The sequence below is a fragment of the Salvelinus sp. IW2-2015 genome, linkage group LG13 (assembly GCF_002910315.2).
Source record: "Salvelinus sp. IW2-2015 linkage group LG13, ASM291031v2, whole genome shotgun sequence".
NCBI lineage: Eukaryota > Metazoa > Chordata > Actinopteri > Salmoniformes > Salmonidae > Salvelinus > Salvelinus sp. IW2-2015.
The window spans coordinates 40,589,944-40,662,032 of record NC_036853.1 but is presented as its reverse complement, the minus strand read 5'-3'; the positions used below and the strand labels follow the sequence as shown (position 1 = coordinate 40,662,032).

Genomic DNA, 72,089 nt, shown 5'->3' with positions numbered 1-72,089 from the left:
CAATAAATCTATTTAATATAGCCTACACCATCACAATAATTCCCATGGCATTATTTTATATGATTTTATACTAAGAACAATACAATTGAACATATTTGAATAAAATATAAAGATTATTTTTACCCAAACGATTTCTGAGGGAGTGCGCAGTATTCTGTGTTGAGTTTTAACAAATTAACAGGTCCTCCTATATGCTTAATTTAGTTATTTATGCAACTTTAGTTGTGATACAAAAAAGTTGCATGAAAGGGAAGCGCTCTGCTCTGTTTCTTGCGCAGGCTGCACACACTGCACACACTTTTATAGACTCCCGAGTGGTGCAGCGGTCTAAGGCACTACATCTCAGTGCAAGAGGCGTCACTATAGTACCCGGTTTGAATCCAGGCTGTATCACATCCGGCCGTGATTGGGAGTTGGCCGTAGTAGGCCGTCATTGTAAATAAGAATTTGTTCTTAACTGACATGCCTAGTTAAATTAAAATATGTATTTTTTAGTCATCTCTCATTCACAATTTGACAAGCACTTGATAATATTCTCAAGCAGTATTCTCAATCTGGTCTTTACATACAGTATAGCCTACTAATATATATGTGTGGAATTATTTTTGATTTAGAATGGCACACAGAATAATGGCATTCATAGCCTGCACTCGAATAGCGAATGGAGGTTACGTGCAGTTACTTTTGTGCTTAATTTTATATGATTTAAAAAAATATTTTATCAATAAATATAGCAGCACAAGAAAGGTAGGATCCGCTCTTAAACAGTGGCCATTCAAAACTCTGTTTTCACACACGATTGCGAAATGACAGGGCTTACAGTATAATAACACGTTTCACTAGGCTCTGTAAGCTTGTCTTAACATATACTAAATAATATGTGTGAAATTAGTTTTGATTTAGAATTATGATGCACCTGTTGGAACAGGAGCAGGGTAAAACAAATACATCATCCATATGCACTTGAATAGCAAATGGAGGATGCTTTTCCCGCAGATGATTTTAATGCCAGCCAGGTAGGCTACTCCAGTTGTAAAGTGAAGCAATGTGCTTATTAATATATGGAAAGTTGAGAAATAAATATAGTAGGCCTAGCCTATAGAAAGCTGATGGGATCCTCTTTTTAATAGAGGCCATCAAAACGGTTCTCTCACACATTTGCATAACATAGCCTATAGAAATGTTCGGGCAACAAGAACACATTTTTCATTCCATGCATCAACCAGCTATGAGGAGCTCATGCTCGCTGCGCAACAGGTGATCCTATTCCACTCAAACTCTGAATGTCAGGGCTCTCGTTTGATTTGATTTTCGATTGCATTTGCATTGATGTCAGAGTGATTAGAAGGACAATAGTGCACTGAGTACTGGCCATTAGCAAGTTTGGTAGGCTACTAATGACCATCAGAGCACAGTTTTGGAGAAGCCTAGTTACCGTGACTCAAAGGTCACATGGAATTTGAGCGCGGTCATGGTACCAGCCCTATTCACAGCTCTTGACTTTTTCAAAATGTTATTGTGTTACAGTTTGAATTTAAAAGAGATTCATTTAAGAGTTTTTGTCACTGGCCTACACCCAATACGCCATAACGTCAAAGTGAAAATATGTTTTAACCAGCAGAAATACCTTGAGTATTCAACCCCTTTGTTATGGCAAGCCTAAATAAGTACAGGAGAAAAGATGTGCTTAGCAAGTCACATAATAAGTTGCATGGACTTATGTGTGCAATAATAGTGTTTAACATAATTTTAAAATGTTTACCTCATTTCTGTACCCCACACATACAGTTATCTGTAAGGTCCCTCAGTGAATTTCAAACAGATTCAACCACAAAGACCTGGGAGGTTTTTTACACGAGTCGTTCCTAACTCAGTTGTCGTAGAGGAAGGAAACCGCTCAGGGATTTCATCATTGGGCCAATGGTGACTTTAAAACAGTTAAAAAGTTTAATGGCTGTGATAGGAGAAAAGTGAGGATGGAACAACAACATTGTAGTTACTCCACAATACTATCCTAATTGACAGAGTGAAAAGAAGGAAGCCTGTACAGAAGAAAAATATTACAGAACATGCATCCTGTTTGCAATAAGCACTAAATACTGCAAAAAAATTGGCAATGCAAAGAACTTTTTGTCCTGAATATAAAGTGTTATGGGCAAATGGGAAAATTCAATACAACACATTACTAAGTACCACTCTCCATATTTTCATGCATAGTGGTGACTGCATTATGTTATGGGTATGCTTGTAATCGTTAAAATTGGGGAGTTTTTCCGGATGAAAAAGAACTGGAATGGAGCTAGGGATGGTTCGAATGGGAACCTGGAGGAAAATTGTTCAATTTCAGTTAGGGGCAGGGTTGAGTATTTTTTTTAAATCTAGTCCAGGGGAGGGTCATGTCATTTGTAATTGATTAAATTCCAATATTTCTCAGTGTTTTAGAATTATTAGGCTATTATTAGTCTTATTAGGCTATATATCGATGTGTGCATGATGCTGCCCCTCATCTCTGATTCCCAGCTGAGTCTGCAACATCAAGTGTGCCTATAGGCTATTTAGAGTGGTCTCAACCAAATTATCCATAGCCTATAGGCTAAATGCTAGGCTATACGAAGTGTATGCTCAAAGAAGCACAAAGCAAAGTTATATTTCTAAGAAAATGTACTTCCTTCCTGAGTTTTTTGCACTGCTGGGATTGTGTAAATAAAACTATGCTGCATTACACTCTTCTCATGCTGATCAAATCCTTTTTTTTGTGCTGCCTAACCAAGGCAGTGCTGTGTAGGCCCACGGGGACAATTCAGGAGGAGAGTCAAAGGCTTCTTCCGAAAATACTTTTTTATTAGTCCAAAATTCAATATTGTGCATGCGGACTAGCCTATGTTCTGTTCAATTTGAGAGGGAGAGCGCGAATATGAGAAGGAGGACCGGGGAGATCAACTTTGATACTGTAGCTTGCTACTACTGTAATTGATTTGAATAAATAAAACAATATGTTTCTTTCCCATGATGAAGCTACTTATCAGAGTTATTGACCTCTCAATAAACCAGATTAGAGCAATTTACATTGTGGTGCTGGAACTTGAAGCGTCAGCTACGGCACAATAAATCAGAAATGGACATCTCATGTTGCTGAAATAAGGTAATTTGAGTAAGCAGAATTCATTTCAACTGTCTTCCTTTGAATTTGACTTTACTAAAAACAAGAGGGCTTTTGCATTGGAGACTATTTCTTCCTATTTAAGAAATAAGAGGTAAGTTTACCTGTTTGATGGACGAAATTAGGCTAGGCTGCTATCTATAGATTTGTCAGCCAATTCCTCCACCCACCATGCACTCTTTAAATAGCCTACCTCAATGTCAGTGAAGTTAAAACCAGGACTCGAATTGAGGGGGTATGAGAGGGTATGCATATGCCACAGGCCTACCTTTTGTTAAAGAAAATGGCAAAAAGCATAGAACAACCCCTTGTTAGCTTAAGATTTTGAAGAAATTTAAATGGATCCAATTATATAAAGTGATCTGTAACAGCACTTTCGTCCAAAATGGTTTATGCTAGAAACAAGCTGTAAAATATCCGGGAAAGACTCCGAATGTATATTTCATTTCTATGATATTCATTGGCTGAGCTACAATCTTGACTGTGCTTGGAAAGTAATCTAATTCTGTCACTGTCAATTGATTGAGCTATTCACTTTCTGTAAAATAGAAGATGTTCAGACCCAGACAGCTTTCAGGGAAAACTTGTGATCTTTTGTCATTGGGTTAAGCTACGGAACAAGAGTAGCCAGCAGTTAAAGCTTACATTTTTCTGCATTGGTAGGCCTACCCTGTCTATGGTAGAAAGGTACTTTTGAAAGTACCATCCTTAGATTAATAATGATGTCTCAGGTTAAATTATTTGTAAACAGGGACAGTTTCGTTGCAAACAAGACATACTGATTTGGCATTGGAGATATATGATCACATTTATGCATAGGCCTATCTCTGTTCATTCTTAGCCTGTAATTTCTGCTAAGGTCTCCAGTCACGTAAAATTATGGAGAATTGCATGAAATGTTTATAAAAGGCAACTTTTCCTCAGACCCGCTAATGCAATGATAGATTCGTGCAATGATTTTATTATAAAGAACATCTTTCCACTTCTATGTTGGTCTGCTAACCCACAACTTTCTGGCCCGCAGCCCTGTGCACTATCAAAATTCCTGCATTGCAATGTAATGCTTACAGGATGAAGAACAGATTCTAAAACTGCATATGTCTCTGGTCTGTCCTAGAAGTTAGGGTAAACTAAGGCATGTTCTCCGCTATCCACTTTACAGTACATTCAGAAAGTATTCAGACCCCTTCACTTTTTCCACATCTTGTTTGGATACAGCCTTATTCTAAAATGGATTCAATCTTTCTTTCCCCCTCATCAAGCTACACACAATACCCCATAATGACAAAGCAAACACAGGTTTTAGAATTATTTGGGCTGTACCAAAAGGCAAAAGGCCTCCTGCGGGGATGGGGGGATTAAAAAAAATAAAAAGATAAATATAGGACAAAACACTCATCACAACAAGAGAGACACCACAACACTATATAAAGAGAGACCTAAGACAACAACATAGCATGGCAGCAACACATGACAACACAGCATGGTAGCAAAACAACATGACAACAACATGGTAGCAACACAACATGGCAGCAGCACCACATGGTACCACACAATTTGCTTACCGCCCAAACAGATCCACAGATATTGCACTCCACACTGCCCTTTCCCACTTGGACAAATGGAACACCTACTGGAGAATGCTATTCATTGACTACAGCTCAGCGTTCAACACCATAGTGCCCTCAAAGCTAAGCTAAGGACCCTGGGACTAAACACCTCCCTCTGCAACTGGATGCTGGACTTCCTGACGGACCGCCCCCCAGGTGGTAAGGGTATGTAACAACACATCTGCAACGCTGATCTTCAACACAGGGGCCCCTCAGGGGTGCGTGCTCAGTCCCCTCCTGTACTCCCTGTTCACCCATGACTGCATGGCCAGGCACGACTTCAACACCATCATTAAGTTTCCCGACAACACAACAGTAGACCTGATCACCGATAACGATGAGACAGAAAAGGTGGTCAGAAAACTGACCCTGTGGTGCCAGGATAACAACCTCTCCCTCAATGTGATCAAGACAAAGGAGATGATTGTGGACTACAGGAAAAGGAGGACCGAGCACTCATCGACAGGGCTGTAGTGGAGCAGGTTGAGAGCTGCGTGCTTTGAACGGTGAGTTTTATCGTCATTTTGAGGATGTCAAAGTGTTGGAAAATGACATGCTGTTGGTTTCCTCTCCTTTCACCTTCAATGTGGATAACACTCCCACAGACCTGCAACTTGAGCTTATCGGTCTTCAGTCTGATGCAGTGATTGGAAAACAATGTCATTGACGAGGTTCTATGCAACTCCCCATGAACAAAACTTTCCAAAGATTAGGAGTCATGCTCAGAAGATGTTTGTACTGTTTGGGTCAGCCTATGCATGTGAACAGACATTTTCAGTGATGAAATATAACAAATCAAGGCACTGGTCATCTCTTACTGACTCTCACCTCTCAGCAATCCTGCGCATAGCGACGTCAGAAACTATACCTGACTTCACTGCTCTAGTCAATGCCCATTATAGATTTCACTCCTCACACTGATTGAGTAGTTTACATGTAATGTTGAGCTCTCTCTCTTTCTTGTGTTTTTGTGCATACCCATTAACAAGAGTTCTGTCCGTGGTACTGAATGAAAAGTGTACTTTTTTTCCCCTCCTTGTAGTTCCTGGCATGTTGAATAATGAAAATACCTATCAAAAGAAGAACATGGAAGTGGTTCATTTCTGTGCATGTTAAAAAAGTAAAATGGACGTGGTTTACAGTAGATACAGTAGTGGCAAGAAAAAGTATGTGAAACCTTTAGAACTATCTGGATTTCTGTATAAATCTGTTGTTGTGACTTAGATGAAGATCAGATAACATTTTACGACCAATTTATGCAGAAGTCCAGGTAATTCCAAAGAGTTCACATACTTTTTCTTGCCACTTTTTCTTGCCACTGTATATCTGTCAACACAGTCATACACATGATGTATAATCCTGTAATATGATTCTGGCCCGCGATGGCAAAAAATATATTCTAATGTGGCCCTCCATGGAAAATAATTGCCCAGGCCTGCTCTAAACCAGATGTTTTTTTGGGGTTAAGTTTCAGGAGCTCCTTTAGCATAGCACCTCGGACTCAGTGACCGCCTGCAGGGAGAAACTTTGTAGTGGGGCAGGGGAAAAAGAGGGATGAATATCGGGGCTAGTCACATTAGAAGGGGTGGGAGATGTGGAAATGTTGGACGGGCAAGGAGGCATGGCTGAGTCAAACAGGAATCTTGACTTAAAGAAATGGTGATTAAAGAGTTCAGCCAAGTGCTCCTTGTCAGTAACAACCACATCATCAACATTAAGGGACATGGGCAGCAGTGAGAAGGGGGGTTTATTCTCCAGGTATTTAACTGTTTTCCAGAACTTCTTGGGGTTAGACACACAGAGAGAGAACTGCTCCTTAAAGTAACTAACTTTGGCCTTCTGGATAGCCTGAGTGTACTTATTTCTCATTTGCCTGAACGGGAGATAGTCAGTCTGAGTACACGTGTGCCAAGCCTTTCGTCAAATGGAATTCTTAAGGTGGAGTAACTCTGTCAGATCACGGTCGAACCAGGGGCTGAACCTGTTTTTCATTTTCATTTTCTTGTTTCAAATCAAATTGTATTTGTCACATTCGCCAAATACAACAGGTGTAAACCTTACAGTGAAATGCTTACTTACAAGCCCTTAACCAACAATGCAGTTAAGAAAAATAGGTGTTAAGAAAGTATTTAATCAAATAAACTGAAGTAAAAATAGAAAAATAACAAATAATTAAGGAGCAACAATAAAATAACAGTAGCGAGGCTACAGTTGAAGTCAGAAGTTTACATACACTTAGGTTGGAACCATTACAACTCGTTTTTTCAACCACTCCACAAATTTCTTGTTAACAAACTATAGTTTTGGCAAGTCGGTTAGGACATCTACTTCGTGCATGACACAAGTCATTTCTACAACAATTGTTTACAGATTATTTCACTTACAATTCACTGTATCACAATTCCAGTGGGTCAGAAGTTTACATACACTAAGTTGACTTGTGCCTTTAAAGAGCTTGGAAAATTCCAGAAAATTATGTCATGGCTTTAGAAGCTTCTGATAGGCCTAATTGACATCATTTGAGTCAATTGGAGGTTTACCTGTGGATGTTTTTCAAGGCCTACCTTCAAACTCAGTGTATCTTTGCTTGACATCATGGGAAAATCAAAAGAAGTCAGCCAAGACTTCAGAAAAAAAAATTGTAGACCTCCACAGGCCTGGTTCATTCTTGGAGCAATTTCCAAATGCCTGAAGGTACCACATTCATCTGTACAAATAATCGTACGCAAGTATAAACACCATGGGACCACACAGCCGTCATACCGCTCAGGAAAGAGACGCGTTCTGTCTCCTAGAGATGAACGTAATTTGGTGCGAAAAGTTCAAATCAATCCCAGAACAACAGCAAAGGGACCTTGTGAAGATGCTGGAGGAAACAGGTACAAAAGTATCTATATCCACAGTAAAACGAGTCCTATATCGACACAACCTGAAAGGCCGCTCAGCAAGGAAGAAGCCGATTAATCGGTATCGGCATTTTTTTGGTCCTCCAATAATCGGTATCGGCGTTGAAAAATCATAATCGGTCGACCTCTAGTTTGGAGTCATATCTTGTGGGATTGGTAATAATCAGAGAAATATTTAGGGAGTCCCATTGCTTTAGGACTTGGTCAGGTGGTTTAAGCATGTCCCAGTTTAGGTCACGTAGCAGGACAAATTCAGACTTAGTGTAAGGGGCCAGGAGAGAGCTTAGGGAATTTAGGGTACAGGCCGGTGCTGATGGTGGACGATAACATCCAGCAACAGTCAACAAAGAGCTATTTGAAAGTTTAATGCTTAAAACCAGGAAATCAAATTGTTTGGGGACAGACTTGGTGGAGACAACCGAGCACTGAAGGTGTTCCTTGGTAAAGATTGTCACTCAACCACCTTTGGAAGATCTGTCTTGCCGAAAAAAACGTTATAACCAGGAAGGTTAACATCAGTGTTCAAAACACTTTCTTAACCACGTCTCAGTAACACATCTGGATTGGAGCTGTGAACCCAAAATTTCAATTGATCAATTTTAGGTAATAAGCTTGTAGTGTTAACATGCAGAAAACCCAGGCTTTTACGAGAGCAGAAATCAGTGAAGCAGATATTGGGGCTAGCAACAGTAGATGGGCCAGGGTGTACATGCACATTTCCAGATATCATCAGCAGTAATACAATCAGGCAAGGCAGAGGACAGGGAGAGCTCTGCAGTGTTGATTTATGACATTTGAATGTGCATTAGATGGCAACAAGATCCTATTGTACAGCAATTTCATCAGGTAACATGAATACAAAGAAAGGCGCGAGGTGGTTAGAATAGGATGAGAGGCCAAGGGTCCGTGTAACCAATAGAGAGTCAGAGTCCCGAGTGTGGGAACAAACATAGTCTGTCCCATGGTTGGGTAATCAAGCAAATCCATAGTCAACAAAGCACACAGGAGTCATGGGGCAAATAGTATAAAGCACAAGAAAAAATATATAACGACTCGGGGCTAGCCAAGAATCACTCTCCGCAACAGTGCGTGTACTGGAGGCGAGCGAAAGCTCGGGAGAGAGGGGGGAGTATGGCGGGGGTACCTGTACCAGACAGGGGGAGACAGGCCAGGGCACTGTGAACAGATCACCAGGTGGAATCCGAGCAGCAGTGCAGCATGCAACGGGAGTAGATGTCACACCCACTTGGGAGAAGCTTTTTTCGGGAGGCAGATTCCTTGTAGAAAATCCCAGCTAGCTAGCTAACGTAGCTAGCAAGTCTTTCTCCACAGTTTTTTTTCCACGTGGAGAAGGTCGTTAGCTAGCTATAACTTTTTAGTTTTGGCGAATGGTCCTTTACGACGTCCAAACAAAGTTGTCCTGCGGCCGTTGTATTTTGGATTGCAGGGAGGATATTTTCTGATGTGATCAAAGCAACAATATTGTTTCTTATTGAGGCAATTGACAATCGAAGTGTCCTGGCAGCATATCAGTTCAAAATAGATGAATCAAGGGGGTACTGTATAGTAATGACCTCTGCACAGATGGAGAGGGCTTCAAAGGCCTCTGCATTTGGGTGGGGGAGGCTGTGAAACTCTCCCGCCATTGTTGGGCTCAAGGGCTTTGACACCTCACACTTCACACCTGTGCTAATTGATCTGATCTGTCCTAGCAAGCTTGGTAACCTTAACTTAGCATTCAGTCCTTATGAAGTGAAATATATAATTGTAATTTATTTTTCTTCTTGGCTTTAAAAGTAACTTCAGACTAAACATTACTCACTCAGTTCCAGGTTGGATGGTGTTTTCAGGTTTCTTGTGCTTCATTTGCTGGTCGTTGGTTTGCTAGAGCATTTGCTGTATATACAGTGGGGAGAACAAGTATTTGATCCAGAAAATCAGAAAATCACATTGTATGATTTTTAAGTAATTAATTTGCATTTTATTGCATGACATAAGTATTTGATCACCTACCAACCAGTAAGATTTCCGGCTCTCACAGACCTGTTAGTTTTTCTTTAAGAAGCCCTCCTGTTCTCCACTCATTACCTGTATTAACTGCACCTGTTTGTACTCGTTATCTGTATAAAAGACACCTGTTCCACACACTCAATCAAACAGACTCCAACCTCTCCACAATGGCCAAGACCAGAGAGCTGTGTAAGGACATCAGAGATAAAATTGTAGACCTGCAAAAGGCTGGGATGGGCTACAGGACAATAGGCAAGCAGCTTGGTGAYAAGGCAACAACTGTTGGCGCAATTATTAGAAAATGGAAGAAGTTCAAGATGACGGTCAATCACCCTCGGTCTGGGGCTCCATGCAAGATCTCACCTCGTGGGGCATCAATGTTCATGAGGAAGGTGAGGGATCAGCCCAGAACTACACGGCAGGACCTGGTCAATGACCTGAAGAGAGCTGGGACCACAGTCTCAAAGAAAACCATTAGTAACACACTACGCCATCATGGATTACAATCCTGCAGCGCACGCAAGGTCCCCCTGCTCAAGCCAGCGCATGTCCAGGCCCGTCTGAAGTTTGCCAATGACCATCTGGATGATCCAGAGGAGGAATGGGAGAAGGTCATGTGGTCTGATGAGACAAAAATAGAGCTTTTTGGTCTAAACTCCACTCGCCGTGTTTGGAGGAAGAAGAAGGATGAGTACAACCCCAAGAACACCATCCCAACCGTGAAGCATGGAGGTGGAAACATCATTCTTTGGGGATGCTTTTCTGCAAAGGGGACAGGATGACTGCACCATATTGAGGGGAGGATGGATGGGGCCATGTATCGCGAGATCTTGGCCAACAACCTCCTTCCCTCAGTAAAAGCATTGAAGATGGGTCGTGGCTGGGTCTTCCAGCATGACAACGACCCGAAACACACAGCCAGGGCAACTAAGGAGTGGCTCCGAAAGAAGCATCTCAAGGTCCTGGAGTGGCCTAGCCAGTCTCCAGACCTGAACCCAATAGAAAATCTTTGGAGGGAGCTGAAAGTCCTTATTGCCCAGCGACAGCCCCGAAACCTGAAGGATCTGGAGAAGGTCTGTATGGAGGAGTGGGCCAAAATCACTGCTGCAGTGTGTGCAAACCTGGTCAAGAACTACAGGAAACGTATGATCTCTGTAATTGCAAACAAAGGTTTCTGTACCAAATATGAAGTTCTGCTTTTCTGATGTATAAAATCCTTATGTCATGCAATAAAATGCAACTTAATTACTTAAAAATCATACAATGTGATTTTTGTTTTAGATTCCGTCTCTCACAGTTGAAGTGTACCTATGATAAAAAATTACAGACCTCTACATGCTTTGTAAGTAGGAAAACCTGCAAAATCTGCAGTGTATCAAATACTTGTTCTCCCCACTGTACCTTGGAAATAAGAATATTTGGTAATAGGAATTCTTCCAGGTAATTTTGTCCAAAATTAGGTTGTAGGTTTGGATTTTTAATTTGGATTGAAGGTTATGTTGTGGAGGGTAGAATCCTGTATTTGTCCTTGCAGAAAAATCTAAGTTTATCCAACTCTTCATCTTTTTTGCAAAAACATGCTGAAAAATGCAGGAGCCCATCTGCTCATGATCTCACTCTCTCTCCAAAATTATAGCTCTGTGAATTTCCACATTATATATTTAAATGTAGAAATATATAAAACAGTCACGCTGGACATGTGTGCCTGCTAAATTACTAAGATGTTATCTAAAATCACCACACTTACTCATTTCATGCCTTTTGTAATATTGCAATTAGGACTTTGGTTGGGAACAACACTCAACAGTATATCATGTCTGGATATATAATTGAAGGTTAGGTCAAAAACGTTTAATTTTTTTCCACTCCATGCATCAACTGGCTAAATAAACAGAACTTGAAACGTCCAAACTATAGCCACTCCAGCAGAAAAGGAGATTTGATACAAAAAGATTTTATTTTCACAATATCAAAAGTCAACAGTGAACCCTACAGAGATTTGTGGATCAATAGGCATCAACAAGGTACAGAAAAAGAAAAAAAAACTTGTGTGTGTAGTGATCCCATTTAACCAGTTACTTTATTTTTGTTTGAGTGTAGGTGCTGTTTAGGATATGCTGAGTAGCATTCAATGTTTTTGAAAACTGAGTTAGAGAAAACACAAGCAAACAGGAAACAGAAATAGCAAACTGAAGAAAAATTATTTTTGCAGTTCATCCTTTACACAACAGTTATACAAAATCTAAGAAAAGAAAAATGTGTAAGAAATTATGCATATGGAAAATTCAACCCAGAAATGGGTTAATTTCCTATATCTGCAGATTAAAATATTCTTTCATCTCCTTTCAAGTATCCCTCCATCTGTAGGACAATGTTCACATTTTCAAATGTAAAAATACTACAAGATCAGAGGGAAGGGCAAATACCAAACAACTCAATGGCGGCGAGAGGGGATAAGAGAAGTTAATAGGAGGGGAGGAAGAAAAGAACGACGTGATGGCCATTGTAAAGAGCTGAAATGGGCACAGATTCATTCGGACCCCCAAAGCAGTCACAACTAGATACTTCATGATCTTCCAACCAAGGCCTGGACAGTATCAGCAGTATGGTAATAGCTCCACCTCATCCTCTGATAGGGTAGGTGGATAGAGGGCTAGGTGGAGTTTCTGCCATATTGCTCACACTGACACAGCTCTTTCATCTCTACAGTGGGGAATCAAGAAGTGTCTAGGGCAGGGTTAGGCAACCCTGGTCCTGGTGTGCGGAAGGCACTTCCTGTTTTTGATTAAACCGACCTGGAAGACCAAATGTGTTGAATTTAGGCAATCACTGAACTGATCAATAAGCTTAGTAGCTCAATGTGGTGCCTTGAGACAATTGTACAGTACCTGCAGCACTCCAGGAACAGGGTTGTCTACCCCTGGTCTAGGGGTCAGTTTGAAACAGAACCAAAAGAGGTTCAAGACACCAGAATCCATCCTAACATAAAGGGCGCGTTCCCCTGCCCAGGCATTGCTGACGCATGCCAGATCTTACAACCCCTGGATAGACATTTTAAGTATCAGCTAACCACATCAAGTTATAGCAATATAGCAGTCGACGACAGTCAATGACGTGGCACGCAACCATTGGTTGATGCATGCAACGTCTGAGCAGGGGAACACGACCAAAGGCTCCATATTCCCTCCAGGGTGAGAGGTCACAGGAAGTAGTCTGCCACTGGCTTTTTGGAGGGAATGCCCCTGGTTTCCTGCGGAGCGGCTTCAAATATGATGAACTCCCTCTGCAGGTGCTCATCCAGCTCCAAGATGGCTGCTACATTACCACATCTGTGTGTTACAGGGGAGGGAGAGAGGGAGCAGAAGAGATAGATGGTTGCTATGGTGACCTAAACATTGCTATAAGCTAACAACATGCATACACAGCAGAGTTTGGCCATAAACTCAGCAGTCCAAATGCAGAATATATAGGACGGGAGAAAAAAACGAAACGACAAGCAAGCAAGAAAAAGATGGACAGGACACAGACCTGTAGCAGTAGTTGGGTGCGGACCACACAGTTAGCACTGTCTCATTGAAGTGCCACTTGTAGCCCTCCATGACCAGCTGGTGGGCCCTGCAGATCATGTGGATGTCATTGGCCGCGTTGAACTGGGCCACCACGTCACTGCCAAACAGGTAGCCCGCCCCCCTCGGGCTCACACCCCACCCTGTGGTGTCTGGGAGAGAGAAACTTGAGTTGCCTCATTCCTTTTCGTTGGTGCATAAATGCTAAAATGTGAGACAGACTTGGTGGAATCTTCACCATCCTGCTTATAGCTACACGTTTTTGGGGTGGAAGGGTTATTTACCAGTATCTTACCTTCTGGGTCAGACCACAGCAGGTCACACATGGGGCCATCGTGAGGCACTTCCTGCTTCCTGTCGATAGTTCTGATCTGGTCCAGAGTTTGAATAGAGGGAGAAAGGCCGCCGTGCACACAGAATATCTACACAATGAGAGAAATAGAGAAAAAATCTACATTGAACAAAAATATAAACACAACATGTTTCATGAGCTGAAATATAAAATCCCTGACATTTTTCATACGCACAAAATGCTTATTTCTCTCAAATGTAGTACACACATTGTTTACATCCCTTTTAGTGAGCATTTCTCGTTTGCCAAGATAATCCATCCACCTGACAGGTGTGGCATATCAAGAAGCCGATTAAACAGCATGACCATTACACAGGTGCACCTTGTGCCGGGGACAATAAAAGGCCACTCTAAAATGTGCAGTTTTGTTACACACCACAATCCCACAGATTAGAGGTTGACCGATTATGATTTTTCAACGCCGATACCGATTATTGGAGGACCAAAAAAAAGCTGATACCGATTAAATCGGCCGATAAAAAAAAAAAAAAAACTTTACATTTGTAATAATGACAATTACAACAATACTGAATGAACACTTATTTTAACCTAATATAATACATCAATAAAATCAATTTAGCCTCAAATAAATAATGAAACATGTTCAATTTGGTTTAAATAATGCAAAAACAAAGTGTTGGAGAAGAAAGTAAAAGTGCAATATGTGCCATGTAGGAACGCTAACGTTTAAGTTCCTTGCTCAGAACATGAGAACATATGAAAGCTGGTGGTTCCTTTTAACATGAGTCTTCAATATTCCCAGGTAAGAAGTTTTAGGTTGTAGTTATTATAGGACTATTTCTCTCTATACCATTTGTATTTCATATACCTTTGAATATTGGATGTTCTTATAGGCACTTTAGTATTGCCAGTGTAACAGTATAGCTTCCGTCCCTCTCCTCGCTCCTACCTGGGCTCGAACGAGGAACACATCGACAACAGCCACCCTCGAAGCAGCGTTACCCATGCAGAGCAAGGGGAACAACTACTCCCAAGTCCCAGAGCGAGTGACGTTTGAAACGCTATTAGCGCACACCCCGCTAACTAGCTAGCCATTTCACATCGGTTACACCAGCCTAATCTCGGGAGTTGATAGGCTTGAAGTCATAAACAGTAGAGCTGCTGGCAAACGCAGTAAAGTGCTGTTTGAATGAATGCTTACGAGCCTGCCTGGTGCCTACCATCGCTCAGTCAGACTGCTCTATCAAATCATAGACTTAATTATAACATAATAACACACAAATACGAGCCGTAGGTCATTAATATGGTCGGATCCGGAAACTATCATCTCAAAAACAAAACATTTATTCTTTCAGTGAAATACGGAACCGTTCCGTATTTTATCTAACGGGTGGCATCCATAAGTCTAAATATTCCTGTTACATTGCATAACCTTCAATGTCATAATTACATAAAATTCTGGCAAATTAGTTCGCAACGAGCCAGGCGGCCCAAACTGTTGCATATACCCTGACTCTGCGTGCAATGAACGCAAGAGAAGTGACACAATTTCACCTGGTTAATATTGCCTGCTAATCTGGATTTCTTTTAGCTAAATATGCAGCTTTAAAAATATATACTTCCGTGTATTGATTTTAAGAAAGGCATTGATGTTTATGGTTAGGTACAGTCGTGCAACGATTGTGCTTTTTTCGCAAATGCGCTTTTGTTAAATCATCCCCCGTTTGGCGAAGTTGGCTGTCTTTGTTAGGAAGAAAGTCTTCACACAGTTCGCAACGAGCCAGGAGGCCCAAACGGCTGCATATACCCTGACTCTGTTGCAAGAGAAGTGACACAAAGAAATTCATGTTATCAGGCAATATTAACTAAATATGCAGGTTTAAAAATATATACTTGTGTATTGATTTTAAGAAAGGCATTGATGTTTATGGTTAGGTACCTTTTTCGCGAATGCGCATCGATTATATGCAACGCAGGACACGCTAGATAAACTAGTAATATCATCAACCATATGTGTAGATTACTGGTGATTATGATTGATTGATTGTTTTTTATAAGATAAGTTTAATGCTAGCTAGCAACTTACCTTGGCTTCTTACTGCATTTGCGTAACAGGCAGGCTCCTCGTGGAGTGCAATGAGAAGCAGGTGGTTAGAGCGTTGGACTAGTTAACCGTAAGGTTGCAAGATTGAATCCTCGAGCTGACAAGATAAAAATCTGTCGTTCTGCCCCTGAACAAGGCAGTTAACCCACCGTTCCTAGGCCGTCATTGAAAATAAGAATGTGTTGTTAACTGACTTGCCTAGTTAAATAAAGGCGTAAAAAAAAAAAAAAAATTAAATACCGATTTCTGATTGTTATGAAAACTTGAAATCGGCCATTCCGATTAATCGGTCGACCTCTACCACAGATGTCTCAAGTTAAGGGAGCGTGCAATTGGCATGCTGACTGCAGGAACATCCACCAGAGCTGTTGCCAGAGAAATGAATGTTCATTTCTCTACCATAAGCCACCTCCAACGTCTAGAGAATTTGGCAGTAGGTCCAACCGGCCTCACAACCGCAGACCATGTGTAAGGCGTTGTGTGGTGCGCAGTTTGCTGATGTCAACGTTTTGAACAGAGTGCCCCATGGTGGCGGTAAGGTTATGGTATGGGCAGGCTTAAGCTATGGATAACAAACACAATAGCATTTTTTATCGATGGCAATTTGAACGCACAGTGACGAGATCCTGAGGCCCAATGTCGTGCCATTCATCCGCAGCCATCACCTCATGTTTCAGCATGATAATCCACAGCCCCATGTAGCAAGGATCTGTACACAATTCCTGGAAGCTGAAAATATCCTAGTTCTTCCATGACCTGCATACAGACATGTTACCCATTAAGCATGTTTGGGATGCTCTGGATCAACGTGTACAACAGCGTGTTCTAGTTCCTGCCAATATCCAGCAACTGCATAGCCATTGAAGAGGAGTGGGACAACATTTCACAGGCCACAATCAACAGCCTGATCAACTCTATGTGAAGGAGATGTTTCGCGCTGAATGAGGCAAATGGCGGTTACAGCAGACACTGACTGGTTCTGATCCACACCCCCAACTTATTTTTTTAAAGGTATCAGTGACCAACAGATGCATATCTGTATTCCCAGTCATGTGAAATCCATAGATTAAGGCCTAATGAATTTATTTCATTTGACTGATTTTCTCATATGAACTGTAACTCTGTAAAACCTTTCAAATCGTTGCATGTTGTGTTTATATTTTTGTTCGGTATAGTTAAGGCCTTATACAATCCAACTCAAGAAACAGGTTTCTTTAAAAACATTCTTCTCAATAAAGCAACAAAACATGTTTGAACCGATGGGTGCAATTGCAATCCAGAGTTACTTGCATTAATTACAGAGGAAAACCTGAGCTAGCAGGAAAGATATAAAGAGGGGAGATTGTCACGAGTCATGCTGTTTTTAGTGAGACTAGCCATCTAGCCTGGTCCCAGATCTATTTGTGCTGTATTATCAACTCCTATGTTCATTGTCACGTCCCTCTTTGGTATGACCATAGGAGTTGGTAAGATGGTACAAATAACAATCAGACAGAAGCAGAGAAATGTGACTGAAGGGGCCGGGGAGCGCACCTTGCCGTCGATGATGGCAGAGAGGGACAGGTAATCAAAGATCTCGGTGCAATATCTCCACACGGTGACCGAGCCGTACTTGCGGAGGCACTCGTCATAGAAGCCGTAGACCTGTGTGATCTGCCGTGACTCGTGGTTCCCTCGGATCAGAGTGATCCTGTCTGGATACCGCACCTGTGGGGGGAGGAAGGGGTAAGTTACTTGTTAGAATGGGTCCTTCAAAGGGACCCTACTGGCCAAAAAGCAAATGAGAGGGGTAGTAGGTCCGACTTTGTCCCATAGAGAGCTCAGGTTAGTAGTGGGGCTAGACACAAAGCGCACACTTCGCACAGTACAATGACAAAGTATAAAAAATGTCCAATTATTGCATTTCCTGAATTTACATAAGTTTAAATTGAACTAACTCCAAACCTGCATAGCATTAGAAACACTACTAGAGGGGGTAAAAGAGGGTCTGAAGAATGAAAACATCTAGCCTCAGAATAATTGAATAGCTCTGATTTGGCTTCTCTCGAGTACCTTGAGTGCTAGGAGCAGCAGGAACGTCTCCACGCTGTAGAAGCCTCGGTCCACAAAGTCACCCATGAAGAGATAGTTTGTCTCCGGAACATCGCCCCCTACCTTGCACACACGCAATCGAAGTGTTAAATAATGACACATCAAAAATGGCACAGCAGAATATGACATGTATGTAAATGACATGGAGTATATGGCATTAAGAAGCAAAATGGTGCATATGTTGAATTTGGAACTGTACAGACACCGCACAAAGAGGCACTGAGAAATCATACAGATGAAATTCAGGAAATACAGACAGAAAGGAGACTGGACTTACTCTAAACAGCTCCTTTAGGTCATAAAACTGTCCATGAATATCCCCACACACCTGTGATAGAAAATAAGAGTTGTAGGGAGTTAAAGGGAAACAATTCAGGAAGTAAAGCTGAGCAAACATGTATTCAATTCACTAATACTAAACATGTGCTTCTAAAATAGAAAAATCTATATTTTTTGTATTTTGATCTTGAACAACGTTTATTAGAGGTATGGGTAGCGGCATCTTGAATTGCCAGTGTAACAACTGACGCCAATGTGTCATTGGTAGGCGTGAGCAAATTGTGAGTTTTGGCGTTGAGACAAAGTGAATGCGGCCACTGGGAGGTGCCGTGCCTCTACTGGACCTGAAAGGTTTCTCAACTTTGACAGCTCTGTCATTGAGATCAGGACAACAATATTAAGGTATGAAACTGTATACAATTCGCCTTAATGTTGGTAATTATATGTACATTTTAGCGTATTTTTTTCCAATTGATGAGTCAGTGAAATTAAATGTTGACAAGCCGAGTAGACAATCAGCCAAAATGAGGCAAAGTATCTAACTAGCCAGTGTACTTGATTTAGCTCGTCTTGTCTTTTTTATGTAAATGGTTTCATTGATAACTACAAACTAAAATACTTCTATTGACAATTTGAAGAGCATTTGTCATTAGGTATGAGCGAGACCTAGCTAACACAAACTGGCAAATGATTAAGTTAGATATGAAGAAGTGTTGCATGGTATACCAGTACCACAGTAATGTCACGGTACCAAAACGTCATGATACCAACATTTTAGAATACCATAGTACCGTTTCATATGATACTATGACATTTTTCAGCCCTACTGATCTAAAGAACCCGCTGGCACCTGTTATAATTTTTTAAAATAAATTCTGTAAAAAAAAAATGTAAGCAACAGCAACAAGTCTCTTGTTAGCACCGGTCCAATAATGTCCCCTTCACTTTCATATGTGGCAGCTGTAATCCGCCAGCCGCATCCCATTCCAGCTATCAATCACCAGCTTCTCTCCATCCGCTCTTCCTGCGCATCTATTCCTCAGTTTTTAAAATATAATCTAGCCGTGATGGCGAGGGGGGATGCAGACACTGATCAGTCTTCTGTTGTTACATTTGTACATTTGATACATTGGAGCAGCATGCAGAGCGAGCAAAATTGATAGGTCTACATTCTATATAATTTCATCCCTGGTATATCCAAGAGCACAGGACAGTCTGATAGGCTTTGCAAAGGGTTAAAAAAATATGACTCACATTACTGGAGCAACCTTTAATTCTTCCTGCGCAATTTCGCACGCATTTGATATAATTTCACAAACCATGTCACTGGCTGGGCTGTTTTAAACTAATCCCGGGCCATTGTTCAGTCAAGTTACCTAGGTAGCTAACAACCTGGTAACTTGACAGTAGGTCTAGGCATATTTGATTTGCACAGGAAGAAAGGAAAAGGGTCTACTACTCATGAGATGTGATTCAAAAGGTAGGATTCATATAGGCCTAATGTAAGATTAAACTAACAAAAATCTCTCTCTTTCTGGTGCTCCTTACATTGTTTGGTGCCTAACGTTTTTAAAGTTGGGAGCAGTGAGTATGTGTTTATGAGGGAGACAGAATGTGTGAGGGAGGGAGAGTATGTGTAAGTCTTAACTGAAGAGTAAAAGTTTAATTAAGTGTTTTCCCCTTACTGCCACAATGACATGCAGATCATTATGCATGTATATTCCGTCATCCCATTCCTCCAGCCAAATCACAGGCAGGCCTTTGCAAATATGAGCAAATTAGTCATTCTATGCAGTATTCTATTATACAGTGAACAGTGTGAAGTTAAATTAAATATGTTGTATTGTGTAGAAGTGTGAATATCAGTGACAGATTTTTTTGTATAGCACATGCGTTTAGAAAACGGGAACAAGTGTGGGAAATGGGGCGAACAGGACACTAAGCCACTATTTCATCAAATTGTGAAAAACTCAACACAGGTTAATGAGAAAGGTGTGCTTGAAAGGATGCACATAACTCTGCAATGTTGGGTTGTATTGGAGAGAGTCTGTCTTAAATCATTTTCAACACAGTCTGTGCCTATATTTAGTTTTCATGCTAGTGAGTGCCGAGAATCCACTCTCACATAGGTACTGGTTGCAAAGGGCATCAGTGTCTTAACAGTATCGATTTGCCAAGGCAGGATACTCTGAGCGCAACCCTATCCAGAAATCTGGCAGTGGCTTCTGCTTAAATTCAATTTTCACAGAACCGACTGTTGCAAAGAGGCTCTCTTGTTCAGATATCGGTAAATGGACTGGAGGCAGGGCATGAAAGGGATAACGAATCCAGTTGTTTGTGTCGTTCGTTTCGGAAAAGTACATGTGTAATTGCGCACCCAGCTCACTGAGGTGCTTCGCTATATCACATTTGACATTGTCCATAAGCTTGAGTTGATTTGCACACAAAAAATCATACAATGATGGAAAGATCTGTGTGTTGTCCTTGTTAATGCAGACAGAAAAGAGCTCCAACTTCTTAATCATAGCCTCAATTTTGTCCCGCACATTAAATATAGTTGCGGAGAGTCCCTGTAATCCTAGTCACATTCAGTGGAAAAAAAACATCACCCAGATAGGCCAGTTGTGAGAGAAACTCATCATCATGCAAGCAGTCAGACAAGTAAAACTTATGGTCAGTAAAGAAAACTTTAAGCTCGTCTCTCAATTTTTTTTAAACGTGTCAATACTTTGCCCCTTGATAACCAGCGCACTTCTGTAGGTTGTAAAAGTGTTACATGGTCGCTGCCCATATCATTGCATAATGCAGAAAATACACGGGAGTTCAGGGGCCTTGCTTTAACAAAGTTAACCATTTTCACTGTAGCGTCCAAAACATCTTTCAAGCTGTCAGGCATTCCCTTGGCAGCAATGTCCTCTCGGTGAATGCTGCAGTGTACCCAAGTGGCATCGGGAGCAACTGCTTGCACGCACGTTACCACTCCACTATGTCTCCCTGTCATGGCTTTTGTGCCATCAATACAGATACCAACGCAGCTTGACCACCAAAGTCCATTTGATGTCACAAAGCTGTCCAGAACATTAAAAATATCCTCTCCTGTTGTCCTGGTTTCCAGTGGTTTGCAGAAGAGGATGTCTTCCTTAATTGACCCCCAATAAACATAACGGACATACAGTTGAAGTTAGAAGTTTACATACACTTAGGTTGGAGTCAACCACTCCACAAATTTCTTGTTAACAAACTATAGTTTTGGGAAGTCGGTCAGGACATCTACTTTGTGCACGACAAGTAATTTATCCAACAATTGTTTACAGACAGATTATTTCATTTATAAATCATTGTATCACAATTCCAGTGGGTCAGAAGTTTACATACACTAAATTGACTGTGCCTTTAAACAGCTTGGAAAATTCTAGAAAATTATGTCATGGCTTTAGAAGCTTCTGATAGGCTAATTGACATAATTTGAGTCAATTGAAGGTGTACCTGTGGATGTATTTCAAGGCCTATCTTCAAACTCAGTGCCTCTTTGCTTGACATCATGGGAAAATCTAAATAAATCAGCCAAGACCACAAATGAAAAATTGTAGACCTCCACAAGTCTGGTTCAAATCCTTGGGAGCAATTTTCAAACGCCTGAAGGTACCACGTTCATCTGTACAAACAATAGTACGCCAGTATAAACACCATGGGACCACGCAGCCGTCATACCGCTCAGGAAGGAGACGCGTTCTGTCTCCTAGAGATGAACATACTTTGGTGCGAAAAGTGCAAATCAATCCCAGAACAACAGCAAAGGATCTTGTGAAGATGCTGGAGGAAAGAAGCACAAATATATCTATATCCACAGTAAAACGAGTTCTATATCGACATAACCTGAAAGGCCGCTCAGCAAGGAAGAAGACACTGCTCCAAAACCGCCATTAAAAAGCCAGACTACGGTTTGCAACTGCACATGGTGACAAAGATGGTACTTTTTGGAGAAATGTCCTCTGGTCTGATGAAACAAAAATAGAACTGTTGGCCATAATGACCATCGTTATGTTTGGAGGAAAAAGGGGGAGGCTTGCAAGCCGAAGAACACCATCCCAACCGTGAAGCACGGGGGTGGCAGCATCATGTTGTGGGGGTGCTTTGCTGCAGGAGGGACTGGTGCACATCACAAAATAGATGGCTTCATGAGGGAGGGAAATGTATGTGGATATATTGAAGCAACATCTCAAGACATCAGTCAGGAAGTTAAAGCTTGGTCACAAATGGGTCTTCCAAATGGACAATGACCCCAAGCATACTTCCAAAGTTGTGGCAAAATGGCTTAAGGACACAAATCAAGGTATTGGAGTGGCCATCACAAAGCCCTGACCTCAATCCTTAAGAACATTTGTGGGCAGAACTGAAAAAGCGTGTGGCGAGCAAGGAGGACTACAAACCTGACTCAGTTACACCAGCTCCGTGAGGAGGAATGGGCCAAAATTCACCAAACTTATTGTGGGAAGCTTGTTGGAAGGCTACCCAAAACATTTGACCTAAGTTAAACTATTTAAAGGCAATGCTACCAAATACTAATTGAGTGTATTTAAACTTCTGACCCACTGGAATGTGATGAAAGAAATAAAAGCTGAAATAAATAATTCTTTCTACTATTATTCTGACATTTCACATTCTTAAAATTAAGTGGTGATCCTAACTGACCTAAACAGGGAATTTTTACGAGGATTAAATGTCAGGAATTGTGAAAAACTGAGTCTAAATGTATTTGGCTAAGGTGTATGTAAACTTCCGACTTCAACTGTATACCAGGAGCTGTAACAGGAGCTGTGCCAGGCCCGCCACGTCTGTTGACTCATCCAGCTGTAACGCAAAGAATTCACTGGCTTGTATCGAAGCAGTACTTGTTTCAAAACATCGTCTGCCATGTCACTGATGCATCATGAAACAGTTGTTTGATGAAGTCTTTGTCTGTACAGTTTTTGGCCTTTCCCCCGCTTTGTCCCAGGTCAAATCCACGGCAGCAGGAAGAATAAAGTCCTCCACAATAGTATGGGGCTTGCCTGTCCTAGCCACTCGGTAGCTCACCATATAAGACGCTTCTAGCCCCGTCTTATTAATGGTATCTGTTGCTTTTATACATGTCTTACTACTCGAAAGTCGTCAATTCTCACTCAAAATTCCTGTGGCTTATTTTTCAAATAGGCATGTTTAGTTTCTAAATGTCTGCACAAGTGTGAAGGTTTCATTGAGTTGTGAGAGTACTTTTGCACATATAACACACTGTGGCTGAGGAAAGGCACTGCTCCCAATATAAGTGTACCCCAAATCTATGTAGTTCTCATCATATTTGCGCCTCTTCGATGGTCCAACATCCCTGTCTGTTGTTCTGTGCTTTCCTGGGTAAGGGGGCAGTAGCTCTTCGGCTGCATCAGATTCACAACTGTCAGTGTCCATGCTAGCTGGGCTAGAAACAAACATAGAATTACTGATGCTAGCATTGGATGTGCTTGTGTAAGCAGAACAACTTGTGTTGTCAACAGGTGCAGGTGTAGTACTGCTGGTAGTAGCAGTACTACCAGTAGAGCTGGTATGTGTATCCATGGACACGGGCCTTACTTTTAACCATTTATTTATTTTAGAGCAAACAGAATGAGCAGCAGCTACATTTGGCTACATACGGACCGTTAGTGAAATTCCCGCGAGACAGTAACAGTTAATGTGATTGGATGTTCATTATTTGACTAGGCTACCTGTATTTGACATTGTGTTGTTATTTCGCTCAACACTAGATGGTATAACTTTATTTTTGGCAGTGAAACAAAGCTACTCAGGCGAGGAAAAAAAACTCACCCAAATGCATAGCCACGTTGGAAAATCTAAATGGGCTGTTTGAAAATGTGAATCACATTTTTATTTGGCGTACCCCCGATGGCATTGCGCGTACCCCGCCTTAGATCATGTATTTTCAGGCTTGCGAAGCAACTGCTTTTTATCCCTCTCAATCCTGTGTTCCCTCCTCTCTGTCTCAGTGTCTTGCTCCGCACAGACCGGACAAGTTTAAGCGGGTGTGCAATGGAGTATGGTCATTGCAGTTAGTTAAGCACAGAAAACGTGGTAATTATGTAGAATATTGGCCTGTTGGAAACTACAACTCCCTACTACATTGCACAGTTCAGGCTTGATCTGATTTCGCTCTACAGAAACTGCACATCGAGCTTACAGAAAAACAAGTCTGCCCTTTCCATAGTGGGGTCATACTAGTTTGTAGCCCAAACAGTTTGGACGCTACAGACAGAATTTGGCATATCGTCGGTACTGACTTCAGACGAGTCCCGTGTGGCTTCTGGGGGTCGTAAGAGCAAAACAGTGAACACCATAGTGCTCCTGAGAGTCTCATCTTTCCGTTGTGGTAATATTACCGTTTGGACGCTATAGAGGTTTTCGTGAAGAGAGCAATTTTCGGGATGTCTCCTGTTCTGACAAACAGCCCTGTAGCTCTGCCACTTTCCACCGCAGATGTGGAAGGCCGATAGGCGGATGTGTTGGAATGAGACGCAGCCCATACAAAAGAAAACTGATATCTCTAGCTTAAACTGAAGGATTTGGATGGGAATTTGTGTATTATGTTAATTTGAATGACTCACTGGTGTGTAAATAGATTTAAGGATTATGGACTATCAAATATTAAATGATGTTACATGTTCTCAAATGTTAAGAGGGAAAACCTTTGGAGAATAAAATGTAACTGTCACCTTGCAAGCCGATTGATAACTTGTACAACTCCCTTCCATTCACGGTTCCATTTTTAATGTGCTGAAGGGTCTTCGCTACTTGGGGAGGACGAGATTGAAATGGACAAGCAGGAGGAAGTTTGAACCACCACGTGATACTGCTGCGTCTACCAAGATTTTTGACTGGAAGGTAACTGTCAATGATTATTGTTGTGTACTATTAGGCCTACAGTGGCTTCGGAATGTATTCAGACCCCTTGAATTTTTCCACTTGTTACATTCCAGCCTTATTCTAAAATGTATAAAAGTTTTTTTCCCTCAAGCTACACACAATACCCCATAATAACAAAGCAAAAACAGGGTTTTAGAAATGTTTGCTAATTTATAAAAAATAAAAAACAGAAATATTACACATACATAAGTATTCAGAGCCTTTACTCAGTACTTTGTTGAAGCACATTTGACAGCGATTACAGCCTCAAGCCTTCTTGGGTATGACGTTACAAGCTTGGCACACCTGTATTTGGGGAGTTTCTCCCATTCTTCTCTGCAGATCCTCTCAAGCTCTGTCAGGTTGGATGGGAGGTGTTGCTGCACAGCTATTTTCAGGTCTCTCCAGAGATGTTCGATCAGGTTTAAGTCTGGGCTCTGGTTGGGACACTCAAGGACATTCAAAGACTTGTCCCGAAGCCAATCCTGCGTTGTCTTGGCTGTGTGCTTAGGGTCATTGTCCTGTTGGAAGGTGAACCTTTGCCCCAGTCTGAGGTCCTGAGAGCTCTGGAGCAGGTTTTCATCAAGGATCTCTCTGTACTTCGCTCTGTTCATCTTTGCCCCGATCCTGACTAGTCTCCCTGCCCCTGAAAAACAACCCCACAGCATGATTCTGCCACCACCATGCTTCACCGTAGGGATGGTGCCAGGTTTCCTCCAGAAGAATCTTGCTTCTCATGGTCTGAGAATCTTTAGGTGCCTTTTGGCAAACTTCAAGCGGGCTGACATGTGCCTTTTACTGAGGAGTGGCTTCCGTCTGGCCACTCTACCATTTAGGCCTGATTGGCGGAGAGCTGCAGAGATGGTTGTGCTTCTGGAAGGTTCTCCCATCTCCACAGAGGAACTCTGGAGCTCTGTCAGAGTGACCATCAGGTTCTTGGTCACCTCCCTGACCAAGGCACTTCTCCCCCGATTGCTCAAATTGGCCAGCTCTAAGAAGAGTCTTGGTGGTTCCAAACTTCTTCCATTTAAGAGAGATGGAGGCCACTATGTCCTTTGGGAACTTCAATGCTGCAGAAATGTTTTGGTACCCTTCCCCATATATGTGCCTCGACACAATCCTGTCTTGACAATTCCTTCGACCTCATGGCTTGGTTTTTGCTCTGACATGCACTGTCAACTGTGGGACCTTACATAGACAGGTGTGTGCCTTTCCAAATCATGTCCAATCAATCGAATTTACCACAGGTGGACTCCAATCAAGTTGTAGAAACACCTCAAGGATGATCAATGGAAACAGGATGCACCTGAGCTCAATTTCAAATCTCATAGCAAAGGGTCTGAATACTTATTAAATAACTAAAAACAAAAATACCTTATTTACATAAATTTGCACACATTTCTGGAAACCTGTTTTTGCTTCGTCATTATGGGGTATTGTGTGTCGATTGCTGAGGATTTTGTATATGTTTTATTCATTTTAGAATAAGGCTGTAACGTAACAAAATGTGGGGAAAGTCAAGGGTCTGAATACTTACCGAAGGCACTGTATATATAAACTAGGTCCAAGGTTATTTTTATACTCACTCACTTGCTCTCTATGACACTGTGGTGCACTGTCAGCTCTCAGACATATCTGAGAAGGAAGACACTATAGACATGTCACCTGTGTACCAGGCAGTCAATAGTTGAACCCACGGTAAAAAGGATAGGCAGGGGCTGGAAAGACTGGACAACATGCTGCTGAGGCTGCAAACAGGGCTGAGGGACAATCACACAGGACTCATACATAGATATACAACACCAGTCAAAAGTTTGGACACATTTGTTAAACAGATCAAAAAAGTGGTTACTTTTGGTTACTACATGATTCCATGTGTTATTTCATCGTTTTGATGTCTTCACTATTATTCTACAATGTAGAAAATAGTAAAAATAAAGGAAAACCCTTGAATGAGTAGATGTTCAAACTTTTGACTGGTACTGTACATACCATACATAGGTAATATTAAAAGGGACTCCTAGTCATCACCCAATAGCTCAGATTGTCACTGGTCATTTCCCCTTTCTTGCATGCTTTTAATTTGTTCCCATTTTGACTCTTCGTGTATTAGGCTATAGGCCTAAGAAGAAATTTAAGTTGTAAAAGCCAATTGTTATTATATGCCTTATTCTTATAATATTTTGTATTCCAGTTAAATTTTGATGATAATATCCCTGAGATTAGTGTTTTATATAATGTTATGGTTATGACAGCATGATATAACTTGCACTTTATTTTCTGGGTGGAATGAGATCATGTATTCCCCTAACCTTATTCTTTCCATAAAGTTATTGTTTTATTTATATTACTTGTGTGTGTCTTTCCTTATCAAATGTAAGACTAAATGCAATTTGTAATATGTTTTGGTGCATATATGTATTTACTATATTATGCAAATAAAGTGTCTGATCACAGAACATTCCATAAAATTCTAGAAAAATACCACCAGTCATTAAAACAGCTGTCACTCATTCACAGTAAATAGTAGTACTATTCTGATTTCAGATTATCAATCCTTACAAAACAAGGAAGACTCACTATACTATTAAGTGTTTATCTTAATTAGGAAGTTGTGTAAATGGCAGTTGTTTGGGAAAAAGGTGTTTAAGATGTATAACACAGGCAATTTTTTGATTGACATATCATTTCAAAGGGCTGTTTCTCAGCTTCCAAAATATGTATCATGTTTTCATAAATGGTTTGACACCAGCAAAGTATGGCTCATTAATATACGCAGGGGTCATGATTAGGACTGTGGCGGTCGCGAAATTTCGTCAGCCGGTGAAATCCATGCAATATAGCCTATACCTTCACAAAATATCCATTATTTATTTTATACAGGTCTAAAGAAGCATGAAATGAAGAAAATTGTCGATTTCAGAAGAAAATAATAGCATATTCTGAGTTGTCCTTATGTTAGGTCCTGATGTGGCTATGTCAAATGGCAGTGGGCTACAATAGTTAATTTGCTTATAATTACGTGGCATTAATTGATATTATTTTATAGTATGAAGAATACAATTGAACAAAGCTGAATAAAATATAAATATTTTCTCCAAACGATTTGAGGGAGTGTGCACATGTGGCTATTCTATGTTGAGCGGCTAACAAAGAAATAGTTACTCCTATATGCTTAATTTAGAGTTATTAATGTAACTTTAGTTGTTCTACAAACGTTGGGCTATATGTTTTGATTTTTAATACATTGTAAGGCTGCATGATGAGACGCTAATGATGATTTGAAAAAAGTTACTTGAAAAGGCATGAGGTCTACTTTGTTTTTTGCGCAGGCTGTACACACTCCAATAGTCTCTCATTCACAATTTGACAAGCACTAGAAAATAAATCAATGCATATTGAAGATATTGGATGAACTGTGCACATTTATTTTTTGAAAGCCAACAAGATGAGCAGGCCTAACAAACAGCAAAAGCACTAGCCTGTCAATCTACTATTCCCCATAGTACAAAAGTCAACCTATTCTATTCTGTGCGAGAAATAAATATTCCACACAGTCTGAGACAGTTGTGGGATGCGATAGATCCCAAATGAATACAACCAACTCATCAAAAAACCTTTTTATGCAATGTGAGGCAACAGATCATAACGTTTAACTTACACTATTTCTTCACATTATAAGCTCAGAAATTAGCACATGGTAGTAGGATATAAGCGCAATTGTTCCATTAGCGGAAAACACCATTATGAAAAGTGACCGCAAATGCAATTATGCATGTAATGGTAAAAATGATTTCCTCCAAACTTAAAACTCACTCGCAGCTTATATATAAGCTATATTTATATATATATATATATATATAGATATAGATATATATGCCAGATAGGCTCTACACCCCTTGTAAAGCAGTTGCAAAAAAAGGCATTGTTTCTTATGCTGGGTATCATTCACAAGTGATGGGCTAATATTGTCACCCATCAAACTATTCTTGATTTAATATTGTCTTTACATATAGTAAATAATATATGTGTGACATTTTCTTTGATTTAGAAAGGTTCATGATAATGGTCCAGTCTCGAAACAGGGGCACTGGGAAAAAATACATGTAATCTATGCACTTAAATACGGAACGTTTTTCCACGTGGTTTATTTCATGCCAGGTAGGCTGTACTCATGTTGTAAATATAAGTAATGTGCTTAACCCTCCTGTTATGTTGCAGGTCAATTTGACCCATTTCCACTTTTGAGTTGTCTAAAATACTAGTTAACCTCCCTTTCTCTCCATGAAATTAAAGGACTTTTCCTCATTTAGGGTCATGAATCTAACTTCAAAATTTGGACACACTAATGTGTTGTGGAATGTCTGTGTAGATTTTGTATACAAACATGACGTTGTGGATCCTTTTGACCCAGAGGCTTTCATGTGTATAGATATTGGCACAGGTCCAAAATAAACAAGTGTCTTTGTATTTTGTTTTCACTGGTTCTGGTTGCACTATTATAACTATGTTTGGGTGAAAAGGAGTTTCGCAAGGTAATCCTTCTCAGTGCGAGAGCAGCAGATCTCTGACACAGACACTCAAAAATTATCGCCAAAAGATTTTCAGTCAATGAAGCCTTATCACAAATGCTGGACTGTGACAGTGAAATAGAATAAGAGGTTTCAAAGACAGAGGATATTTCAGAGATAGAGGACAATGCTGTTGATGACCCAGATTGTGAATTTTTCTTTGGTGAAGAGGAGGAGTCTGCTATACCATCCCCTCCATCAGATGAGAGAGAGAGAGAGCACGCAACAACCATCATCCAGAGAAGAGAGGACATGGAGGTCTAAAATGGTAATATAGAATGGTCACTGTCCCCACAATGAAGTCAAGGTAGGACTGTCAGCTTCCAATGTAATCAAAATTGTTCCAGGGCCCCCCTCACAAAGACAGTAAAACCAGCAGTGTAGAATGCAATAAATACATCTGCAGGAAGTGTTCAACATTTAGGGAGAAAGACTGAAGGGATCATTTTGACCAATAGGGTCAAATCACACCACAATAACACAAATCACAAGTGTTACTGGAAAATACAACAAAAAATGTACACTTGGGGAAACTGAAAATGCTTGCTGTGAGAAAGGAAATATGTCAAACAAATAGTTCTTAAATGTTGAGTTTTAAAAAAATCAAATGTTCTTGTATTTCTTCTTTCTGAAAGGTCTGACAAGACTAAATAAAGTTTTGGCTGTTTTAACTTGATTATTTGACTGTCTTGAGCGTGTTTAAACTGTCCGGGTCAATCTGACCCATACCACAATGAACATAATTTATTTTCAGCAAAGCACAAGGGTTAATATTAGGAAAGTTGAATAATAAATATAGTAGGCCTAGCCTATAGAAAGCTGATGGATCCTCTTTTTATTAGCGGTCATCAACATGTTTTCTCCTGCAATTGCATAACCTATATAAATGTTGCGCAACATGAGCTCATGGGCTCTCATTAAGTGTTAGATTAGATTTTCGAATACATTTGCATTGATGTCAGAGCGATTAGAGGGACAAGAGTGCTGAGTACCAGGCAGTTAGCAAGTTTGGTGGGCTACTAAATGAACAGCAGCATCAGAGCTTGGAAAAGCCTAATTACCGTGACTAAGCGGTCATGTGGAATTTGACTGGCGGTGTGCCGGTAATGCGTTCCCCGCAAAGCCCTAGCCATGATCTCAGTCAATTCTGGAGTTTCAAAACTCTCCTACTGATGATGCAACAATGCCAATATGGCGAATTACAATTAAGGCTGGTTTACAGTCTGTCTATCTACATGTCTGTAGACAATTGTCTTAGGGACATCATGAACATTCTATTGTCATCCGACATCGAACTTTATACTTATGAAAAAGTATTAACACAAAACAGCCTCTGCATGACAACAGCAGCCCGGTGCTCCAAATAGCATACTTTCTCTATTTTAAGACCAATATATCCATCTGTTTAAAAATGAATTCAGTAAATGTCAATCTAGCAAGCCAGGCAACTAAAAGCAATTTTCTAAACAATGTTTTGGTTCGTTGTCTAGCCAGTTCAAATAATGATCAGAGTATAGCTGACAACGTCTAAACTTGAGTTACTTCTTATCATTATTACAGAAAAGTAAACCCACAACAACAATTATTTACAAGGTAATGGCGAGCTTACAGAAAATAGCTTACTGCCACAGTGTGACGAAATAAAAGTAGGTCATTCTCATTCTGAGAATTTTAGAACTGCATCATCTGGTCACAGGAGGATTTGGTCTGGTTGCTGTGACAGTACGGTAACCACGACAACAGACATTGCGACAGTGCTGCACGGCAAGGAAACAGACAGTCGCAGTGACAGACTACAGACATTCCACCAAGTATAAATTAAATGTTTTGACCAGCGACACTTGTTGCATAATTGCCTACAAACATGTTGTTAGACCAAGTATAAACTGGCCTTTACAGTTAGCTGGTGTTCTAAAGCCTAGCGTTTCCATTCCCCTAATGTATTCAGCCATCCAACATTACACATGTAACAAGAGGGATCCGATTGGGAAGTGCAAATAATGGCAGTCTAGGCAGATCTACGAAGTAATCAAGATGTCTTCTATTCTGAAAATACTCACTGTAACTGGAGAGTCCACCCTCTGTACGTTACTCTCCTCTACCAGAATCTCCCTGTAACACAAACACAAGCAGACGACAGGCTTAGTGATTAAGATTTTGGAAGTATCAGGAATGTTAACGTAATATGGCCTGTGTATGTTTAATTACCTGGCCTTGGCGCACAGTGCTTTGACTTCATTTTCCTTGATGAGTTCACAGCGCCTAAGTTGTTCTATCTGTCTGTCCAGATCACTGATGTCCCCCATTGTCACACACATATGGAGCGAGAGGCTCACACACAATCCTCACTCTGGGGTCTGGAGGAGTCTCCTACAGAGCCTCGCAAACACAGGGTGTGTATACTTCACACACAGTCACCCTGGTCCGGGAACACACAAACACACTCTCTAGCTGTTCAGGCCGTTCTAGTCACAAAGAGAGAGCGGCAGATTGGTGCAATAGAGAGGGATCTATGAAAGATATAATATATGACATGTTTTAGAGCATGATTACATTAACACATTGTTATATGTCCGTTCTGTTCAGTCTGAGAGCTTCAAATAGTGGAAATCCCAATAAACTAACTAGCTTATAGCTAGCTAACGTTACTAGCGAAGTTAGTTAGCATGAAGTGAGTTCAACACTAACATAACGTTAGTTAATTGGTAACGTTAACTCAGTCGGCTAGTTGGCTGGTCTTTTCATTAAGGTTGGTATTATGGGTATATTTGTGTTAATATTTAATACCCAGATAGATATCTTCTCTACCACGCACTGCGTTGTTAGCATTAGCTAACTAGTTAGCTAACAATCTCGGCCCGTTCATCAAGTAGTACGAAATGCTAACGTTGCTTAGCTAGCCAATTTAGCTTGCTAGCTAGCTGTTACCAATGTTTTCTAGTCGAAACGGCGTAATCCAAAACTAACATAAATACCTTTGAATATTGTGGAAGAAGAACTCGAGATACATACATATAGCTGTTTTATTCCACGTAAAAGCAATTTTTTTCCGCTCCAAAAGGGTTATTATCTTTTTTCACCGGTTCACCAAACCACAGCCGGACGGGCTCTGTCTGCAACTTCCGCTGTCGGGGACGCGCATTTCGTAGTCATGAAACGGGAGGGGAATTTTCAGTTTTTAAGCAAATATCCTACAGTTTGACATGGCTATTGCTGTCTTCTTATGGTCAAACATTATAACAAAATCAATGGGGGCCTGACTGTCTACATATCTTTTCTACAACAGCGTCATTTCGCAAAATAATATGCTGCATCATCTGGATATGTATGTAACAAAAGTTCAACATTCAACTTCTGCTACCATTTCTGTCATGCTGTCTATGAATACAATTTGACGCATACGTTCGATAAATTCAAGGTATGCACCACACCAAACGCACTGCAAATGCCTCTGCAACGCAATCCTGCAAGGCAAACGCAGTGTTTCGTTGGAAACGTATGTAATTATTGTGTACCAAAATGCAATGATGCTGTCGAAGCGTTTACATTGAAAGCGTTTTTCCAATCCTGAAAATGTCAAATAATAACAATATTAATTGACTATGCACAAACAATTTTATCCCCATTGATGTACACAAACCCTAAATTGCTAATGCTATGTATTGGCCAATGAGAGGCTTTGAATCCATTTGCACTCCCCAGAAGGAGCAGTCCTCTATAAGATGAATGGAATTCTACAGTATTTCAATTTAATGTTTCAAGGACAATATTATATGTATTTAAGTATTTTTTGTTGTTGTAGTGGGGACACTAAAATTAGTACTTTAAAAAAATGTATACTTTAAGGAAAATGTTTTCATAAATTTTTTTCATTTTTATGTTTAGCTCACATAATATACTGAATAAAAATATAAATACATTTAATGGAGTTGTTGCATGTTGCGTTTAAGGAAATCAGTCAATAAATAAATTAGGCCCTAATCTATGGACTTCACGACTGAGAATACAGACAGATATGCATCTGTTGGTCACAGATACAGTTGAAGTTGGAAGTTTACATACACTTAGGTTGGAGTCATTAAAACACGTTTTTCAACCACTCCACAAATTTCTTGTTAACAAACTATAGTTTTGGCAAGTCGGTTAGGACATCTACTTTGTGCATGACACAAGTAATTTTTCAACAATTGTTTACAGACAGATTATTTCACTTATAATTCACTGTATCACAATTCCAGTGGGTCAGAAGTTAACATACACGAAGTTGACTGTGCCTTTAAACAGCATGGAAAAGTCCAGAAAATGATGTCATGGCTTTAGAAGCTTCTGAAAGGCTAATTGACATCATTTGAGTCAATTGGAGGTGTACCTGTGGATGTATTTCAAAGCCTACCTTCAAAGTCAGTGCCTCTTTGCTTGACATCATGGGAAAATCTAAATAAATCAGCCAAGACCACAAATGAAAAATTGTAGACCTCCACAAGTCTGGTTCATCCTTGGGAGCAATTTTCAAACGCCTGAAGGTACCACGTTCATCTGTACAAACAATAGTACGCGTGTATAAACACCATGGTACCACGCAGCCGTCATACCGCTCAGGAAGGAGACGCGTTCTGTCTCCTAGAGATGAACATACTTTGGTGCGAAAAGTGCAAATCAATCGCAGAACAATAGCAAAGGACCTTGAGAAGATGCTGGAGGAAACGGGTACAAAAGTATCTACACTGCTCAAAAAAAAAAGGAACACTAAAATAACACATCCTAGATCTGAATGAATGAAAATATTCTTATTAAATACTTTTTTCTTACATAGTTGAATGTGCTGACAACAAAATCACACAAAATTATCAATGGAAATCAAATTTATCAACCCATGGAGGTCTGGATTTGGAGTCACACTCAAAATTAAAGTGGAAAACCCACACTACAGGCTGACCAACTTCGATGTAATGTCCTATAAACAAGTAAAAATGAGGCTCAGTAGGGTGTGTGGCCTCCACGTGCCTGTATGACCTCCCTACAACGCCTGGCATGCTCCTGATGAGGTGCGGATGTCTCTGAGGATCTCCTCCCAGACCTGGACTAAAGCATCCGCCAACTCCTGACAGTCTGTGGTGCAACGTGGCGTTGGTGGATGGATCGAGACATGTCCCAGATGTGCTCCAATTGGATTCAGGTCTGGGGAACGGGCGGGCCAGTCCATAGCATCAATGCCTTCCTCTGCAGAACTGCGACACACTCCAGCCACCATGAGGTCTAGCATTGTTTTGCATTAGGAGGAACCCCAGGGCCACCGCACCAGCATATGGTCTCACAAGGGTCCTGAGGATCTCATCTCGGTCCTAATGGCAGTCAGGCTACCTCTGGCGAGCACATGGATGGCTGTGCGGCCCCCCAAAGAAATTGGCCACCCCACACCATGACTGACCCACCGCCAAACCGGTCATGCTGGAGGATGTTGCAGGCAGCAGAACGTTCTCCACAGCATCTCCAGACTCTGTCACGTCTGTCACATGTGCTCAGTGTGAACCTGCTTTCATCTGTGAAGAGCACAGGGCGCCAGTGGCGAATTTGCCAATCTTGGTGTTCTCTGGCAAATGCCAAARGTCCTGCACGGTGTTGGGCTGTAAGCACAACCCCCACCTGTGGACGTCGGGCCCTCATACCACCCTTACGTCTGAGCACAGAATGAAGTTCTAACTTGACTACATCTATCCTTTTCTTTTTGTCATCAGCGTAAGAGTTTTGTTGTTCTCGTTCCTGATTAGCCAAATATGTTTCTAGTTTGTTAATTGTTCTCATTCTGGTTTTATTAAGGTGAGATGTAAATGACACTGAGAAGTTCCTAATAAATTCCGTTATAGAGTTCCATTGTCAGGTATGCGTAAATGGTTGTAAGGGAGTCAGGTGCAGGAGAGCAGATATTGGGTTGCCAACGGAGCCTTTTATTTAGGCGAACCAAAAGCACAGGGCAAAGTGAACACGAAATAACAATACGGGTTAACATAACCCAGCGCAACAGACTAACGTGCGCATAACATGAAACAGAATAAACAATACCACACAAAGACATTGGGGAAACAGAGGGTTAAATACACAACACATATTGATGGAAATTAGAACCAGGTGTGTGGGAAAACAAGACAAGACAAATGGAAAATGAAAAATGGATCGGCGATAGCTAGAAGACCAGTGACATCGACCGCCGAGCACCACCCGAACAAAGAGAGGCATCGACTTCGGCAGAAGTCGTGACATCCATAGGATATCTTCAACAGACCAAACATTCTGTGTTAGATAAACATCGAGTTATTTTTCAAATAAAGTACAAAATTGTTTGCTCTTTAATAATATTATATTGAAACTATGATCAGAAATGGACGTGGGCATATTGTTGCATTATGAATATCTGCATATGCAGTGCCGAAAGCTAGAATATAATCTATTCTGGAGTATAATTTATGTCTAGCAGAGTAAAAACTCAATTGTCTAGACGTAGGCTTGACAAATCGGAAGATATCAGTGAGACTAAAATCCTTGACCAGGTTGTTAAATACCACAGGTGTGGGAGCTGTTTGAGATTAGTAGCCAGAGCAGTCCAGAGCTGATAAAACGGCATTCATTTGATCAGAGAAAAATCTGTAATATTTGCCAGCAACTCCATTAGATTCTCATAAAATGTAGGATCATACTAGGTTGGCGCATATACTGATATGAAAGCAATTTTCTTACCTGAGATTACAGTTTTGATATATGATATCCTACCGTCATCACTACCATATTTTTACAGAACAGTCCATGATAAACTATGTCTTCTGACGAGGGAGGCACGAGTTTTGGAATCTACAGAGGATGACGCTGCAACATATTAATGCCTGTTTCCAAATCTTTGGGCATGAGATATAACATCAATGTTATGTCTACAAAAGTAATCTAAGCAAACCACTCGTTTATTTTGGCCATTTATCCCATTAGCATTCCAACTTGTTAGCTGTAGTGTCATCATGTGATATATTCAAAAATAATCTTGTGCATGAAATTGGAGATCAAATCCATCCCTTACTATGGTCGCCAGACCCCCATCCCTGAAGCCCACTCTCATAAGAACCTGAGAGTAGTTAAACGAAACACCTAAACAAACATACAAACAAAACACACACAGCTGCTCTATAATGGCAAACTCTTTTCCTACAAACCTGACACTGGGAAAGCTAGCTGCGCAAAATACCCCCCACCACATCCCCGCTGTATCAAGATTAGGTTATAGAGCACCTTTCTGAGTTAACCTGAACAATATTATAACACGTTAACTTTCAAAAGTTCAATCCTCAGACTCTGTCAACGATTCTAATAGAACATACCGTGTAAGTTGTGGTCACATTTTCTGCGCCACTAGGAAGTTTGAGTGTGGCAGAATACAGCAGAAATGCTTGGAATCTGAGTTTCTCAGTCAAGGCCATTGCCTGTGAAAAGGCCCAACACTTTGCATTGGTGTAGTTGCTGTATTCGGCAGTGATTTGGATCTCCCGCTAGGCCAGAGTGAGTGCATTCTATCTAGCCGCCTTCAGAATGTAGTCTCGGTCAGGGAATAGGAGCGCCTGGAAAATCAAGGTTTGGGATCTGGCTGAATTGCCAATGTGCCGGCCTATGCCTTGATCTCTCATCACTTCGATTTTGGTTCCAGCCAGCTCTGGAAACCACTCTGGAAGTGATCTCTTGATGAACGCTGTGCGTTCTGGCCCTCAGTATTTTTCTACATATTGGCTATTCTCACGCAGTGGCGATTATAGCATGTAAATCTTGGTCGGGAAAACTCAAAAAAAGGTTTTAGATGCATGCCATCAAAGCCACTACACAACACAACACTAAACAATACATGAATTGGACTATAACGGTGACAAATGGTGCCCACAAACTGTTATGGCCTACACATAGCTGTCCCAACAGCAGAGTCCAAACACCTTATCACTGTTACACCTGGCTATCAGCGGACCCTTGTTTGTAAGCAGTTAATTCGTCCTCATCTACTGCATAGCTGATATGGCTGACTTGTTTAAACAAATGTGGTTTCTATTCAGATGTACAAATATGGCATAATAAGAGGCAATGCGTAATTTAAATTAAGTAATTAATGAGCGCGCTAGGACGGATGTAGTCAATATAACTATTTGTTCAGCACTTTTGAAATGTACAGCAACAGAATTCAGAACTTGGGCCTTTCTTACAGTATTCTCCCTGTACACCAAGTCAAAACTGTAGGATAAATAAAGGGAGAATATACAGTGCATCCAGAAAGTATTCCACATTTTGCATCATTATTTTGATTATTATATATCATATCATTATTTTCGCCTCATCAATCTACACACAGTACCCCATAATAACAAAGCAAAAACAGGTTTTTAGATTTGTTTTGCACAAAAACAAAAAAAACAAAATACCTTATTTACATAAACATTCAGACCCTTTGTTTTGAGACTCAAAATTGATCTCAGGTTCATCCTGTTTTCATTGATCATCCTTGAGATGTTTCTACAACTTGATTGGAGTCCACCTGTGGTATATTCATTTGATTGGACATGATTTGGAAGGTTCCACAGTTGACAGTGCATGTCAGTGCAAAAACCAAGCCATGAGGTCGAAGGAATTATCCGTAGAGCTCCGAGATAGGATCGTGTCGAGGCACAGATCTGGGGAAGGGTACCAAAAAATGTCTGCAGCATTGAAGGTCCCCAAGAACACAGTGACCTCCATCATTCTTAAATGGAAGAAGTTTGGAACCACCAAGACTCTTCCTGGAGCTGGCTGTTCGGCCAAACTGAGCAATCGGGGGAGAAGGGCCTGGGTCAGAGAAGTGACCAAGAACCCGATGGTGACTCTGACAGAGCTCAGAGTTCCTCTGTGGAGATGGGAGAACCTTCCAGAAAGACAACCATCTCTGCAGCACTCCACCAATCAGGCCTTTATGGTAGAGTGGCCAGACGGAAGCCACTCCTCAGTAAAAGGCACATGACAGCCCGCTTGGTGTTTGCCAAAAGGCACCTAAAGGACTCTCAGACCATGAGAAACAAGATTCTCTGGTCTGATGAATCCAAGATTGAACTCTTTGGTCTGAATGCCAAGCGTCACGTCTGGAAGAATCCTGGCACGGTGAAGCATTGTGGTGGCAGCATCATGCTATGGGGATGTTTTTCAGCAGCATGGACTGGGAGACTAGTCAGGACAGAGGGAAAGATGAACAGAGCAAAGTACAGAGAGCTCCTTGATGAAAACCTGCTCCAGAGTGCTCATGACCTCAGACGGTGGTGAAGGTTCACCTTCCAACAGACCCTGAGCAAACAGCCAAAACAATGATAGAGTGGCTTCGGGACAAGTCTCTGAATGTCCTTGAGTGGTCCAGCCAGAGTCCGAACTTGAACCCAATCTAATATCTCTGGAGAGACCTGGAAATAGCTGTAGAGTGTCGCTTAAAATCCAACCTGACAGACCTAGAGAGGAGCTGCGGAGAAGTATGGGAGAAATCTACAAATACAGGCGTCCCAAGCATGTAGCGTCATACCGAAGAATACTTTAGGCTGTAATCGCTGCCAAACGTGCTTCAACAAAGTACTAAGTAAAGGGTCTAAATACTTATGTAAATGTGATATTTCAGTCAATTTATTTTTTGCAAAAATTTCTAAAAACCTGCTTTTGCTTTGTCATTATGGGGTATTGTGTATTGATTGGTGAGAAGAAAAAAACTTTTGAATCCATTCTAGAATAAGGCTGTAATGTAACAAAATGTGGAGAAAGTCAAGGGGTCTGAATACTTTCCGAATGCACTGTAAGGAAACAATGAAAGCTCTAACAATATTCGATGATGACATTTCTCTAAAGTAGGCTATAGGCTACATGTTCACCACCAAGTCAGAACTGTAGGCTAAGTGCGTGCTCAGTCCCCTCCTGTTCATCCATGACTGCATGGCTCCAACTCAATCATCAAGTATGCAGGCGATGCAACAGTAGAACAGGCTATATTACCAACAATGATGAGACAGCCTACATGGAGGAGGTGAGGGCCCCGGTGGAGTGGTGCCAGGAAAATAACCTGTCCTTCAACGTCAACAAAACAAAAGGAGCTGATCGTGGACGTCAGGAAACAGCAGAAGGAGCACACCTCTACTCACATCGATGGGACCGCAGTGGAGAAGGTGGAAACCTTCAAGTTCCTCGGCGTACACATCACTGACAATCTGAAATGGTCCACCCACACAGACATTGTGGTGAAGAAGGCGCAACTTCACCTCTTCAACCTCAGGAGGCTGAAGAAATTTGGCTTGTCACCTAAAACCATCACAAACTTTTACAGATGCACAATTGAGAGCATCCTGTCAGGCTGTATCACCACCTGATATAACAATTGCGCCGCCCGCAACTGCAGGGCTATCCAGAGGGTGGTACGGTCTGCCCAACGCATCACGAGGGCACACTGCCTTCCCTCCAGGACACCTACAGCACCCGATGTCACAGGAAGGCCAAAAAGATCATCAAGGTCATCAACCACCCGAGCCACGGCCTGTTCACTTCGCTATCATCCAGAAGGCAAATTTTCCGCTAGATTGTCGACTTGATTCATAATGATGACTGCTAGCATACTAGCTAAGATTTTGAAAGTATGATGTTGACATGATCAGACCAATCAAAGCTACGGTAGATATAACGTGATTTGACATCATTTTATCTGTGGCCAATGACCTTGAGCCTTCTTGGACGGGCACTTCTAATATACATCTATGTCGGCACCCAGGGGGCTTGAATTTTAGATCTCTACCCGTAGATTTTGCGGTGAAGTAGCGTCCCCATGAGTGACAGAACACTGAGCCAATCACAGTGCAACTAGAGAACGTTACCAACCCCTATGCTCTGTATTTTCCGCTGGCTGCCCCACCACCACCACAGAAAGCACTAAGCTAGGCTGAAACACCTGCATTTTGGAACTGCCTTACTCAAGCAAAAAAGAGACCATGTTTGTATGCTGCTTTATTAACTCAATGTTAATAACTGATATGCAAACTGATATGTGACACGTATTAATGGCAAAATAACATGCAAAACAGGCAACAACAACAGCTAAATACAGTTAAAGTCGGAAGTTTACATACATCTTAGCCAAATATATTTAAACTCAGTTTTTCGTAATTCCTGACATTTAATCCTTGTAAAAATTCCCTGTCTTAGGTCAGTTAGGATCACCACTTTATTTTAAGAATGTGAAATGTCAGAATAATAGTAGAGATAATTATTTATTTCAGCTTTAATTTCTTTCATCACATTCCCAGTGAGTCAGAAGTTTACATGCACTCAATTAGTATTTGGTAGCATTGCCTTTAAATTGTTTAACTTGGGTCAAACATTTCGGGTAGCCATCCACAAGCTTCCCACAATAAGTTGGGTGAATTTTGGCCCATTCCTCCTGACAGAGCTGGTGTAACTGAGTCAGGTTTGTAGGCCTCCTTGCTCGCACACACTTTTCCAGTTTCTTGCCCACAAATGTTCTATAGGATTTAGGTCAGGGCTTTGTGATGGCCACTCCAATACCTTGATTTTGTTGTCCTTAAGCCATTTTGCCACAACTTTGGAAGTATGCTTGGGGTCATTGTCCATTTGGAAGACCCATTTGTGACCAAGCTTTAACTTCCTGGCTGAGGTCTTGAGATGTTGCTTCAATATATCCACATAATTTCCCATCCTCATGATCCACAACATGATGCTGCCATCACCGTGCTTCACAGTGGGGACAGTGTTCTTTGGCTTGCAAGCCTCCCCCTTTTTCTTCCAAACATAACAATGGTCATTATGCCAAACAGTTCTATTTTTGTTTCATCAGACCAGAGGACATTTCTCCAGAAAGTACGATCTTTGTTCCCATGTGCAGTTGAACGTTGAACGTTCTATGAACGTTTGAACATCTTTGCCATGTACTGTTTATAATCTCCACCCAGCACAGCCAGAAGAGGACTGCCACTCCTCAGAGCCTGGTTCCCCTCTAGGTTTCTTCCTAGGTTCCTGCCGTTCTACAGAGTTTTTCCTAGCCACCGGGCTTCTACATCTGCATTGCTTGCTGTTTGGGGTTTTAGGCTGGGTTTCTGCATAGCACTTTGTGACATCGGCTGATTTAAAAAGGGCTTTATAAATACATTGATTGATGTTCTATTAACATTATATTTCCATGGAAATACATGGGTAGCCATGAGAAAGACCCCCCCCCCCCTCCAATAGTGATCGAGGATCGCTATAGGGCGCAATTGAGCGATGTAGGCTTGTACACAATCGCCCAAACTTAACACACACACACACACTCTCTCTGTGTTGTTACAGTAGGCTAATGTATGTCAATGGTTTTAGGAAGAGTAGTAACATCAGCCAGGATTTAGGCTACCAACTGCCTAGCCAGTTGTAGCTCAATCTTGGGTACAATGATCACGTTCCCGCACTGAATGACTATGTGGAGGCTCATAGATTTAACGTTACGTTAGCCTACATGATACACCAGTAAAGTAATAAAATATATAGCTGTCTGCTATATTTTAGCCCACGGACTTTACTGGTTTTTGTGCAGCTTCAAATGTCGAACAAAGTTGGAAATTGTTGCGCCTCCGTCTGTAATTTTCATCCCGCATGTTTTGCAAGTTGCAATCCGTTTTTGTTGATACAGTGTCGTCTTTATAAACCCGAAAATAATAATTTTGAGTATCATCTTTCCAAGGGCTCCATCTGAATTCACCCGTCGACGTTCCTCTGCACTGCCACGCACAACTTTTTCTCAGCTGGCACAATTTGATTGGCTGCTGTCCGGTTCAAAATGTAATCCGTTAAATGAAGAGTTGATGCGCTGCACACCGTTTTAATAGCATTATTTTTGATATTTGGGCTTAGGGAGGGTATCAAGTCGAGTCATAAGGCTCAAGTCCAAGTCAAGTCACGAGTCATTGGTGTTAAAGTCAAAGTCGAGTTGCAAGTCATCATATTTGTGACTCGAGTCTGACTCGAGTCCAAGTCATGTGACTAGAGTCCACATCTCTGGTTCTTGGGCATCACAGGAGGTTGCTGATGGGAGGACGGCTCATAATAATGGCTGGAACAGAGAAAATGGAATGGAATCAAACAAATGGAAACCATGCGTTTAATGTATTTGATACCATTCCCCTTATTCCGCTCCAGCCATTACCACAAGCTTGTCCTCCCCAACTAAGGTGCTACCAACCACCTGTGTTAGGCATTGTCTTGGGCCATTTGCTATGCAGCCAGAGGTGACATACACCCACAGTTTTTGCATTTGCTACCCAATTGCTTTGTTTTTAAAAGACATATAGCTGTTAGAGAACAAAGAGGCTTGTGCTATGTAAATCTCAGTTTCGTTATATTATAAATGTTTGTTCGAATTTTTGCACAATGTTGAACCGAGAGCGTGTCTTACGGCTCTTATACCATGGGCTAGAGGGCAATTTCAAACTTAGTTTACTGGAGCCCTTACACTCATCTCATTCTGTTTATGCACTTGACGAGTGATTCATTTCCTGGCATGTTGTTTATGGCGGCAGCTGCCATGTGACCAGATCTGATAATCATCTTCATGCTGCTTTTTACTGGACAACACTAGGACAATTCTCACTAATACACGAGGACCACTGTTTTGAAATAACCAACCTGGACATCTGACGAATCACATGTCCATTAACAGTTTAAAAAACACAACTATTAAAACAGTACCTTTTGGTCCAAGCCCAGTACTCACAACTACCTCTCACAGCAGTACCCATCCTTATTTTTATAATTTTACTCTTCACTCTCTCTTCACATCTTACCTTTCTGTTTGTTTTTCATGTAATATCTTGTTAATCAATTTTCTGTATTCATTATTTAGTTTGATCTTGAGTTTATTCCCCTCTCCCTGCACTGTAATGTTTGATATTTTTTATGTATGAGGTTTTCTTTTTTATGTGCTAAATAAATGAACTAACTAAACTAAACTTTGTGAGTTTTAAGTCATTGCAATGCTTGTGCTTTGGAAGGCTTCCCTGGAGTCTACACTTGCATGGCCCACTACATGGACTTCATCCAGCAGACAATTCACTCCAACACCCAGGCTCCTGCTGAGCTCTAGGTTGCCCTGAAACTCTGTCTGTTTATCACAGCCTTCAAATAGGTTTTGGATTTTCAACCGTCAATAATATATAATAAGGATAGAAGGTTAACAGGCTCATACAATTCTTCAATAGAATTCCAAGTTAATGGTTTTTATGAGAAATAAAATAAGAGGAGACAATAGACAGCCTTGCCTGGTTCGTCTGTATAGTGGATAAATACATTAACTATGGTTGTAAACTACCCTTAAGGAATAACCACATGCTTTTTCTATGTGAAAAATCCCGATTTCACATGTGAACTCATGTGAAAAAATTGTCATTATGCTACACACACACAGTGCTTTTAACATAGAGTGTTTCCAACTTACATAGCTGACACATATACATGACTACATTGTGTATGTTTATTGATACAGTAATTATTATTCAACTTGTCCTCATCAGGGATTGGAACTCAGAACTTCATAGTTCATGGCATTCCGATATTTTTGCTACGCCATTATGTCTATGTCAATAACTGATTTCCATTGTTTTCCAACACTTTGGACTTCGAAGGTGAATCTCAGCTTTGTTATAAATACACAAAAAAAGTGATTATATTTATCCGAGTTATTCAGGAGTAACATTGAAACAGAATAACATGCCCCACCAACATTAGATAACTATACAGAAAACCCTCAAATGACTGAAAAATGTAAATGGAATCAATGGTGAGAGAAGATTAACTGATGAGTAAAATAGCAGTGTAGATGGCACTCTTTTGCTAAGTGCAGAGATGTATTAAGGGTAATGAATGTGCAATGGAATGCTACAGACTTTGTGTCACAGCAGAAAGATCAGCGCACCTCAAATCCAGAGGTATTTCACGTGATCTTATGTGAAGTTAATGTGATAAAATGTGACAACAGGTGATAACATGAAACTACAAGTTACAACATGTGAGCACACGTGAAAACATGATATTGTGAAATAAATGTGACACATAGGGATGCAAATATGAAACTACACGTGATAACATGTAAGCGCATGTGAAAACATCTCATGTGAAGTGTTCCAAAAACATGTTTTCACATGTAAAATGTCATGTGTGATGTGTTCCAAAAACACATTTTCACATGTCAAATGTGAAGTGTTCCAAAAACACATTTTCACATGTGAAATGTCAAATGTGAGGTGTTCCAAAAACATTTACTTTTAGGTAAATGTTGTGAATTTTCAGCCATTCCTGAACAGAAACATAATGCACAGGGGCAATACAAAAATAAGTGATCTAATGATTCTGTCTCATCGCAGCAAAATCTGCAGAGCAGAGGGGGTTGGTTGTATGCCCCATATACATAACATTCTGTTGGTTGCAAGAATTTTGTATAATAATTTAAATTGAAAAAAAAAAGGGTTTGAATTAAGCATTGTTTTGTGTATCAGTTCATAAACCATGTTTTTCTTGCAACCTGTACGGCGCCGCTGTCAACATTTATATTATATTTGTCAAAAATATTTTTTGTAAATGTTGGGCAGACAAATAAGTTCCTTATCTTCTTCCACTTGCCTCCCTCCATTTTCGCAGTAATGCTACAATAAGTTGGTTGTAATTCTTGATAGCACAAACATTTCCATATATTTTTGTTAACTGCACGTGTGATATAACTCCACCATTCCTAATATCGTTAACAAAGATAATTCCCTAAAATTAAAATAAATCCATAAAGATTTTTTTATTTGTATCAATTAGTATATTTGACTTTAATAATAATATTTGTTGTAATATTTGTTCTGTCTTTTCTGGGGGATGAAACTGGAATTGCAACCTTTATGTTTTATAAAGGGCGATATTTTGAAAATGGTTCCATTTTCAATGAACCAAAAGTGAGAGGTGGTAATCTGGATAAAGGGAAAAAGGCAAGGAGTGAGCCATTCTTACTAATCTACTGGATAACCAGTTGATGTTATGCCCAGGTGCTGCTAGCTTTTCTTCATCCCCCTATTCTTGTTCTCCTCCCACTCTCTCTCCTTTATTTTTTGTACTCTAGATCCCTTACTTTATCTTTTAACCCAATGTTTACCCTCTCTGTCCCCCTCTCTCGGTCACTCTCTCATGCTCTCCAGGACCGTTGCTAGCAGAGGGCACTCTCAGCAGCTGAGAGTGCCCCTCATTAAGTAGTGTGCTTGCCTGGAAGCGTATCCTGTTCTCACCTCCGACATGTGTGCTGCGTTCTGGGAGGGTGGAAAGGACACCTGTCAGGTACTGCATCACTTTAAGGAAAACACACAGTCTTACTTGTGGTTTATCTTGTCCACTTTTCAGGGGGACTCTGGTGGGCCTTTGGTATGTCTCTCTGCTGGTCCGTTTGTCCAGGTGGGAATCACGAGTTTCAGGAAAAGCTGCGGTGGAGAAATCATCCCTGGAGTCTACACCCGGGTAGCCCGCTACATGGTTTTCATCCAGGAGATTATTAACTCCGACACCAGGCTTCTGCTGAGGCCTAGATCAACCTGAATGTTTATAATAGGGCAGTAGTCCATTCCTCTTTTTATATTCTTCTTTATCTCAGCTGAACCAAAATCTCTGTGACTTGTGACTTTTGTTTAAAGGAATAGTTCACCCAAATTCACAAATACAAATTGACATTACAAATTGACAATGGTTTCCTTACCCTGTACGCAGTGTATGGACAAGGTATGACAGCAAGCCATGCTTAGTTTTTGTTTACCTTGTGTAGCTCAAAGAAGTTACTGAGTCATGATATCGGGACTATTGACTTGTTGAACTATTGACTATTGACTATTGAATTTACAGTGCCAGGTAAACAAAATCAACACATGATCGCTGTCATACCGTGTTCATAGACTGATTACAGGGTAAGGAAACCAATATGTAATTTTGGAATTTAGGTGAACTAACCCTTTAAATCATGCATCGATGTCCTTTTAAAGGCCGCATATTGGTACTGATTGTGAGTGTGACTTCTTGACTGTGACTATTCATACTGCAATAATTATTTAGTCAACTCTGAAAGAATCAACCTGTGTGTGAGTCTGTTGTTTTAACTGCTGTCAGTGTGAGGCTGATATTTTGTGACTGTTCAAATGTGTCATTCATCGCCGGTCAGTTGGCATCTACAATATTACTGTATTCCTTAGACGAATGTGCATCGTTCTTTTTCATGTTTTTATAGCTACAGCATGACATGCTGTGAATCCCCAAGCATTTTCTGACCCTGCTGTCACATATAATGGTAGTTACACCCCCACCTAGCAGTCTCTTTAGAGCAGGCAGTCTGCCCGAACCCAAAACAGAATATCACAAAAGTGCATTTAGTGAATATGATTCTTTATTTCTATTTCCAGTGTATAGAATATCAAACATTAATAATATACTCTAAAATGTCTTCCTCTAGTGTTTTTTTCAGTCGAGAGAAGAAGGCACATGTACTTAGGAATCATCAAGATGACAACACTGAATCAGGAGGGATAGTCTGAGGGGAGGAGCATGTAAGCAGAGGGGGGGTGGGGACAAAGAGCTGGAACTCTCAAGATCAGCAGTGAATGGGGAATGACTAGGGGCAGAGGATCACAGATTCTTCTCTCCGGGGAGGTGTTTGAGTGCTAAAATAAATAAAAAAGTGACAAAACACACTTAACTTTCCTGCACTACACGATAACATAACAGTGACATCACAAGCCCAAAGCAACACAAAAAAAGTGGAAGAGGGAAAGAGTTTTGGGAAGAATAGAGTAACAGGAATAGGCCCACGAAGGGGGCGGGGTCGGGACAGAACTGTATCAGCTGAGTGGATAGTGTGGGGAAGTGTGGGTGTGGTTTGATATTGAAAGGGTTGGGTCCATACTTAATAGGCGTGGTTGGCCACATAGAGGGATTCTCCACCGGCGGTGCCCTTGTCTCCAGAGGAAACATACTTGCCCTGACAGGCCTTGCTGTTGTTCTGTAAACGAGAGAGATAGAGAAGGAGAGAGAGAAAGAAAGAGTGAGAGAGGGTATGGGAGAGAGAGAAGAAAGTAAGATGGAGAAAGAGATGGTGTGAGAGAGAAAGCGGAAGAAAGAGATAAAAGGCAACGATTAGTACAGACCCTCTGTCTCCCCACACATGGAGCCTTAGCTCCACTTCCTCTTGCTATCTCATTGTTATAGGACCATTAGGTACACACCACATGGCCTTACTTTATTAGGTTTATATGGTGTATGTAGTACTGTCTAGGACCTTTCACCTTATCCTAAAGACTGTAGTCCAGGGCTATTCAACTAGCCTGTCCATGTGACGGCAGAGTTTGCAAAAACAAATGACCACCAGATTTATAGGCTACAAACCATCATGATATCATTCTGTCAGGTAGGCCTACTTTGGAGTCAACATTTAATTGGGAAGGTTTTTGGGAAAAGCTATAAAAATGACTGTTTTGGCCTTCTAACTGGCTACACAACACACGGGCGCACACAAACAGGCGTTACAAACAGGCGTTACTTCTTCAGAAAGTCGCAGGAAATACAAATCAGTGATGCATTCTTTTTATGAATTATGAAAAACGAGTTTAAATTGAACTACTCTACCGCTGTTGTTCACCTGTAAGCTGGGACAACCAGTTGTTTGAGCTGCATGCTCTTGCTGCCCGACAGATGACATTCTGCTCAATTTGAACACTGAGTGTAGGGAAATGGAGCATTTTGTTTGGGCTCAAATCAGATGAGAAAATAACACATTTCTTTTGAAAAGCAGTAATTTTTTCAATCATGTCATTAACTGTTTTATCCCTCCCCTGTAGTACCAAATTAAGTCCATTCAAGTGATTGCAGATCACTCAAAAAACAAACCTTTGCTACGAACCCCCTATCAAGCATTTTTGCTAGATTTGTGTTGGCTTTCTTGTGGCGGCAATCGCGGAAAAAAGAAACTATCTCCTCCCTAAGCTCACATACTCTCTTGAGAGCATTACCCTTGCTTAGCCACCTAACATCATTATGTAAAAGTAGATCATGATTACAAAACAAGCGATGTTCGTGCGGTGGCACTGCCAGATGTTTGCAGCTGCGATTGGCTGATGTTAGCAGCTCTGATTGGCTATATGTTGGGGGATATGAATTGACAGCACTTAATGGGCGGGACTACAGGAAAACAGATTCTCCTACTGGAGGATATTGACAGAGGGCTCATTTTGGCACTAAACGTCATATATTCTTTTGGATGTTTTAAATTAATGTTCAGAATTTATCAAAGGGGTGGCCTGAGATGGTCTAGCGGTTATGGCCACATATATACTGTGTTGGCGTGGATCCAAATCCGGCCCACGCCCTTGTGGCACAAACCTCTTTACAATCTTTCCTGTCTTTCTCTCACTGTCTCTAACCCCTTAAAAAAACATTAAAATAATTGATCAAAGGCTCATTATAAAAGTATAAACTGGCTGCTAGTTGAATAGCCCTGCTGTAGTTTGTTATCACATAGGTTCGCAATAATTATAAGAAGCTTGTGACGCAATGCCCGTGTATTTCAGTTTGTATTCACTGCTACTGTTGAACTGTTGAACTATGCACAATGTATCATCAGGCTTACTATATAAATGCCTTCACCTGACTCTGAGAATGTTGACAGCTGTGCTGTATTAGGGTCACTTGATAGATTAGTAATATCTTTGGGGAGTTATCATGGTTAAAAGTGAATCTAGGAACACTTTGATAGCCTGGTGCAATGGAACAAATGTAATAACTCCGAAAGTGCAAACCCCGGGCACTCACGGCAGGCAGGCTCAATGAAACGCTCAATCAAAGTATTTGAAAGAAAACAAATACTACTATTTGAAACCAGGTCTCAATGCCACCCATCGTATCTCCCTCCCTCCCTCCCTCATGTTCTTCTCTCTGTGTGGGTCATACCAGGGCTCTCTTGATGAACTCCTCCTGGCAGGCCTTGCCATTCTCTGGCTTGCCTCCCCAGGCCTTGAGGGCAGAGGCCTGCAGGGCGCGGCCGTAGGAGAAGGTGATGGCCCAGGGCCGGTGAAGGGGACACTGGTTCATGGCATTCAGGTTGATGGAGGCCTCCTCCTCAGACTGGCCGCCAGACAGGAAGGTGATGCCTGGGGAAGGACGGAGGCAGGGAGACAGGGAGAGGAAGGGTAAGATAAGAGAGGGGGAGTGGTTGTGTGTGTGTGTGTGTGTGTGTGGAAAGTGGATTGAGTGAGTGTGTGTGTGCGTGCGTGTGTAAAGGACGTCATGCTGCTTGCTTAGCGAGTACCAGTTCCTCCCGATTCGGCACATACCTGGCTCGAAACCGGGACTTCTGCTACACAAACACACGTGAGCGTCCTCCCTCAAGCATCTCTACGGGTTGCGCCACTCAAAAGCTAGCTGAGGAGTAAGTTTAACACATCTCCATGTGCTACACGTGCGTGCATGCATGTGTGTGTCCATATTTCTATACATTTCTCCTTCTCACCAGGCACAGCCGGGGGCACGGTGCGGCGCAGGGCGGTGACAGTTGCCATGGCTATCTCCTGGTTGCTGTACTTTTGGGAGCAGGAGTGTCCTGGGGTGACCATGTTGGGCTTCAGCAGGGTGCCCTCCAGGTACACATGGTGGTCAGACAAAGCCTTATACACTGCAGCCAGAACCTGCGGGGGAGGAGGGGGAGAGAGAAAGAGAAAGTGAAAGAGGGAAAGACAGGGGACAGAGAGCATGAGAGAGAGAGAGTGAGAGAGACAAGGGGACAGAGAGAAAAAGAGACAAAGAAAGGAAATAGAAGAAATAGGGATGAGACAGACAGAAATAGTTAGAGATGTTGAAATTGATTGATTGAATGACTGGTTGAACTAATGAGTGTTCCTATCCTACCTAGACTAAGTACGCTCTATTCCAACACCCACACTAGCACACTAAAGTTGCGTTTACACAGACAGCCCAATTCTGATCTTTTTTTCACTAATTGGTCTTTTGACCAATCAGATCAGATCTGAACAAGATCTAATGTGAAAAGATCTGATGTGATTGGTCAAAAGACCAATTTGTGGGATAAAGATCCGAATTGGGCTGCCTTTGTAAACACAGCCTACTTAGAAGGAAGCAGACATGCATTTTAAGTGGCATGCTAGAATAGCCATTGGAAGGTAGCCATTGTTTTTCTGTTAGTCGGAGCGATCCCTCACCTTCTCAGTGACATACTGGCAGCGCTTCAGGTCATGGTCTCCGTCTGGCAGGATCTCGGGCTCCACGATGGGCACGATGCCATGCTAGGGAAGGGCACAGAAGCATGGCAACCAGCGTCATGACTACAGAACAGACAATAAAACTTTATTGGCCGGGGTGCCTGTGCACGGCATATCAATGGCACCGGATTTGGCTACTTGGCACTCGAGCTAATATGGCTCAAATAAATACAACTCCTTGATAAGTAATTATAGTGGTGATATTGTTTTTTGAAGCAGAGATGTGAAACATTTATAATAAAAATAAAAAAATTGTGGAGATTGAGTGGGGAATGGCCAAGTGTGTGCCAACTAATTTTATGTGTGCCAATATGTTCACACGTGTTCAATGTATGTTTCTTTCTCTTTATGTGTGTGTGTGTGTGTGTGTGTGTGTGTGTGTGTGTGTGTGTGTGTGTGTGTGTGTGTTGTCTCACCATCTGGCAGATACTGGCGTAGCGGGCCAGCACATTGGCATTCTCCTTGATGGCCAGCTCTGAGGGGTGGTATCAGTGATCTTCAGCACAAAACGCCACTTAGCAAAGTCAGCTCCGTCCTTTTTGTACTGGGCACACCGCTCGTACAGCCCATCCAGACCTGAGGGAGAGAGACAGAGAGACATACAGAGAGAGCGAGACAGACAGGCAGAGAGAGAGAGAGGAGGGAAAGAGAGGGGATGGATATGTGTAACATTATAAAATAAACATGACTCGACACTTTGTTCCAGTTTCACTCTTCAAACAATCCCCTGAATAAAATCTGCATTCGTAGCAAAGTTGAGCTCAATACTAGAGGTCAAAGGTTACTTAGCCCCAGCCCACTGTTGTCTCTCACCCTGAGTGGTGGTCTCTCCGTTGGTCCCGGCCAGGGGGACGACACCTTTGTCCACCTTGATGCCCACCACCATGTCCCTCTCCTTGATGAGCTGGGGGAACAGCTTGCCGTCGTCTGTCTTCTGGTACAGGGTCTCATGGAAGAAGATGACTCCGCCGATGCATGGCTCTACACGGTCGGCCGTGAAGAGGAGCTGGCGGTAAAGACGGCGGTTCTCCTCAGTGTTCTCAGCGTTGATGCTTTGGAAGCGCTTGGCCACGCTGCCTACAGGTGGGTTGGAATGGGGTTAAATATTAATATATATAAATGTAAAATATTTATATATTCAGATCCCTTCCATTTTCCCACATTTTGTTACGTTACAGCCTTCTTCTAAAATAGATATATATTTTTAAAATCATCATCAAACTACACACAATACTCCACAATGACAAAGCAAAAACAGGTTTTAGAAATACCTTATTTACATAAATAGACCCTTTGCTATGAGACTCGAAATTGAGCTCAGGTGCATCCAGTTTCCATTGATCATCCTTGAGATGTTTGGAGTCCACCGGTGGTAAATTCAATTGATTGAAAATTATTTGGAAAGGCACGCAATCTTGGTTTCATCAGACCAGAGAATCTTGTATCTCATAGTTTGAGAATCCTTTAGGTGCATTTTGGCAAACTCTAAGCGTGCTGTTATGTGCCTTATATTGAGGAGTGGCTTCCGTCTGGCCACTCTATCATAAAGGCCTGATTGGTGGAGTGCTGCAGAGATGGTTGTCCTTCTGGAAGGTTCTCCCATCTCCACAGAGGAACTCTGGAGCTCTGTTAGAGTGACCATCGGGTATTTGGTCATCTCCCTGACCAAGGCCCTTCTCCACCGATTGCTCAGTTTGGCCGGGCGGCCAGCTCTAGGAAGAGTCTTGGTGGTTCCAAACTTCTTGATGATGGAGGCCACTGTGTTCTTGGGGATCTTCAATGCTGCAGACATTTTTTGGTACCCTTCCCCAGATCTGTGCCGCGACACAGTTCTGTCTCGGAGCTCTACGGACAATTCCTTCGATATCATGGCCTGGTACTGGGCCGTACGCACTACCCTCTGTAGTGCCTTACGGTCAGATGCCGAGCAGTTACAATACTAGGCGGTGATGCAACCGGTCAGGATGTTCTCGATGGTGCAGCTGTAGAACTTTTTGAGGATCTGGGGACCCATGCCAAATCTTTTCAGTCTCCTGAGGGGGAAAAGGTGTTGTCGTGCCCTCTTCACAACTGTTTTGGTGTGTTTGGACCATGATAGCTTGTTGGTGATGTGGACACCAAGGAACTTGAAACTCTCGACCCGCTCCACTACAGCCCCGTCGATGTTAATGGGGGCCTGTTCGGCCCGCCTTTTCCTGTAGTCCACGATCAGCTCTTTTAACTGGAGGGTACTGGAGGGGACTAAGCACACACCCCTGAGGGCCCTCAGTGTTGAGGATCAGCATAGCAGACATGTTGTTGCCTACCCTTACCACCTGTGGCCGGCCCGTCAGGAAGTCAGGATCAGTTGCAGAGGAGGTGTTTAGTCACAGGGTTCCTGAGATTGCGTCATCTGTGGATCTGTTGGGGGCGGTATGCGAATTTGAGTGGGTCTAGGGTATCCGGGAGGATGTTGTTGATGTGAGGCATGACCAGCCTTTCAAAGCACTTCATGGCTACCGATGTGAGTGCTACGGGCGGTAATCATTTTAGGCAAGTTACCTTCGCTTCCTTGGGCACAGGACTATGGTGGTCTGCTTGAAACATGTCAGTGGGCAAAAAAGTATTTAGTCAGCCACCAATTGTGCAAGTTTTCCCACTGAAAAAGATGAGAGGCCTGTAAATTTCATCATAGGTACACTTCAACTATGACAGACAAAATGAGGAAAAAAAATACAGAAAATCACATTGTAGGATTTTTTATGAATTTATTTGCAAATTATGGTGGAAAATAAGTATTTGGTCAATAACAAAAGTTTATCTCAATACTTTTGTTATATACCCTTTGTTGGCAATGACAGAGGTCAAACATTTTCTGTAAGTCTTCACAAGGCTTTCACACACTGTTGCTGGTATTTTGGCCCATTCCTCCATGCAGATCTCCTCTAGAGCAGTGATGTTTTGGGGCTGTTGCTGGGCAACACGGACTTTCAACTCCCTCAAAGATTTTCTATGGGGTTGAGATCTGGAGACTGGCTAGGCCACTTCAGGACCTTGAAATGCTTCTTACGAAGCCACTCCTTGTTGCCCGGGCGGTGTGTTTGGGATCATTGTCATGCTGAAAGACCCAGCCACGTTTCATCTTCAATGCCCTTGCTGATGGAAGGAGGTTTTCACTCAAAATCTCACGATACATGGCCCCATTCATTCTTTCCTTTACACGGATCAGCCGTCCTGGTCCTTTGCAGAAAAACAGCCCCAAAGCATGATGTTTCCACCCCATGCTTCACAGTAGGTATGGTGTTCTTTGGATGCAACTCAGCATTCTTTGTCCTCCAAACACAACGAGTTGAGTTTTTTACAGAAAGTTCTATTTTGGTTTCATCTGACCATATGACATTCTCCCAATCTTCTTCTGGATCATCCAAATGCTCTCTAGCAATCTTCAGACGGGCCTGGACATGTACTGGCTTAAGCAGGGGGACACGTCTGGCATGCAGGATTTGAGTCCCTGGCGGCGTAGTGTGTTACTGATGGTAGGCTTTGTTACTTAGGTCCCAGCACTCTGCAGGTCATTCACTAGGTCCCCCCGTGTGGTTCTGGGATTTTTGCTCACCGTTCTTGTGATCATTTTGACCCCACGGGGTGAGATCTTGCGTGGAGCCCCAGATCGAGGGAGATTATCAGTGGTCTTGTATGTCTTCCATTTCCTAATAATTGCTCCCACAGTTGATTTCTTCAAACCAAGCTGCTTACCTATTGCAGATTCAGTCTTCCCAGCCTGGTGCAGGTCTACAATTTTGTTTCTGGTGTCCTTTGACAGCTCTTTGGTCTTGGCCATAGTGGAGTTTGGAGTGTGACTGTTTGAGGTTGTGGACAGGTGTCTTTTATACTGATAACAAGTTCAAACAGGTGCCATTAACACAGGTAACGAGTGGAGGACAGAGGAGCCTCTTAAAGAAGAAGTTACAGGTCTGTGAGATACAGAAATCTTGCTTGTTTGTAGGTGACCAAATACTTATTTTCCACCATAATTTGCAAATAAATCCATTAAAAATCCTACAATGTCATTTTCTGGATTTTTTTTCTCATTTTGTCTGTCATAGTTGAAGTGTACCTATGATGAAAATTACAGGCCTCTCTCATCTTTTTAAGTGGGAGAACTTGCACAATTGGTGGCTGACTAAATACTTTTTTGCCCCACTGTAGGTATTACAGATTCGGTCAGGGAGAGGTTGAAAATGTCGTGAAGACACTTGCCAGTTGGTCCGTGCATGTCTTTGAGTCCACGTCCTGGTAATCTGTCTTGCCCCGCGGCTTTATGAATGTTGACCTGTTTAAAGGTCTTGCTCACATCAGCTACCGAGAGCGGTATCACACAGTCGTCCATAACAGCTGATGCTCTCATGCATGCTTCAGTGTTGCTTGCCTCTTAGCGAGCATAAAACAACATTTAGCTCATCTGGTAGGCTCGCGTCAATGGACAGCTCGCGGCTGGGTTTCCCTTTGTAGTCCGTAATAGTTTTCAAGCCCTGCCACATCCGACGAGCGTCAGAGCCGGTGTAGTAGGATTCAATCTTAATCCTGTAGACGCTTTGCTTGTTTTATTGTTCGTCTGAGGGCATAGATGGGATTTCTTATAAGCATCCGGATTAGTGTCCCGCTCCTTGAAAGCGGCAGCACTTATTGATGAAGCCGATGACCGAGGTATACTCCTCAATGCCATTTGATGAATCCCGGAACATATTCCTGTCTGTGCTAGCAAAACAGTCATGTAGCGTAGCATCTGCATCATCTGACCACTTCCATATTGAGCGAGTCACTCGTACTTCCTGCTTTAGATTTTCCAAATGGAGGGCGGGAGAGAGTTTTGTATGCATCTCTGTGTGTGGAGTAAAGGTGGTCTAGTTTTCCCCCCTCTGGTTGTACATGTGACATGCTGGTAGAAATGAGGTAAAATGGATTTGCCTGCGTTAAAGTCCCCGGCCACTAGGAGTGCCGCTTCTGGACGAGCATTTTCTTGTTTGCTTATGGCCTTATACAGCTGGTTGATTGCGGTCTTAGTGCCAGTATCGGTTTGTGGTGGTAAATAGACGGCTGTGAATAATATAGATGAGAACCCTCTTGGTAGATAGTGTGGTCTACAGCTTATCATAAGGTACTCTACCTCAGGCAAGCAATACTTCGGGTCTTCTTTAATATTAGACAGAGCGCACCAGCTGTTATTGACAAATAGACACACACCCCGCCCCTCGTTTTACCAGACGTAGCTTCTCTGTCCTGCTGGTGCATGAAAAATCCCGCCAGCTCTATATTATCCGTGTCGCCGTTCAGCCACGACTCGGTGAAACATAAGATATTACAGTTTTTAATGTGTTGTTGGTAGTATAATCTTGATCGTAGGTCATCCATTTTATTTTCCAATGATTGCACGTTGGCCAATAGAACGGATGGCAGTGTGAGTTTACTCACTCGCCTACGAATTCTCAGAAGGCAGCCCGACCTGCGCTCCCTTTTTGTCCGTCTTTTCTTCACGCAAATTTGGGCCCATTCCCGAGACAGCAGTATATCCTTCGCGTTGGACTCTTCCAGTCCGAGTTGAGTAATCGCTGTTCTGATGTCCATATCTTTGATATGCCATGTATGAGTGTGTTTAGCGGGTGATCTGATCCGTGTGTGTGAACTCATCGGCAGTCCCCTACCTGTGGACTCATCGGCAGCAAGGATTCCTTTGCCGGGAGCGACGATCTTCTGAGCAATATCACTGAGCTCCTTCTTCTGCTCAGTAGAGAGGAATGGGAATGAGTGAGGCATTGTGTTTCTGAGAGAGAGAGAGAGCGAGAGAGTGCAAAAGCGAGAGGGGAGGTGGGATTGAGGGGGGGTGAAGGAGAGAGGGGGATGTGAGGCATTGTGTTTCTGAGAGAGAGAGAGAGCGAGAGAGTGCAAAAGCGAGAGGGGAGGTGGGATTGAGGGGGGGTGAAGGAGAGAGGGGGATGAATGAGGGAGACATGGAGGGAGAGAAATCATTGTTATAAATCATTCTGTTGAAAGGATTATAGATTCAGTGTTTGTAGCATGGATGGTTTATCGCCACTGACTCAATCAACTGTCATAGCAGCATCATAAGGTATAGGCCTGGGCCTATGCTACTAAATTACCTATGTGTATTATGTTAAATAAATAGATTAACATTGGTAATCATAACCATACTGACATTGTTGACAGCCCTCGCTAGCTTAGTGTCTATTCCAAGCGGTTATCATGTAGCATGGCAGCCACTAGTGCGCTTTATAGATCTCCACTATCTTCTGAGCTTGACGTGCATAGCCGGTGATTAACATGCGGAGCCAGAGGGGTGTCCGGACACCCCTGACATCTGATTGGCCACCCCGGGTGCCACGCCAAAATTTCATTCGCTACTGGCAGTTTGATGCTGATTGACATCTCATTTCACCTCTTGTTGAAAGAAGCATTTATTTAGACTTTTTCAAATGAGGAAGAGAGAATATTAACGTTGGTTGCGATATACAGAAGAATAAGAAGAACATACAGAAGAAGAAGAGAGAATATTTCCACAGCTCCATAATCTTTTTTCGCGATTGGCCAAAGCATCATATTTGAAGTAAGTTTTAAAATTGTTTCCTGAACAACTTTTACGAAAGTTGAGTCGCTGTGTAAGTTAACGTTAGACCTTTGGCTCCATTAACAGACAGTTAATCAGATAAGAGAGATCGGTTCCCAATTTAGCCAAACATTACGTTTACATCTGTGCTAGTAATACACGCATATACAGTGCAGTGTCATAAGTTACAGTATACGAATGTTTAGCTAATGTGGGGTAACTAGTAGGCCACAGCTGTCAGTGTTCAGCAAGTTAACATTCAGCTATTTGAAATCTATTAACTCAGATTTTCATACTTGAACTCAAAATGAACAATTGTTATTATAAATCTGTTAACGTTAGTTAAAAGATCCCCACAATTTGCAGATAGTCTGTTTGCTATCGTAAAGGTGTACGAAATTATAGCTAGCTAAGTTACTTACTGCAGAGTAGGGTTAGCCATGATCTGACTAGTAACTTAGGCGGGTAGTTGATTTTAAGGTACAGTTATGATAATGGGGATTTGTAATTAAGATTGAGATTGGACTAAAATGTGGGTAATTGGATGCTTAGATGTAGACTGTCTTATTTTTTTGCATAAGGTCAATTAAACATGAAAAGAAAGAGAGAGATATCAGACTTATTTTTAAAGAAGCACAAACAGGCAGATCAGGTGCAAACAGACCCCAGCCCTTGCATCACCACTGGACCCCAGAGCAACTCCCTACCTGAGGCTAGTCAGAGTCAGTGTGGTCAGACTTCACAAGGACCCAGTCTACCACCACCAGGTCAGAGCATCTACCAGGCAGTCAGTCACATGCCCAGTTCAGAATTTAAGTTTAGCTTCAGCTTGTAATAGATGATTTTGTCAGATTAAGCCTCACTTTAAAATGTTGGTTGTTGATTCATGTGTGTTCTTATTTTGATGGCTGTGGCATTTTTATTTTGATTATACACTAATGGTTCTTGTGTTATTTTAATGTATTAGATGTATCAACTAGAGGTCGACCGATTAATCGGCATGGCCGATTTCAAGTTTTCATAACAATCGGTAGTCAGCATTTTTGGGCGCCGATTATGGCCGATTACATTGCATTCCACGAGGAAACTGCGTGGCAAGCTGACCACCTGTTACGCGACTGCAGCAAGGAGCCAAGGTAAGTTTCTAGCTAGCATTAAATGTATCTTAGAAAAAACAATCAATCTTCACATAATCACTAGTTAACTACACATGGTTGATGATATTACTAGGTTAACTAGTTAATCAATGCGATGCCTGTTCATTTATCATCGAATCACAGCCTACTTCGCCAAACAGGTGATGATTTAACAAAAGCACAATCATTGCACGAATGTACCTAACCATAAACATCAATGCCTTTCTTAAAATCAATACACAGAAGTATATATTATTTTTTTTAAACCTGCATATTTAGTTAAAATAAATTAATGTTAGCATGCAATATTAACTAAGGAAATGGTGTCACATCTCTTGCGTTCATTGCACGCAGAGTCAGGGTATATGCAACAGTTTGGGCCGCCTGGCTCGTTGCGAACTAATTTTCCAGAATTTTACATAATTATGACATAACATTGAAGGTTGTGCAATGTAACAGCAATATTTAGATAAAATACGTAACGGTTCCGTATTTCACTGAAAGAATAAACGGCCTAAGGCTCGTATTTCTGTGTGTTTATTATATTATAATTAAGTCTATGATTTGATATTTGATAGAGCAGTCTGACTGAGCGGTGGTAGGCAGCAGCAGGCTTGTAAGCATTCATTCAAACAGCACTTTACTGTGTTTGCCAGCTGCTCTTCGCAATGTTTGAAGCACAGCGCTGTTTATGACTTCAAGCCTATCAACTCCCGAGATTAGGCTGGCAATACTATAGCGCCTATAAGAACATCCAATTGTCAAAGGTATATGAAATACAAATGGTACAGAGAGAAATAGTCGACGCGTCATAATTCCTATAATAACGTGCGGCTGAACTTGAAAAGGGTTCCTTCGTTATTTTACCGTTTATGTCTTCCATAGAGAATGTCTTGATCTAKTTCAAATAAGGTCTGTGTTTCGAGCAGGCTTAAACTGCCTCGGCGTTTTGATACTCGTGTAAATCTCACTAGGATAAGGTAACGTTTGTCAACATATTTTCATAAATCCACTCTACAAAAAAAATGATCTTCGCTTATATTTAGCCTGTATTGATCAGAGTTACCTTGCCCTATGGATATCTACACAGCTATCAGTTAAAGCTTACACGCAACACAGACCTTATTTGAAGTGGATAAATAAAAACATCCTATGGAATAAATGAATGAAGGAACCGCTTTTCAGATTTTACTGGAAGGTGTCATGGGGATTATGACTCACACTTTGGTAGTCAATTTGTACCATGCCCATTATTAAAATAGGATTTCCTGTATATAGAAATGACAGTATTTGTTTTCAACATTCATCACAGGTAATTTATACTCCATTTTTATTATTCAAACAGTTGTGAGTATTTGTGTCTCCTAAGCAGACTCTTCAGTATCCCTGTCACTTCAGAGAGCTGTGTGTGGGTGTGTGTGTGTGTGTGTGTGTGTGTGTGTGTGTGTGTGTGTGTGTGTGTACGATTATATACATTTTACAGATGGCAGAGAAAAGCAACGCACCAGTGTGAGACTATTACATTGAATTGGCACCAGGGAAAGCAAGGTGTCTTATTTGTGATAAAGATGTAAGCATGGGGTCAGCAACGGCAAAATCAAAAAATACCACCAACTTGTGGAATCACCTTAAGAACACCCATCCAAAAGCCCATAAGGAAGCAATGATGAAAAAAGCAAACGCAAATTCTTCACAAGGAAAAAGTGATACAGACAGTTCACAGACATCGCAGGCTACAATCATACAACTTTTTAATAAACAAGCATAAAATGGCAGGACAAAGACCCAAGGGCCAAGAAGATGGATAAAACAATTATTGAGATGATTGCCACTGACAACCCAGCCATTCACAGTGGTGTCTGACATTGGTTTTCAGCGGCTGATTATTCTTGCTGAACCCCGGTACAGGATCAAAGATGAAAAATTATTTTGCACAAAAAATGATAGATAAAACACATGAAAGAGTTGTGATGAAAGTGAATAATCTGGTGGCACCAATGAACGTGCCACACATGGCATTCACAACTGACTGCTGGTCAGGCACTACAGAGTCCCTGATGAGCCTTACTGGACATTTCATTGACAATGCCTGGACAAGAAAGCAGGTTGTGCTGAATGTCAAGACTATGACTGGATCACACACAGGAAACTACATCAGAGAGATGTTTCTGACCATGTTGGAATACTGGGAATTCCACACAGAACGTGTAGTGCTGGTCCTCAGGGACAGTGGGGCAAACATGGTGAGAGGTATGAGACTGGCAGAGCGTCCAGACTTCAGCTGAAGTGCACACACCTTCAGCTTGTAATCAATGATGGCCTATCCAGTCCGAGAGCTGTGCTAGACATTATTGCCATGTTGGAGAGCTGTGCAACTCACTTTGACCACTCTGTACTGGCCAAACAGAGGCTGAGGGCCATTCAGGAAGAGCTTGGCCTTCCCAAACACAGCATCATGCAAGCAGTTCAAACTCGCTGGAACTCAACACTACACATGTTGCAGAGGATGTTTGAACAGAGGTGTGCACTGAATGTGTATGCAGGTGAATACGGACACATCAGCAGTTTGTCTGCTGCACAGTGGGACATTGTCTCTAACCTAATTGAGACTCAAGAACCTGTGGAGGAGGTGACACTGGAGATGAGCCACTCCAACTCTACAGCCGCATGCATCATCCCCAGTGTGTCGGTGCTGAAGCTGATGCTGCAGCAGGAGGGTTCTTCTCCTCAAGGCATCAAAACTTTACGGGAGACCATGTTGGACAGTCTGACAAGGAGGTTCTCCAAGGCCGAGGAGACAAAGTGCCTGGTGCTGGCAATTGTCCTGGATCCACGTGACAAAAGCTATGCATTCACCTCAGGGACAGCAATAGAGAAAGTAAAAGAGTGGCTGAAGGAGGAGTCCGACATACTAAGGAAACCAAATCCCAGAGCCACAGCAGATGGGACGAGTGAAGAGGAGGACCCAGATCCAGGTGCAAAAAGGTCCGGGTAGATCAGCCACCCAGTCTGGTGGACAGCCTCTATAATAGAATCCTTGGAAGCCAAGAGGGCAGGGCTGAAGTCCAGTGTAGTTTTGAAATTGAGTTGGAACGTTACCTCACAGAGCCTGTCATTGACAGAAAGAGCAGCTTGCCTTTGGAGTGGTTGAAGCAGAATGAGGACAGACTTCAAACACTCGCTCCACTGGCAAAGAAGTTTCTCTGTCCCCCACCTTCTTCGGTCCCAAGCGAGAGAGTGTTCAGTAAGGTGGGAATAATTTATGATAAGCGGAGGAGCAGACTGACAGGGGACCATACAGACAAGCTCTGCTTTCTGCACTACAACCTAAAACTTCTTTACTGGGAATATTGAAGACCCATGAAAGCTGGTGGTTCCTTTTAACATATGTTCTCATGTTCTGAGCAAGGAATTTAAACGTTAGCTTTTTTTTTTACATGGCACATATTGCACTTTTACTTTCTTCTCCAACACAGTTTTTTTGCATTATTTAAACCAAATCGAACATGTTTCATTATTTATTTGAGACAAAATTGTTTTTATTTATGTATTATATTAAGTTAAAATAAAAGTGTTCATTGTTCATTCAGTATTACTGTAATTATCATTACTACAAATACATATATATAAAAATCGGCCGATTAATCGGTATCTGCTTTTTTTTGGGTAGTCCAATAATCGGTATCGGTATCGGCATTGAAAAATCATAATCGTCGATCTCTAGCATCAAGGGATGACACAGAGACCTCTGGCTCTGAGCAAGACAGTGAGCCAGAGCTGCCAGGAGATGTCATTGTGCCCCTCCCAACTGCATCAAGCACCAGATATGCTGTTCCAAAAGGATCCAATGGTAGGCCAGGCCTATACTTTAAACTACACATTTTAGCTAGCAGCTGTTAGTATCGAATCTTGTGGATCCCTTAATTATACATTTCCATAGAGATATGACACATTATTTAACGTGTATTTCAGACATTTCAAGATCCAGAGAAGAGGGTTCTCTTTATTTTCTGAAAACCTGTTGGATGTTCAGACCCAGATTGTATATTCATAAAAACAGAGTGACCCCAAGTCTCTCCAGTATGTGAGTACAGTGTATGTGTGTGTGTGTGTGTGTGTGTGTGTGTGTGTGTGTGTGTGTGTGTGTGAGAGAGAAATAAATTGAGCTGCAGTTCCGAGGTAGAGACACCGACTATTCATTGTAAGTTAAAGAATTCTAGTGAAGTAACCTTTTTGGAGCACACTATCTGCCACATTGAAGAACTCCGGGTTAAGTGAATTATCACTTCTACCTCTAATCAGCAATCATAGGATTCATTCATGCTCCTTAGATGCCAGGTTAGGGTTACACACACATTTTCTGTCATGGTCTATGGACCCCCTGAAGTAGCCTTGGCCACCCCCTGGCCAGCCCATGTATAAAGCCACTTCTGGTAATACACTCCCCCGTCGACCGGTTTTTACATGGCTGAAAAGGCTTCAATTTCATCCTTGACTAAATTTAATGGCGAGAAGGCGAAAAAAGGGTGAAATAGGCCTACTACGAACTTGTCGCCGAGGGACACGAGTGTATTACCTACCCCAGACGATAGAGTAGATATAACCCATTAGCAGCTGCCCAGGCTAGTTATCACGATGAGACTCCAATATAACCTTGGTCTGCCTATGTGCGCCATCGGAGGAGACCGTATGATTTCTCAAACAAAAGCATCTCAAATATGCTGGTGAGCATTTCAACCGTTAAAAACGACATGACACTCGTTTGAAATCTCATTATACATCCAAATCTTCCCTTATAGCCAGTGTGTTGCGCTCTAGATTTTTCACATGCCGTGCGTACGTGAGGGATTCGCTTTTGGCATCCGTTGATGTAGGCGTATACACGATGTTCTGATCGTCTTTTGGGGAGCGCTTGTGTGATCTTTCTGGATTTATTTGCGCGCTATGAACAGTTTACATAATATGCGCGTTATTACATGCCCTGTGAATTCTGGCAAGCGTTACTTCCGCGTCTGTCCCTGCCATTGCATCCATATGACCTTGTAATACATTGGGAGTTGCCGATAGGAAGTCACACGTAAGTGTAATACTTAAACAACTACAGACATAAAATACGACATCATTCATACATCATATTTATACATAGGTAAGTATGTATGTATTACCTATTCAGCTTGAGGCTTATAAATACAAGAATACAGTAATATCTGCTGAAAATGATATCATCTATCATAACTAAGGATTAGTTGATGGGAAAAAAACTTACTAGTTTATCTGCGCGATAGATAATAGAGCAAAAGCTGTACGGGTCTGAGGAGGAAGCGATGCGTTCTGCTGCAATATCAGGCAATGAAGGAGGATGTCTAGTATTGTTAAACCTCAAGTGACAGAGGAAGGCCAGTGACGAAAAAGAGACTGTCCAATCAAAATGCACTATGAAAGATTGACATATCATTCTATCCATAGTCCGGAGAAAACGCTTTTTTCTGTGACAGTGGTTGGCTCACTTCATTTTGAGTACCAGAAGAGAAAGAAGGCGTGTTTTGGGAATAACAGGGTGGAAGAGTTTGTGATAATGTACGTGACGGATCTCACGTACCTGATGTATGCTCTATACGTGCCCCTTATATACAGTCACAGCAGAAAGGCATTGCAGTGGTGCCGCAGTGAGTCACAGACTGCACCATAGATGCAGAATTATCCTCAATCTAGACCTACTATGAATGAATAAACCTATTCAATTGAAACCTCAGGGACGTTATCAACATCAACTGTTGCTGCAGATTTGGCTTGAGACTGTTCATGACGATGATAGTTTACAAGGCATAAGAATAAACCTTGGTCATAATAATCAATTAAATTGAATTACTAGAACTACTATATACAATACATACAATATGATTATGACAAGATGTACAGAAGACTACTGGCAGCAAAGCTATTCAAAATACGCCCTATTATAGATTTACTGTAGCCAGTTCTAAACTCTCTGAATGCTCAGTGTTGCGTCATCATCGTCACCATTCATTACTTAATTGTCTCCCTCTTTCGAATTTCGTTTCTAACTCTGCTCTCCTTCGCTTCCTTCACCCATCCCTCCCTCCATGTTACTGGTGTGGAACATGATGTGCTGGTTTGGTTTGGCCATGTTGATGTTCAGCCTTACATGCTCACCAGACCAGACACGTCACGTGCGCGAGCGTCGCAAAATAAATTTAGAAATCTATGTTATTCAATTATTGCACCCACACTGCTTGCGCGCGCCAATGAGCGTCTGCAATGCCAAGGGCTAAAATAGAAGTCTGTCACGACTTCCGCCGAAGTCGGCTCCTCTCCTTGTTCGGGCGGCGTTCGGCTGTCGACGTCACCGGCTTTCTAGCCATCGCTGCTCCATTTTTCATTGTTCCATTTGTTTTGTCTTGTTCCCTGCACACCTGGTTTACATTCCCAATCACACTGCATGCATTTATTCCTCTGTTCCCCCCATGTCTTTGTGTGAAATTGTTTTTTGTTACGTGTTTCGTGTGTACGCGCCAGGCTGGGTTTTTCCCAGTTATTTCTATGGTTTTCCAACAAAGGATGTTTATTGTAAAACATTTGATCATTTTTGTGACTGTTTCGCATCTTGCACTTTTACCTTTGGCTGGAGGTTTTGTCGCAGTGGCGTCTGTCTGTTTTATTGCCTCTGCCTAAATAAAGTGTGCGCCTGTTCACAACTCTCTGCTCTCCTGCACCTGACTTCTCCACCAGTAGCGCACATTCCTATTCCTATTTCTGATGCAGATCGCGCTGCAAGTCCTGCCTCTCCCATCTCCTCATTGGTTTATAGAGCAGGTACCCATGATTGAAAGACGAAATGTTTTGCCGGTCGTCGTGGTAATACTATGAAAGTGTAGATGCCAATCACCATAAGTTCAAAGATGAAAAAGCCTGGAAGGAGGAGAAACGATTCAGTTGGCCGTTTTATGTGTGGATTAATTGTGGAGGACCTTGTGCATTTCAGGTAAAATAACAACTCAATGTTTATATCCCAGGACAAATTAGCTAGCAACAGCAAGCTAGCTAAATAGGACAAATTAGCTAGCAAGTGCAAGCTAACTAGCTAAATTGCCATACATGTTTAATGCTTTTCGACCTGTCCCCAAATTAATGTCATTGGTTCAGAATTTTCTTTGATATTTTAACCTGCGTGTCGTGATGGCGTTTGGTGTAGGGGGACAAAATACATTTATGCACGATAGCGCACGCGCGCAGCCGGTTTGGGTTCCGTATTAGCCTCCATTGGTGCAACGACTTGGAACACAGCGAAGGGTTCACATTCAGCACCATCATTTCACATTGGAACAACGTTTCCTAAAAATTTCAGAAACTGCATTGGTAATATTGAATTCAGTCTGTGTGTGATGTGACCTTCCTCTGGCACAGTCAGACCACCATGTTACATAATACACCCTGGCTCACTGTGCAACCCAGGGGACCACAGACTGACTGATTCTGGTTCCACAAGGGACACACTCTTTTCAAGGCATTTCGATGAAGTTATTTTTGTAGCAGGTTAGGAGAGCATTTTCGCTAACCCTAACTCTTTACCTTACCTTAACCTCAGTCTCCTAATCTTATTCGTTAATTCTCCTAACCTGCTGTGTAAATTCTCCTAACCTGATACGAAAAATTCACTTCGGAATCGAAGTGCTGTGAAAAGAGTATTTCCCGTTTCCACAGAGGACAAAAGGTGGAGTTTGTCAAACACCAGAGGCCAGAATATAGCAGATTTATTGGGAGCATGGGAATCCTTGAAGTATCGCTGTTCCTCATAGTGTACATTCTGTGTTCTACTAGTACATTCTACTGTTCCAATGGAAGGTCAGGTGGTTTGTCAAATATCTGCTAGGTCTATAGGATAACACCATAAGCCTGATTAAACAACAGTACGTTTAATTCCAAGTGGCATATGAAAGTTTACCTGTCCCACATCAGGATGACTCAGTAACAGCAGGAACTTAATCTCATATCTATTAAATGGAGTTGCCTCAAATTAATTAAAGTTGACCTAAATGCTGCATAGTAACAAGGGATTTTAACCCGTTTGGGAGAAATATCTTAATTACATGTAACAGCTAAAAGTTAATTAATGCTACCAAAGTACTTATAACATACTTAGTTAATAGTAACTACCGGTACATGTTTTTTGCACAATTAAATGCAAAGTGTTGCTAAATATTGGAAAACAACATCCGGATAAGCAACATGGCAAATCAAATTGTATTAGTCACATGCGCCGAATACAACAACCTTACAGTGAAATGCTTACTTACAAGCCCCTAACCAACAATGCAGTTTAAAAAATATGAATTAGAATAAGAAATAAAAGTAACAAGTAGTTAAAGAGCAGCAGTAAAATAAATGGCGAGACTATATACAGGGGGTACCGGATACAGAGTCAATGTGCGGGGCACCAGTTAGTCGAGGTAATATGTACATGTATGTGGAGTTATTAAAGTGACTATGCATAGATAACAGAGAGTAGTAGCGGTGTAAAAGAGGGGTGGGGGCAATGCAAATAGTCTGGGTAGCCATTTGATTAGATGGCTTGGGGGTAGAAGCTGTTAACCTCTAATTCCTCCCAAACCCGGATCCGGGAGCACCCCCATCAGTAAAAAAGCTGACTAGCATAGCCTAGCATAGCGCCACAAGTAAATACTAGCATCTAAATATCATTAAATCACAAGTCCAAGACACCAGATGAAAGATACAGATCTTGTGAATCCAGCCATCATTTCTGATTTTTAAAATGTTTTACTCAACTTTTTTCTCTCCACCATTTTCTTACTGCATAGGTAGCGTTCACAAATTCGACCAAATAAAGATATAAATAGTCACTAACCAAGAAAAAAACTTCATCAGACGACAGTCTGATAACATATTTATTGTATAGCATATGTTTTGTTAGAAAAATTTGCATATTTCAGGTATAAATCACAGTTCTACATTGCAGCTGCAATCTGAAATAACGTCGATGCAGGCAGAATAATTACAGAGACCAACGTCAAATACCTAATTACTCATCATAAAACATTTCTGAAAAATACACAGCGTACAGCAAATGAAAGCCCAACAACTTGTGAATCCAGTCAATATGTCAGATTTTTTAAGTGTTTTTTACAGCGAAAACACAATATAGCATTATATTAGCTTACCACAATAGCCAGAAACAACCGCATTTACCAGCAGCAAATGTTAGCGATCGTGACGATCCAGCAAAAGATATATCATTTTTGACGAACCTTGATATACTTCATCAGATGACAGTCCTGTAACATCATATTACACAATGCATATAGGTTTTGTTCGAAAATGTGCATATTTAGCAGCACAAATCGTGGTTATACAATGTGATCACTAGCAACATTTCATGCATTCTGTCCGACGCCATCTTGGAAAGGCACCTAATCTAATCAATAAATAATCGTAAACTTGACTAAAAAATACAGGTTGGACAGCAAATGAAAGATGCATTAGTTATTAATGCAACCGCTGTGTTAGATTTTTTTAAATTAACGTTACTAGACATACAGTGTGCGTTACAGCCAGACCAGTGCCGCAATAATGGCAGACAAATCCGTTCACATTTTTCCACATAAATACGGAATAACATCATAAATAGCTCTTACTTTTGGACGAGCTTCCATCAGAATCTTGGGCAAGTTGTCCTTTGTCCAAAAGAATCGTTGCTTGGTTGTAAAACGTCCTCTTCAACTTCGGAATTAGCAGCTAACAATAGCTATGTGGCCACAACATGCCCAAATGTTCAAAACGCAATACTAAGGAAATTCCGAAAATAGCAACATACTCGCATAAACTGATATAACTRGGTTTAAAATAACTTCGTTATGATGTTTCTAACACCTTTATCGAATTAAATTACAGACGGATATATCTAAGGCCGATAACTGAGCGTTTCAAAATGCCATCCTGAGGTCTTGCTTTGCGTCATGACGAACGTCAAAAAGAGAGCTCCCTCCGTTCCTTGCGGCTTTATAAGGTCTGAGATCTACGTAGAAACTCCATTCCAATTCTCATTGGTTACTGACATCCAGGGGAAGGCGSGTGCAGTTCATGTCGACCCATAGGATACATACAGAGCTTTAAACTGATCTGAGAACAGAGCCTCGTTTTCAGACCTTCGCAGTTCCTGTCATGAATTTCGCTGCAGAAAGAGTTCTGGTTCACCCACAGACATAATTCAAACGGTTTTAGAAACTAGAGATTGTTTTCTATCCAATAGTAATAATAATATGCATATTGTACGAGCAAGAATTGAGTACGAGGCAGTTTAATTTGGGAACGATAAATGTCGAAGTTGAAACAGCACCCCCTGTAGTGTCAAGAGGTTTTAAGAAGCCTCTTGGACCTAGACTTGGCACTCCGGTACCACTTACTGTGTGGTAGCAGAGAGAACAGTCTATGACTAGGGTGGCTGGAGTCTTTGACAAATTTTAGGGCCTTCCTCTGACACCGCCTGGTATAAAGGTCCTGGATGGCAGGAAGCTTGGCCCCGGTGATGTACTGGGCCGTACGCACTACCCTCTGTAGTGCCTTGCAGTCGGAGGCCGAGCAGTTGCCATACCAGGCAGTGATGCAACCAGTCAGGATGCTCTCGATGGTGCAGCTGTAGAACCTTTTGAGGATCTGAGGACCCATGCCAAATCTTTTCAGTCTCTTGAGGGGGAATAGGTTTTGTCATGCCCTCTTCACAACTGTCTTGGTGTGCTTGGTCCATGTTAGTTTGTCGGTGATGTGGACACCAAGGAACTTGAAGCTCTCAACCTGCCCCACTACAGCCCCATCGATGAGAATGGGGGCGTGTTCAGTCCTCCTTTTCCTGTAGTCCACAATCATCTCATTTTTCTTGATCACATGGAGGGAGAGGTTGTTGACCTGGCACCACACGGCTAGGTCTCGGACCTCGTCCCTATAGGCTGTCTCATTGTTGTCGGTGATCGGGCCTATGACTGTTATGTCATAGGCAAACTTAATGATGGTGTTGGAGTCGTGCCTGGCCGTACAGTCATGAGTGAACAGGGAGTACAGGAGGGGACTAAGCACGCACCACTGAGGGGCCCTCATGTTGAGGATCAGCGTGGAGGATGTGTTGTTACCTACCCTTACCACCTGGGGGCGACCCATCAGGAAGTCCAGGTTCCAGTTGCAGAGGGAGGTGTTTAGTCCCAGGGTCCTTAGCTTATTGATGAGCTTTGAGAGCAATATGGTGTTGAACGCTGAGCTGTAGTCAATGAATAGCATTCTCATATAGGTGTTCCTTTTGTCCAGGTGGGAAAGGGCAGTGTGGAGTGCAACAGAGATGGGTCAAGGGTTTCTGGTATAATGGTGTTGATGTGAGCCATGACCAGCCTTTCAAAGCACTTTATGGCTACAGACGTGAGTGCTACGGGTCGGTAGTCATTTAGGCAGGTTACCTTCGTGTTCTTGGTCACAGGGACTTTGGTGGTCGGCTTGAAACATGTTTGTATTACAGACTCGGACAGGGAGAGGTTGAAAATGTCAGTGAAGACACTTGCCAGTTGGTCAGTGCATGCTCGCAGTACACGTCCTGGTAATATGTCTGTTGACCTGTTTAAAGGTCTTACTCACATCGGCTGCGGAGAGCGTGATCACACAGTCGTCCGGAACAGCTGGTGCTCTCATGCATGTTACATTATTATTTGCCTCGAAGCGAGCATTGAAGAGGTTTAGCTCGTCTGGTAGGCTCGTGTCAATGGGCCGCACTCGGTTGTATTTCCCTTTGTAGTCTGTAATAGTTTGCAAGCCCTGCCACATCCGACGAGCGTCAGAGCCAGTGTAGTATGATTCGATCTTAGTCCTGTACTGACGCTTTGCCTGTGTGATGGTTTGTCGGAGGGCATAGCAGGATTTCTTATAAGCTTCCAGGTTAGAGTCCCGCTCCTTGAAAGCGGCAGCTCTAGCCTTTAGCTCAGCGCGGATGTTGCCTGTAATCCATGGCTTCTGGTTGGGTATGTACATACGGTCACTGTGGGGACGACGTCATCGATGCACTTATTGATGAAGCCAATGGCTGATGTGATGTACTCCTCAATTCCAACGATATTTTGGAGATTATTGCGATTATTTAGTTTTCAAAAAAACGAAAGTCAGCGATTGTAATCTGAATCAAGAATAAAATTATATTTTTAAAGGCCAAGACATTTATTTCTGTTTTTAGAGGGAGAGAAACGCTGGGCCAATTGTGTGCCGCCCTATTGGACTCCCAATCACGGTCGGATGTGAAATATAATAATAATAATACTTTTTAGAGGGAGAGAAATCAAAAGCCTACCATCACATGGGTCTCCCGGTCAGCACAGGTATTGAACCAGCATCGGTAGCAACACAGTTCGCACTTCGATGCAGTGTCTTAAACCGCTGCGCCACTCGTGCAATGTACAATGTGATCGGAGCAAAATAATCCTAACATTTCCACACCCTAATTGTAGTCTAAATTTCTCTTAGATTAAAAACCTTAGTGTAACAACAGTTTTAACAAGTAATACCGACAAGTAGTAACAAATAAGTGTCAGTTAGAGACAGAGTAGCGCCTTGGGACCCAAAAGCATAACCAGTGCTCTAACTCCCCCTTGCGCTGGTCTGGAGCAATGAAGTAGTGATGCAGGCTACCGTACTAAACCACAAATTACCTCTAAATCCCGCAGCATAATAGCACATTTTTTTAGTTGAGCAACCACTGTATGTGAAACAATGCTATTATATAATAATTATATTATATAATATAATAATGACCGGAAACATGACCGAATACAAACAGTGTAGCTATTCCCTCCGCAAGGCAATCAAACAAGCTAAGTGCCAGTATAGAGACAAAGTAGAGTCGCAATTCAACAGCTCAGACACAAGAGGTATGTGGCAGGGTCTACAGTCAATCACGGATTACAAAAAGAAAACCAGCCCCGTCGCGGACCAGGATGTCTTGCTCCCAGACAGACTAAATAACTTTTTTACTCGCTTTGAGGACAATACAGTGCCACTGACACGGCCCGCTACCAAACCTGCGGGCTCTACTTCACTGCAGCCGAGGTGAGTAAAACATTTAAACGTGTTAACCCTCGCAGCTGCAGGCCCAGACCGGCATTCCCAGCCGCGTCCTCAGAGCATGCGCAGACCAGCTGGCTGGTGTGTTACGACATATTCAATCAATCCTTATCCCTGTCTGCTGTTCCACATGCTTCAAGAGGCCACCATTGTTCCTGTTCCCAAGAAAAGCTAAGGTAACTTAGCTAAACGACTACCGCCCCCGTAGCACTCACATCCGTCATCATGAAGTGCTTTGAGAGACTAGTCAAGGACCATATCACCTCCACCCTACCTGACACCCTAGACCCACTCCAATTTGCTTACCGACCCAATAGGTCCACAGACGACGCAATCGCAACCACAC

The 72,089-nt window shown here is 41.9% G+C and overlaps 3 protein-coding genes and 1 pseudogene across 3 annotated transcripts in view; 1 reads left to right on the top strand and 3 right to left on the bottom strand.

The window, feature by feature from the left end:
• Positions 1 to 12,231: 12,231 nt before the first annotated feature.
• Positions 12,232 to 32,664, bottom strand: LOC111971470 (serine/threonine-protein phosphatase 4 catalytic subunit B). Its single transcript, XM_023998256.2, has 9 exons — positions 32,519 to 32,664; positions 31,752 to 32,053; positions 31,604 to 31,655; positions 18,038 to 18,088; positions 17,722 to 17,823; positions 17,203 to 17,376; positions 13,548 to 13,674; positions 13,215 to 13,404; positions 12,232 to 13,015 (listed from the first exon to the last, which is right to left on the bottom strand). The coding sequence occupies exons 2-9, from the start codon at positions 31,859 to 31,861 to the stop codon at positions 12,886 to 12,888; spliced, it is 936 nt and encodes a 311-aa protein (XP_023854024.1). The 5' UTR covers positions 31,862 to 32,053; positions 32,519 to 32,664; the 3' UTR covers positions 12,232 to 12,885.
• Positions 32,665 to 47,229: 14,565 nt separating this feature from the next.
• Positions 47,230 to 63,974, bottom strand: LOC111971469 (fructose-bisphosphate aldolase A-like). The gene is given in 9 exon segments (XM_023998255.2): positions 47,230 to 47,613; positions 49,557 to 49,756; positions 50,116 to 50,290; positions 50,822 to 50,905; positions 51,298 to 51,365; positions 51,368 to 51,457; positions 51,695 to 51,958; positions 56,563 to 56,681; positions 63,885 to 63,974. Coding segments are annotated over 8 exon segments (1,089 nt in total). The 5' UTR covers positions 56,675 to 56,681; positions 63,885 to 63,974; the 3' UTR covers positions 47,230 to 47,517.
• On the top strand, positions 60,132 to 61,902 carry LOC111971257 (zinc finger BED domain-containing protein 4-like; annotated as a pseudogene).
• A 5,384-nt stretch (positions 63,975 to 69,358) lies between the features above and the next one.
• LOC111971256 (polyserase-2-like) overlaps positions 69,359 to 72,089 on the bottom strand; it is a gene marked incomplete at its 5' end in the record, with an annotated part of 17,336 nt that continues 14,605 nt past the window's right edge. Inside the window, one exon of the mRNA XM_024147365.2 lies at positions 69,359 to 69,674. Within this exon, the coding sequence (XP_024003133.2) occupies positions 69,359 to 69,674 (316 nt within the window). The remainder of the gene's footprint in view (positions 69,675 to 72,089) is intronic.

Bases quoted from the DNA above. Each gene is read 5' to 3' on its own strand.
- LOC111971470 (XM_023998256.2), bottom strand. From the start codon at position 31,861: ATGTGTGTGACAATGGGGGACATCAGTGATCTGGACAGACAGATAGAA. The intron at 17,824-18,037 runs GTAAGTCCAGTC...CGTGTGTGCAAG, and splicing joins ACCTAAAGGAGCTGTTTAGA to GTAGGGGGCGATGTTCCGGA. The intron at 13,405-13,547 runs GTAAGATACTGG...TCTCTCTCCCAG, and splicing joins GCTGTGGTCTGACCCAGAAG to ACACCACAGGGTGGGGTGTG.